Source organism: Schistocerca piceifrons, chromosome 1 (genome assembly GCF_021461385.2).
Source record: "Schistocerca piceifrons isolate TAMUIC-IGC-003096 chromosome 1, iqSchPice1.1, whole genome shotgun sequence".
NCBI lineage: Eukaryota > Metazoa > Arthropoda > Insecta > Orthoptera > Acrididae > Schistocerca > Schistocerca piceifrons.
Window position 1 is genome coordinate 24661984 of NC_060138.1, and position 72089 is coordinate 24734072.

Sequence of the window (72089 nt, forward strand, 5' to 3'; positions counted from 1 at the left end):
GTCATATCCCCTAGCTTATCTCGAACTACGTCCAATTCTCTTTCCACGATATTCCGTTCAAGTTCATCTCCCTCGTATTGGCCCTCTATAAACTTCTTCCACATTTCACCTTTTCCTTTCGGAACTTAGGTTTCTGAGCTCTTGATTTTCATACAACTTCTTTTATTTTCCTCAGAGGCCTTTTTAATTTTTCACTCGGCTGTAACTATCTTCCCCTAGTGAAATATGCTTCTCAATCTTTATACTCGTCCTCTAGCCGTTTCGCATTGGCCAGTTTGCACTTCTTGTCAATCTCATTTGTTGAACGTTTGTATTTCCTTTCGCCTGCTTCATTTGCTCCAAGATTATATTTTCTCCTTTCATCATTTAAACTCAATATCTCTTGGGCTATTCAAGATTGATACTAGGCCTTGTCTTTCTACCTATTTCATCCTCTACTGTCTTCACTATTTCATCTCTTAAAGCTACCCATTTGTCTCCTACTATATTTATTTCCCCTGTTCTAGTCACCCGTTGCCTAATGCTCCATCAACAACTTCTGTTTCTTTCAACTTACCCAGGCCCTATCTCCTTAATTCCCTGCCTTTTCGCAATTTCTTTAGTTTTAATCTTCAGATCATAACCAATAAATTGTGGTCATTGTCAACACCTCCTCCTTGAAATGTCTTACAATTTAAAATTCTATATTCACCTACTATTTTACGTCTCTTCCTTCTCCTACTATCGAATACCAATCCCTATCACAATAAAACATTCGTCTCTTAGCTATGAGGATAATCGGTGTTATCTCATGATACATTTCCTGAGTGTCTTCATCATTTGCGGAGCTAGTAGACATACAAGTTTCTGCTTCTGTGGCGAGTCATGGCTACTGTGCTTACCCGCATTCCTGTTTTCTTATTCTTTATTAAACCTATTGCTCCGTTATCGCTATTTGACTTCGATTTATAATCCTGCATTCACCTGACGAGAATTCCTGTTCCTACTGCCACCGAACTTCATTGATTACCACCGTATGTAACTTCAGCATATCCATTCCACTTTTTAAATTTTCTATCTGCCCGATTGACGGATGTAACGTACGACGCTCCGATCCGTAGAACCCCAGTTTTTTTCTCCTCATGGTGACCTCCTCCTGAGTAGTCCCGGCCTAGAGATCGAATGGCGGATTATTTTACCTCCGGAAATTTTACCCAAGGTAACGCAGTCAGCATTTAACCATACGCTGCAAGGCCGCTTTGGTTGATGTTACGAGGCCAGGTCAGCCAACATCCAGACGGTTGGCGCTGCAACTACTGAAAAGGCTGCTTCCGCTCTTCAGGAACCACACATTTGTCTGGCCTCTCAAGAGGTGACCCTCCGTTGTGATTGCACCTACGTCACGGCTACCTGTATCGCTGAAGCAGGAAAGCCACCCCACCGACTGCGAGGTCCATGTTTCATTGGAGGAGGGCTGGGCGATTTGCGTATATCCGATATAAATCTTCGTTACGATGCCTCTTGAAACACCAAGCAGTTCATCTACCTTGGTTACGGGAGCACTCCCCATACGAGCTGCAATAAATTGCTCGCGTTTGAACTCACTCAGCTCCGACAGAATGCACTCAGAGCTACACGCAGCGCTATCCTGACCATGACTGACACTTGCAATGTACCCAGGACACTGGTCACCTGTCAGTCGTGTTCAAATACAACAGCGCAGCATGCAGGCTTGCCGGGAGCCTGCATTTTATGTTCGATCTTCGATTTCTCGCGGTGTTTCCACGTTTTTGTCCAACCCCTGTATAGTCAGGGACAGGAGGGAGGGAGCGAGCCTGATCCCTAGCAGTTGCACGCATCGTAAATCGGATACTGTCCGGATTCTGTGTCCCATAATGCGAGTATACCGCGCCGTACTATCCCGTGCATGTGCGTGGCACTATCCGGTGGCTAGCATCCCTCCCTTCTCTCCCTGACTATATAAAGTGGGTTAACACATCGGTTTTACACTTCCCTTGTCACGTAGTTATCGCTAACGTCACTGTGAAGGGTAGCAGCAGCAGCAGCAACAGAACAACAGCAGCCACAGCAGAACAACAGCAGCAGCAGCAGAACAACGGCAGCAGTAGCAGCAGAACAACAGCAGCAGCAGCAGCAGAACAACAGCAGCAGCAGCAGCAGCAGAACAACAGCAGCAGCAGCAGCAGCAGAACAACAGCAGCAGCACCAGCAGCAGCAGCAGCAGAACAACAGCAGCAGCAGCAGAACAACAGCAGCAGCAGCAGAACAACAGCAGCAGCAGCAGCATTACAACAACAACAACAGCAGCAGCAGCAGCAGCAGCAGAACAACAGCAGCCACAGCAGAACAACAGCAGCAGCAGCAGAACAACAGCAGCAGTAGCAGCAGAACAACAGCAGCAGCAGTAGAACAACAGCAGCTGCAGCAGCAGAACAACAGCAGCAGCAGCAGCAGAACAACAGCAGCAGCAGCAGCAGAACAACAGCAGCAGCAGCAGCAGAACAACAGCAGCAGCACCAGCAGCAGCAGCAGCAGAACAACAGCAGCAGCAGCAGCAGAACAACAGCAGCAGCAGCAGCAGAACAACAGCAGCAGCAGCAGCAGAACAACAGCAAATTAGGAGTATTTGTTTTACTTGGTAAAATCTTTCTAAAGCCAATATCGGATGTCCAGCTTATGCTAACATATGTGATACTGTGTATTAAATAGTATACTGTGTTTCTTATGACATAACAATCATTTGTGAGCACTATGTATATGGATATGGCCATGTGCACTAGAGAGTTCTTGATTTTAAATGTCTTATTTATGACAAATCTTTATATTATGTGCTACGTTTTATCGGCATGATAATTTGGCGTGAGGTCCAACTCAAAATGAACACATTTTGCAACAAATTTTTGTAGAGCCCAAGATGACTGCAAAGTCTGTCGAAACCGGTTGTTTGTTAATAAAGAAACATTTATGCAGTCTTGGTTTTAGGGAGTTTTCACTACTCAGAAACTGGCGGTAAATAAGTGGCTGAATTTTCCTACTTAGAATGAGTGGATAATATATTGAGCTGAAACATATGTCCGGGAACTTACGCTTCCGTGCTACAGCGATTTGAGAACGTGATGGTAACGCCTATAAGTAATTAGGCGTGACCCAGTTCATCACTTGTGCTGCTAACGAAATCGCTGACACCATTACACCGCCGTATTTTTAACGCAGTGACAATAGGAATACGATAAACGAGATCAGGACATGTATAGGGTGATTTTCATAGACCGTCATTGTATAGCGATGAACTGTAGATTCTAGGCTCCTGAATTTCTTTGTGCAGTCTACCCATACTCAGCACTGTTGTGAACTTCCTCCCGTAGGTCAGTGTGCTACTTTTCTCGTTGTGAAAGCCCTCTTCCTCGTCAGTGATAGGTGGAAGGCTAGACAGCGTTGTAACTAATGGAACAGTGGTGTCGGAACGTGGGACTTCTCTACTCGTGGGAATTATGTGTGTTCAAATGCTATGTATCGAAGACTGGAAGAGACGTGAGAACTCGGTCGGAAAGAGATACTCTGACGAAAGAGGACTTGAGAGGTGAGCTCTATAGCGCTTCTTCTAAGTGTTGTGGGCAAACATATTACAACGTCTCACATTTGTCTCGTGAAGTGACTACAATGAGAAAATTGGGGGCTGTTACGAAGACTTTTACCGAGAGAGAATCAGCAACAGAAGTTCCGTCTGTTGTTTTCTTAATAAGTGAGGGACAACATTCTTTCATCAGTGTTGGGTGCCTATAAATGGATGGAGAGACATCTTAACATGTAGACTAAACTTACGTTTCCATCTGTATGCTTACTTTGCAAGCCATCGTACAGTGTGTGGGAAAAAGACTACCAAAATGCCTCCTTATGAGCGCTAATGTCTGTTATCTTATCTTTGCGGTCCTTACGCGAAATACATGTTGGCGGCGGTAGAATCCTATAGCAGTCCGCTTCAAAAGTCTGTTCTCAGTAGTGTTCCTCGGAAAGAACATTGTCTTCCGTCCAGGAATCCCCATTTGAACTACCTGGCGAGTGTAATCGGACTGCTGAAAAAAAATTACTCGCTACGCAAAGTGACTCTCATGATCAATTTACTTAATTAGCCTATCAATTTGATGTCAGCCTGGCGGGTAGAAGGGAGGGCTAGAGTACCACGGATATAATTGGGAGTTGGAGCCTTAATCAGCGTTTTCACGGTCCGGGGATATCTTTTAACGAAATTTCAATCTCCCGCCTGCACAGGGAAAGATGACTTCCGTAATAAAATCAGCCGTATTACCGAATTTATAAAGTTATATGTAGTATAAACCTGATATTTACAACTTTTCTGTGCTGTTACTTTAAAGACTTTGTATATGGCGAAGCATTTGATTACTTTAAGAGAGTTCGAAAGTGAGGCGGCATGCTGTGACAGACGTAGGCCATAGCACTGTGTCGTGAGTCGAAAATGAGTTCAATATTGTAGTCCTGTGATGCAGGACGTAACAGATATTATGCTGATTAGATCAGATTTTTTTACCTGCTGAGAGAATACTACAGGGAATGTAGTCTATATCATACTGTTACAGGACCGTCACAACAAGTAACGACACTTCAGCGAAGTGAAAGCACATGTATGCCAGGAGTGGTCACGGCGAATGTTTTCGCCTGCGATGAGCAGTCAGGTACAAAGAATGTAGCGATGGTCTGCTCTTGCCCGCAGCAGCCGCGGACTAGCGAAATGACGAATGCGCTGTGTGAGTGGCGATAGAAGCGGATGTCTGTGTTTCTGAAAAATGATTCAAATGACTCTGAGCACTATGGGACTTAACAACTGAGGTCATCAGTCCCCTATAACTTAGAACTACGTAAACCTAACTAACCTAAGGACATCACACACATCCATGCCCAAGGCAGGATTCGAACCTGCGACCGGAGCAGTCGCGCGGTTCCAGACTGAAGCGCCTAGAACCGCTCGGCTACAGCGGCCGGCGTGTGTGTTGCGTGAGAAGATTCGATATAATTGGTATTTGCGTTGGGAAATTATTCCCCCCACCTGAACTGATCGGTTGACTGTGTGGTGTTACTATATCCAGTCTGGTACGGCAGGCGTGCGAACATCGGGAGATGTGGTGCTTAACTGCCGATACGGTCGACACGTGCGGCACGTATGTTTCTCTGCGGTGCGGTGGACGGCGGACTGCGTGCTCTTCGTGGTTGCGAGTTTGTGTGACCCGTAGGATTTTTTTCGCCAGATATGTTTAGCGAATACGTTGTGGGCGAAGAGAGTGCTTGTGTATTTCAAATGTCGGTGCACACAAGACCTCTGGTACGTTTAGCGCTACAGTCTGTTTGTGGTGGAAATTTCACTACTTGATTTGCATAATGATTGCGTGTGATACTCAAACGTTGAAAATATGTTTTATTACGAAGAAGGATCATCTAAAAGGAGTGTTTTAAGCGATCTGTGTGACTCCTGTAAATTTTTAAACATTTAAATTGATGGAGTGGTGCAAATGGACTATTTCCCTCTATTTTTGATAACGAAATTGCGTCAGCTCTCCCTTTGTTCCCAGCATTATCCAATAGGAGCACATTTTTCAGAGGAGATATGAAAACCTCCATCTTTGTGTTTGAAGACGTTGGTTGACCCATACAAACAGGAAGTAGTCTGTGTATGAGAGAGAGAGAGAGAGAGAGAGAGAGGGAGAGAGAGAGACAGAGACTGGAAGCGGGTCTGGAATTTCCAGACCAACAGAATGCTGCCACTTGATGCTTTGTTTGCGATCAAAGGAATCCGACATGCATTCCGTTGCCAGTGGAATTTAGTATTGTGATCTGTAAATAGGACCTAGGGGTTTTTGACCTTCGTGGCGGTCACACGCGGGAAACCACAAACGGTGGCATGTCGTTACATTCCGCAGTGCTTGCAGTTATCACATCATAGGAAGTGGGGGTGGGGGTGCTGATATGAGTTCTATCCAAGTGGGGGGAGCCTTGTCTCCCGCGAACTGATTAAATAAAGAAACTGATCAATATATTATTGACATGGATTTGAATTCCGTTTCGTGAAATCCTTCCAATCGAGCACAGTCTTTTTCCGGCCAGTTCTTTCTATGAGGGGTGGAGGGGGGGGGGGGGTGAGGATTGGGGGTTGAGATGTCCTCTGGTGCTGGCATTGTGCACTAGCGCAACAGATCCCTGCATGTCAAGGTGAGCACGCACACACATTTTACAACTAGACATCACCTCCAATGTGCAGCAGTGCAATTACATGATTATGGCTTTAAGTTGCCGGATGTGAGCATTCTCTGCAAAAAAAAAAAAAAAAAAAAAAAAAAAAAAAAAAAAAGTTGATGTAGCCCCTGAAAATTGAATTTTGAAAATAAGTAGTGTAGCCTCCGCTATGTAACTGACATCGACTTCAATTTTCTATCGTGGAATCCTTCCTCTCCAGCACAGTGTTAATAAGTTTATTGATTTAATTAATTAGTCAATTAATTTTTATATCAAAAGTGTACTTGTATCAGACAGTGGCAGGGGAGAGGGGTTGGGGATATCCCAGGGGACGGGAGGGGGGGGGGGGGTGGAGGAGGTGTACGGGGAGGGGGTTCTCATAAGAACGCATTATTCCCAGCGGGTCCTAAATCAGTCCTCAGGACATCATAAGCCAATTTGCCAAATAATGTTGGACCATGCCTGTTTAAGCAGTTTGTAGTTTTAGTGTGTTCTGAAGAAGGCGTGGCTATCCGCGCCGAAACCTAGGTGAACATCCGGTTTCTATTTGCAATCGAGGCGGATTCTTTATAATCATTATAGGTTAAGGTCATAAATCAAACAAGTTTGCCTGCCGCTGAATGTATGCTTGCCCCTCGATATGTCCAACCCACGCAAACACTTGCACTTTGCTGTGTCATTTGTGTTCAAATTTTATGCATGATGCCCATTATGTTTTTAGTGATGTGCAATGGATAGTATTTTAATACTGCATGCTTACTCATTATTGGTACCCATCAGTGGCACAGCAATTGCGCATTTTCTGTCGTCACGTCCAGTGCTGCACTTTGGTGGTAGAATGGCAAATTCTGACCTTCCAACTTCACTACTAGCTGCAGTTCCAGCGGTAACTCCTCCTGAAGCTTCCTTAGTCCTTTCAGATACTGCTCAGTGGATAGCATGACCGGATTCAACTGCCCATGCAGTGCCTGATGCTTGGCCTGTTTTCTGTTATTTCATTACGATGACCATTTCTCCCTGTGTACGTGGGCGAGATTAAAAAAAAAAAAATTCTCTGAGCACTATGGGACTTAACATGTGAGGTCATCTGTCCCCTAGAATTTAGAACTACTTAAACCTAACTAGCCTAAGGACATCACACACATCCATGCCCGAGGCAGGATTCGAACCTGCGACCGTAGCAGTAGATCGGTTCCGGACTGAAACGCCTAGAACCGTTCGGCCACCACTCTCTCTCCTATTTCGCGATAATACAAAACGTGCTGCCCTTCTTTGTAATTTTTCGATGTCCTCCCTCAATCCCGCCTCACACGGGTCCCACACCCTACAGCAATACTCCAGAAGAGGGTGGACAAGCGTGGAGTAAGCAGTCCCTCTAGTACACCTGTTACAGTTTCGAAGTATTCTGCCAATAAACTGCAATCTTTGTTTGTCAACACCAGTCTTCGATCCCAAATGCTACTTTCCGAAGACTGTAATATCTTGTCAGTGTTACTCTCACATCCAGTACTTGCTTTTGCGTTCGTACGGCTTCCACAGCCAGATTAAAGTACAAATACTAACAGAGCCCCTGGCATAATCCATAATCTCCTTAGTAAGTTGCTAAAGCATGCGTGTGTTGCTTAGCACTCCACCCACTGCTGCCCTATTTGCCCTGGCCAACGCTTTGACAGCTTCTGCAGTTCCATTCAATATGCTCACATCACTTGTGGCTAGTGCCCCTAACAAAGTTTTCAGTATCCTACCTCCTGCATCTATCCATCCCCTGTTTAACCTTCTGGCCTCACCATGCAGGCCGACTGCTGGCACTGCTCTGATTACCTTCTTTATCTGCTCTTTCAAAAGCGCATATGCTCTGAGTAATTTCCCGTCCTCCATGGCGAATTCCCTAAGCACTCCATTACTTCTCGCTAACTGTTGCACCCCTGAGAACACCTCTGCAAGCCTCCTTACCTCATTCTGTAGTCCCAAACATTAAACAACAAATATGGCTGGGCAATACTACGTCTTGTTGCGTGGAAATCCAACTCCTCTGTTCAAGTGATGATCCTCCACCTCCATTGAACAAGTGCAGCACTGCCATTCTTCTGCTCTGGTCCTTTGCTGTATGGCAGCCTGAGGGCGGGGACCATTTTCAGGTCCCCTCCCTTCAGCAGATTTGTCCCCAGCAATACGTCTCCACATATGATACATAAATCATAATTAATATACCATCTTAACTAACATAACCACACCCATGGTGAGTATAGAAAACAAAAAAAATCGAAATATTATACATAATGATTACTTCCTAGGCCATAACCCATATCAAGCACGTGGTATCTGGGCCTCCTCCTCTTATTTCTCATCTGTTGGTTTCTTCTTCTCAGGCTGATTCCTTACTTTCATTTCCATTTCCTGTGCAATCGCTTCTGGTGCATCCTTAAGTGGCTGTAAACGCCCAACATGAACAATCCTTGAGCTTGTAAGCACCAGTGGCCTGATGTTTACCGATGAAGTACTCACGACCATTGATATGGACTCTGGTATCACGTTACAAACTTCTTCATTTTTCCCTTCGGAGTATAAGGACTGGATAAAATCACCCACTATTCCACACAGCTCTGTGACAACGTTCCCACTCACTTCAGTGCATCCTCTTCTGTATCCAGCGTCTTTGAATTTGTTTGCTGGATCCTTTCTTGCAAATTATCAGACTGAGTCATCATTCCTGCCTCCATTTTGTCTAATCATATAGAATTGCATTTTCTTCCCATACACCACCTTAAATGGCGAAAACTCTCTGGTTTTGTGTACCTTGAAGCTATACACACTTACTACAAAGCTGAATGGTGTGCATTCGCCCAATAACCCAGCATCTTTCAAATCATCTGGTGAACTTGTTCTCTCCTCCTTTTAGCATGAGGACGGAGTGGATTTGTTCTTAGTAACCAACACAATTATTTCATCATGTATGACATGAAGTTTGTCTGCTATACCAAAATTATCGTCCCCAGTACCCCAAACGTCAATATCTGCCTGTTTACCAATGTTTGTGCGACTGTGGCTACCTGCATTGGCACCATCTGTATGTAAGGAGACAGGTGATCTATTATGGTAAGCACTGAACGATTACCCATAGCTGTCTGGCTGAATGGTCCTAATATGTCCACTCCAATGAAACTAAACTGTTCTTTAGCCTCTGGAAGCCTTTGCAGTAACACCTATTTGAGGTTCAGACCTGCCCACAGCACGCACTCTATGCACCTCCTAACACACTGATGCATATACCCGTTCAACACCTCTAACAGTATTTCTCTGCCAATCTCCAATGCATTGCTCTGAAACCCCCCATGACCCGACAGAACATGATCATACATCTAAATAACACATCCTCTTTCAACACCGATGGCACAACCACTTGTGAACCAAATTTTGTCTCCCTGCGCAAAACACCATCATGTATGCTAAACTGCCACTGCCTGATGTATTGCTTACATTCCTCATCACAGCTCTACACACTCTACCGTTACTCAGAGGTCTGACCAAGTGCTTTTATTACTGCTATCTTTCTGCTCAATCCAACTGCATTTCCATGTTTCTTCCCAGGTTTGTGGATTACGTCGCACTCAAATTCACTACCAGGTAACACCATGCACCAAGCTAAGCATCACTGTCTCTCCATTGTGGAGTAATTCCTTTCCACACCCTTCAACTGCCCCCATGCAAAAGTAACAGGATGTTCCTGAGCACCCACTTCCTGACTTAAAATACATCCGAGGGCATGATTCTAAGCATCACTCACCAATATAAAATCTGGAAACACTGCACTGGAATGTCAATACTGTTGTGGCCTTCTCCACCAGACATCACGGCGCCTATAGTATCAGCAACCAAACTGACAGCCTGCAGCTGCGGGTTGCCCGCCTCGCAGGCACACCGAAGCACTACACAACCGACAGGCAATATTGATGAATGGCCACAACAACAACAACAACTACACAGAAAAGACACCAGCGGCCACCAGGGGCCACCAGGGCCCACATAAACATAGGGAAGAGGTCGCTGCAGATTGCAGAACTATTTTCACACGTCAAACCACGTGACGGAAAATAATTCTGATGTACTCATCCACCAAAGCGCTATAAAGGCCGGCGCTCGGTCGCACATCGGCAGTTCATCGACCGCCAGTAGACTTGGATAGCTGCCGCCCTGGCAGCCCGGATTGGATCTTCTCGCTCATCTCTGGATTAGGCTTGGCATATCGGAGAAGTCTCTGGTGGAGACTAGTAGGAAATTATTTCAGTTGTTTTCTTTCTTGTATGTAGTTGTGATTCGAAGACGGATCACTGTTTTGTGTTGGTGTTATACTTGGAGAATTTGTTTTGGTTAATTGAACAGTCCAATAAATTGTTTTCGGACTTTGATCGTAGTTTCTTCTGCTTATGCAGACATATAAAATACTTTCTTAAATTCGACAAACGCTCCTTGGCAATAATCTGATCGTATAAAACCAACACCCTTGTTTAACAATTGCGTAAGTGATCGTCGTACTATATCAGCAAAGTATGTTACAGCATAAAGTCAGCGCCGGCACACCAGTCGGAAATAACAGAGAAGAGAAGGCTGTGAGAAGAGGTCAGCCAATCGCACGCTGACCGACCCCTCTCCAGGACGACAACGCGACAGCAGCGGCCCCTGTGTGGAGAGGGCATAAAGCGCCGCGCCCGACTGGAGGCAGCCCACATCTACAGCAGTTTCAACACTAGCCACTTCATTAGCCAAAGCATTGAAGCCTCTTCATTAGCAATCTCTACATAGCACAGTTAGAGATCAGCAGTCACTGCAGTTCAGTTGACAAACGTTTGTTAGTAGGGGTCGCTGGGACCAGAAGTGTTTCTTGTGTTTGTCTGTTTTGAAGAAGTCTGATTATTTTGTGTGTCGCCCTTTGCTTGCGGCACATCTGTGTAAATACACTTGTGGATGATCATGTATAAAGAACTACAAGAATTATCAGATCGAAATTAAGTATTTGTACTTGTTGCAATAAAACTCAGTAATACGACTTGTTTGATTGTTTGTCTAGCTAGCCGAGTATGCAGGATTCCTAGACACAACAAATTTCCTGTAATAATTTGCGAAGCCGAGAAAAGATAGCAGTTTCTTGGTTACTTGTGGTATCAGAAAATCATACGCTCAATGTACTAACTTCAGATCCTAATAATGAATAAGAAAATGGGAATAAACGTAAGCTACTATGAAAGCATATTGAAAGCATTATTGTAGCCAAGACAGACACAAAGTCAACACCCACTAAAGTATAGTAGTACAGTTTTATATGACAACTTATACCAACTAGCTCCGCAGATGAAGAAGAGCTTGAGGAAATGTATGATGAGAAAAAAAATTATTCACATAGTTAAGAGAGACAAAAATTTAATTGTCATAGGTGACTAGAATTCGACAGTAGAAAAAAGAAGAGAAGGTAAAATTGTAAGTGTACATGGAATGGCGGAATGGAATGAAAGAGGAAGCCGCATTGTGAAATTTTGCATAACGTATAATTTAATCATCGCTATCATTTGGTTTAAGAATCATGAAAGAACGTCGTACACGTGGAAGAGGGCTGAAGAAACTGGAATGTTTCAGACTGATCGTATAATCGGAAGACAGGTATTTCGGAACCACATTTTAAATTGTTATTCCAGGAGCAGATTTAGATTATGACCACAATTTGTTGGATATGTGCTGTAGATTAAAACTAAAGAAATAGCAAAAAAGTAGGAAATTAAGGAGATGGAACCTTCATAGGTTGACAGAACCTGAGGTTGTTGGAAGTTTCAGAGGGAGCATTAGGCAACGACTGACTAAAATAGGGAAAAGGTATATAGTAGAAGACGAATGGGTACCTTTGAGAGATAACATAGTGAAGGCAGCAGAGGATCAAATAGGTAAAGAACAAGGTCTAGTAGAAATCCTTGGCCAACACAGGAGATGTTGAACATAGTTGATGAAAGGAGAAAATCTAAAAATGCAGCAAATGAAGCAGGTGACAGAGACTACAAAAAACGAGACTGACAGGAAGTGCTATTGCCAAGCAGGAATGGCTTGAGGACATATGTAAGGATATCACTAAGATAAACACTCCCTATAGTAGAGAGGTTATAAAATGTAGACAATGGCAAGGAAAGCGTTTCTGAAGAAGAAAAATTTGTTAACATCGAGTATAGATTTAAATGTCAGGAAGTCGTTTCTGAAAGTATTTGCATGGAGTGTAGCCATGTATGGAAGTGAAACGTGGACGATAAATAGCTTAGACAAGAAGAGAATAGAAGCTTTCGAAATGTGGTGCTACAGAAGAATGCTGAAGATTAGATGGGTAGATCACATAACTAATGAGGAGGTATTGAATAGAATTGGGGAGAAGAGGAGCTTGTGGCACAACTTGACTAGAAGAAGGGATCGGTTGGAAGGACATGTTCTGAGGCATCAAGGGATCACAAATTTAGCATTGGAGGGCAGCATGGAGGGTAAAAATCGTAGAGGGAGACCAAGAGATGAATACACTAAGCAGATTCAGAAGGATGTAGGTTGCAGTAGGTACTGGGAGATGAAGAAGCTTGCACAGGATAGAGTAGCATGGAGAGCTGCATCAAACCAGTCTCAGGACTGAAGACCACAACAACAACAACAACATAGTACAATTAAGAAGGCCTTTGGAGAAAAGGCAACCAGCTGTATGAACATCAAGAACTCTGGTGGAAAACCAGTCCTAAACAAAAGTGTATGTAGAGGGTGTATATAAGGGAGCTGAACTAGAAATAGAGGAAAGCGTAGATGTAAATTAGATGGGAGATACGATACCGCGAAAAGAATTTGATAGAGCAATGAAAGACCTAAGTCGAAAAAAGACCCGGGGGGGGGGGGTGGACTACACTTCGTCAGAACTACTGGTAGCCTTGGGAGAACCAGTCATAACAAAACTCTTCTGTCTGGTGTGCAAGATGTATGAGACAGGCGAAATACCCGACGACGTGAAGAAGAAGAAGCAGGCGCTTACATTTGTGAATAACAGTTTAATAAGTCATGAATGCAAGGTAATAACACAATTTTGTACAGAAAGATCAGTCTGGATTCTGGAGAGATGTAGGAACACGCGAAGCAATACCGACCCTACCACTTCTTTTGGAAACAGCTTAAGGAAAGGCAAACCTACATTTATAGCATTAGATAAAGCTTCTGACAGTATTGTCTGGGATACTCTCTTTGAAATTCTAAAGCTAGGAGGGGTAAAATATAGGAAGCGAAAGGCTATTTATAACTTGCACAGAAACCAGACAGCAGTTACAAGAGACGAGGGTCATGAAAGGGTAGCACTGGTTGAGAAGGGAGTGAGACAGGGTTATAGCCTCAACGATACTGGCAGGAATAGGAGGGTTAATAAGATAAGTAAATAAGTAAGGAATAGCAACAAAGCAGGGAAGGAAATTTCTCAAACGACTTGGATTAGCAAATAATTAAAATTTTAAATCTCGTTGTATGAAAACAATTACGATTAAGATTGCTGCAGACGTTATCGCATAACGGAGAAAAGCTAATGTTTGTTGCATTTGGTGGTGTACATAAAATAACGCATTGGTACACAGCGCAGTATTTCATCACAGTGTTTAGAAAATTACTGCCTAAAGTTTTCCTGTGCTTATAAGAAATTAATGATTAATTTGCTGGGCGGGGCATAAAAGAGATAAATCTTTGTTATGTAAATAAAATTCGCCTCCTCTTGCTGCACTCTATTTATTCCCCCAGACGCGTTTCGCCTTTTTTCACTTTAATGCATCATCAGTGAGATCTATAATGATACAGTTATGATATACTTTTGTATTGATATTTGTTATTCGTGGATTATAAAACAGTTCACTTCTCGCATTTTATGTAAATAAGAGATTGCTTACAGTTCTTCACTTATTTACATAAAAAGCGAGAAGTGAATTGTTTTATAATCTACGAATAATAAATATCAAAACAAAAGTGTATCATAACTGTATGATTAGAGTTCGCATTGATGATGCCTTAAAGTGAAAAAAGGCGAAACGCGTCTTCGACAGTAAAATATAGTGCAGTAAGAGCAGGCGTTTTTTATTTACAAAACAAATATTTCTGTGCTTGCTGGGGAGGATGCCTACGCAAACAATTTCGTTAAGAGATCAATCGTTTATCCGACTCCCGGAAATAGAGGAGGTCAATTTACAAAAGACATCTTGACAACATTTTAAAGCCATACGTAGCTGATAACAATTGTTGTGTGATATTGAATTTCAGGGGTGGACAACTGACACCCTCGTGCTTATGGACGATGAGGGTCGATTGACTTGCCCGATATAAGTGATACTGCCAAACTGCGAACCTGCATGCCCGCCAGTGACCTTTATTTTTATCTCCAAGTTACAAGCTTTATTTCGAAGCTTCAAAATTACGTCTGCTTCTCGAAACCCAGAGGGAATTGCACAACCGAGAGGACGCAACAACGATTCACAGCGTAATTCGTGACTAAGTTTGAGCACTGATTTTTGAGACACTGTTCTCGTGTGCGTGGTCTGCGTGAAAATTAACTCCCACGTCAGAGATATTTTCAAATGTAAATCGAGTTTGTTTTGCTATGAAACTTTGGAAGGAACGATGCAGTTGCATTTGTCATATGTTCTTGCGGTCGCGAGTATACTTGCTTCGAATATTTATAAGACAAGTACAATCCATATAGTTCTTCAAAGGAAACTGTAGGCACGCAACAGACTGGGTTAAAGAGTCATTGTGAAGCAACCAAGATTAAATTTTTAATTATGTAGTAATCCAAGTCGTTTAGGAAATTTATTTGTCTACCTTGCTACTATTCCCTGTTGCTTTACTTATCTTATTAACCCTGCTGTGTCTATCAGTTTGGAAATGGAAAGAAATACAAATAAAAAAATCGCTGCAGAATATATCTGAGAGTAGAGGGCAGGTTCTGCACTCTTTTGTCGAACAGTGCATACCTTATCGGTACGCATGTGACAGGGTGAGCTCCCACCATGTTCCAAAAGGCCGCCCATAAAAACAGAATTCTTGCGGGGCTCATAACTCGGGTTCTGTTGGTGACAGCAAGGCTATTAAGTGGACCATTTGTATACGCAACAGACAGATGGTCTTAGTGCCGCTGTCCTGCAGTACAAGGTCAAAATATGAAAATTACAAACTTCCTCCTTTTTAGGCAAATGGAGCAAATACCTTGGTTCTTCTTGCATTTGATGTAGTCTACAGCGGGCCTTAAAGGGGCTTATGGCGGTACAATTAGTTCAGTGGCGGTCCGTTAGAAAACCCCCCGAAAACGGGTTTTTGCTATTTTTTACCAAATCGAGCCGTAGATTCCAAGATGGCTATGCACAGGAAATGGCTGAAATTTTTATTATATATTCCTAAGATTCTGAGCTAGAAGAACCTTAAAAATTTTATTGGTGTCTTTATCGATTGCCGAGATAGGTTTAAAAGTTATCTTACATGTATAGGTAAAAAGCGCACTTTAAATCTGGTGCGAGGCTAAATCTATATAATAAATGAAAGTAGAAAATTGTTCACGTTTTAACGTTATATTCGCTAGGCATTTATCTAGAAGTGCCACCTTCCCGTTATCAAGAATACTTATCCGTATTTGAAAAACACCACAAAAATATGATTTTTGGGTACCAAAACCAAGACGCAGATCCCAAGACGGCTACGCGCGCCGAATGGGTGGAGTTATTACGATACATTTTTCTAAATCCTCATTTCTAACAGCCGTAAAAATGATCTTAATATCTTTATCCATTTCATAGATACACACGTCAAAAGTTATCCTACTTTCAAAAGTACATTACGCATGTGAAATCGGATGTGAGACGAAACTGTATCTTATAAAGTGTCGGAGCACGGAGAAATTTGCTGTAAAGAGTCTCAGTTATCATAAGAAGGGTTCTGCGAAACCTGCGCAAAATTTTTGCAAAATTCGATCTGAGGTGTAAAATAAGTTTTGAGTTATTGCAGTTTCACTTAAGTAAAGTATCGAAATTTTACTGGCTGTTAACGTTCTTTCCGTATCACTGACGTGCCCTACTGTGGCAGGGACAAGAAGAGAACCAACGGACAAATGTTCCTATCGGAGAGCAAGAAAGACTAATTTGCTCCTGTTTAAAGGACTCTGACTGAAGGGTGGAGTACCAGCTGCCTCATTCACATTCCTCTGCAATTTTAAAAATTTTGAAAAAAGTTTTGAAATGCGAACGTATTCGCGCTTTCTTATGCTCAGAGAAAAGAAACAGTGGCATTAGGAAAGAGACTGAGAAGTAATAAATACCGGAAGATAGTAGATAGCGGTTGTGGCATAGAAAGAACGAGGGAGACAATAGCAATGTGAGAGAAAGAGAGGGACACAGTGGCAATGGAACATAGTGATAGTCCTAGGAAAAGAGATAGGGAGAGAGTGCTAGTGGGAGAGGAATAAAGAGAAGGTGAAAGTTGAAGTAGGTGAAAACCAATGAGAGTGAGAGACGGAGTCTGTGGCAATGAGAAGAAGGAACAGACAGATAATGAGAGTGAGAAGTGACAGCAGTAATGGGAAGGAATGAATGAGATAGTAGCAGTAAGAGAGAGAGAGAGAGAGAGAGAGAGAGAGAGCTGAGGGAGACTGTGATTGTGAGACAGGACAGCTACAGAGCCTCAAAGAGATAATGATAATGAGTTGGGTTGGGTGAGTGAGTGAGAACGGGCAAGGGCAACTGGATGGGCATGAGCGAGTTACATCGATGGACCAATGAATGAGAGCGACTTACAGTTAACGAAGCTTGTGGGAGAGGTGAGTTGCATATTAAAAAGAGCTGCCAACATTTTGGGAAAACTTTTAAAGACGCTGAGGAAGGTAGAGTGAGGCGGCTGGCACCCCACTTTTAGTCAGAGTTTTTTAAACAGGAGCATATTCGCCCTTTGTCTGATCCGATAAAATTTTTTTCCCCTGGTTAGTACATAAAGGGAAAAAATTTCTTTCCCCTGTTTCCTGAAGAATATGCGTTTGCGAACCCCATGTTCAGTTTTAAACTATCTGTCGATCAAGTGAATTCTGAGTTGATTGATCGTCATGAAGTTTACGGGCTAAGTTTCTCAACAACCAGCTATTGTTGAGCCAAAATACCTTAGAGTCTTTCATTTTAGATTGTGGGGGAGCTACCTGCAAAATATGAGCCGAAACGGTTGTCCATGCCTGTGGCATTCCCCTCGCAAGCTACACGAGAAGGTCGGCCTGCATTACTGAAATACTTCGTAAAAAATATCGATTATGTAACTCTCGTTATATCCTAAGGTAACAAGTGAGTACATAACTGTGACAAGGGTAGTTTGGCGTACTCGATTTGGTGTCAACTGAAAATAATAAAAGCATGTTGCAACTTCCCCCTAGACACCGTTACGCGGTAGAACACCACGCGGTGAGCTGCACTCGAACAGGTGTCACAAATGGCCAGCGGCTGCCTTATAAGCCGTCTTGAATGAATAATTACTCCAGCAAGCGGCGGGTCGGTAAAGGACTGGATAACCAGCTGCTACTTCCGTGCTGGAGGCGGCATAATTGCAGGGGCGCTCGGGCCCGGAGCAGGCTTTTAGTCGGCTGGACACACCCAGCGCCGGCATCGCCGTTTGTGATCTTAACGCGCCGCAGGTGGGTTTCGTGTAAACACGGCCCTCCTAAGCAGGTCGTAACTCACGTTCAAACTGTATCTTCTCACGAACATTAACGAATTAAATTTCAGAATGAGACCTTTCCGTCTTGTTGTTGACGAGTTGTTGAAGGCTCAGCTTTCCATCGTATTTGATTAGGCTCGGAAGATTAATAAGCCGTGATCTTGCGCAACAGAAGTAATTTATTACATTAAAAAAACAAAAGTAGTGGAAGACTACGGACGTCTCAGGCATAATAACCAACTCCACCTGCAGTTTTTACCGCCGGAATTCCTGATCGAGAGTTGAGTCACTAACGATGCTAGTTCTCCCAAGTGACGCCACTGTAATTGCCTCACTCAATGAGCTATTGTTGGTGCCTTGGAAGCGTTAATGGCAGCATCTATGGCCACTTTCTACACTTATCTCTGTCGTGTCCTATATTTTTAGAGAGTCCAACTCTGAGCGATTAGTGGTGTAGTCGTGAGGCTTGTACCCTCTTAAATTCCTAGACTCATTTGCGAAATTAGAGCGAAGGGCTTCAGTGGTTAAGATTGCAGTTGTTAAGATCCTGGACTCCCGTTCGGCAGGAGCGTAGATCATATCCCCCTCCTGGCATCTACATTTAAATTTAGCGTGGTTTCCCAAATCGTTCTTGAAATTTGCGAAACAGTACATTTATTTGTCCATCCTTCTCCAATAATAACTGGAGCTCCATCTCTCATGACGTTATCGTCAACGTTATATTAGACAATAATGTTTTTTCCTTTCTTTTAGAATTTGCGGCATAAATATAAAGAAGACGAAACAGCTTAAAAAATTTTGTTTACAGGGACAGTTAAGGAAGAAATGCCAACGTAGAGATTAGAATGAAATTTTCACTCTACAGCGGAGTGTGCGCTGATATGAAACTTCCTGGCAGATTAAAAATGTGTGCCGGACCGAGACTCGAGCTCGGGTCCAGAGTTCGAGTCTCGGTCCGGTACACAGTTTTAATCTGCCAGGAAGTTTCAACGTAGAGATTATTGGCAAAAAATGGTTCCAATGGGTCTGAGCACTATGGGACTTAACTTCTGAGGTCATCAGCCCCCTAGAACTTAGAACTACTTAAATCTAACTAACCTAATGACATCACACAGATCCATGCCGGAGGCAGAATTCGAAACTGCGACCGTAGTGGTCGCGCGGTTCCAGATTGTAGCGCCTAGAACTGTTCGGCCACCTCGGCCGGCTGATTATTGGTAGACCAAATACTATTCGAATAGTGTAGTCGAATAAATGATGGAACGTGCATATCCTGTACATTTTATAACAAGAGGTGGAGCCCCTCCACGCCCACACCGGCATGATGGCCAACACAAAAGGTCTACTGCCATCTCTGCATAAGGGTTAGTATTCACTAAAGTGAGGTGTCGCAGGATGTGGGTACTGCGATGTTTGCGTACGTCTGGTTAGGATTAACCATTAATACGCGCTCATCTGGAGATAGATTGGTCGAAATCTGACGAAGGGTAGCGGTTTGAAGGGCAGAGGAAAAAAAGTGCCAAGGCAAGAGCCAAGGGAAAAAAACCTCTGCGAAAGTTAGGTCGGGCGGCAAGAGCAGTAGCGGTTGTCTTGCTGCCTGCGATAGGTTGTGCAAGGATAGGCTTTGTTAGTAGTGGGTATCATGCATGTCGATACCTTGACGTTGTGCGTTTGTGCTGCTCGGCGGCTGGCGCTGGGTGCTGGTACAGAGTCCTCGTTCAGCGTCCTGCGACCTGCAACAGTTATGTTTGTTATCGGTCTTGTGTCCGATAGGTCATATACCGGAGGCACAGTGTGAGGGAGTGTTGGGAGATTGTTCGTGCGTCTGTGGGCGAGCTCGTCGGTGTCCCTGCTGTGGCCTGTTGGTCGGCTCTAATAGCAGCTGGTAGTTGCCAGTCAGTATTGCTGTTATGCAGGGGCTTACCGACGTTTGTCGCTGTTTGCGTATGTTAGTTTACCATAGGTGGTTATGCCCTAGCTAGCAGTGTCTTTGGTCGCTTGTGTTTCCACCTGTGGTTGTGATCGTAGTTTCCCAGAGTGAGGATGAAAGGATTGTTCGAGTGTCTCGAGTTCCTGTATAGTCGTGTAGCGTGTTTCTTGAATACTTCCTTGAGGGTATCAAGGCGGTATTCATGGTGAAGATCCACGGTGCGTGTGTAGCGTGGAGCATTGCTAATGATTCGTAGCACTTTGTTCTGTATGATCTGCAGGCGGCGCAGTCGTGTGGGAGCTGCATATCCCCAGACGGGAGCTGCGTACGTCATCAGAGGTCTAATCAGTGTAGTGTATAAGGACCTCGACACCCTCCTATTCAGTGTGCTTTCCTTGTTGAGCATTGGGTAGAGCTGTTTGAGCCTCGCGTGCGCTCGGTTGGCAACGTATTCGATGTGGTCCCCCCATGTAAGTTTCCGGTCCAGCCAGACACCAAGGTATCTGACTTTCTCTCGGAAACGTATTGGGCGTGTATGTAGTGTTATCGGTCTACAGTGTTGGTGTTTGTGCAGTAGTTTCGGTCTGCGTGTGAACAGAACTGCTTCGCACTTGTCGACGTTTACTTTAATACGCCATCGCTCCAGCCAAGGCTCAGCTGTTCTGAGTGCTGTCTGTATTCGTGAGTTGATGTTCGACGGTTTCCAGTCTTGCGCGAGGATGGCTGTGTCATCCGCGTAGACGGCTAACGTCGTGTTTCGTGTCGCTGGGTAGTCATTAATGTACAGGTTAAACAAGATGGGCCCCAGAATGCTTCCTTGGGGTACTCCAGCTTGGATATCGTGTTGTGTTGATTGTTTATCCTGCACGTTAGTGTTCAAACATCTGTTCGTGAGATATGAGTGTATGAGACGTACGAGTCCGTCTGGGAAACCAGCTTCGCTTAGTTTGCGTATGAGTCCGTTGTGCCAGAGACGATCGAAAGCCTTTTCGATGTCTAGGAACACGGCCCCTGTGGCTTTGTTCATGTTGTAGCCGTGTGTTATATGTTCGACTACGCGGAGGAGTTGTTGTGTTGTCGAGTGGTGATTCCTAAAGCCGAATTGCTCCGGTCTTAGGGTGTCGTTGGCGATGCAATGCCTAGTGATACGTTTTAGTATTACCTTCTCAACAATCTTGCTGAGCGAGCACAGCAGACTGATGGGACGGTAATTTTGTGGGAGGGAGTGGTCTTTCCCTGGCTTCCTGAACATCAGGACCTTGGCCGCCTTCCAAAAGTCAGGGAAGTGTTGGTGTGTCAGGATGGCATTCGTTAGGTGTGTGAGGTATTCTACGGCTTTATCCGTGAACTCCTGGAGGACACGGTTTTGAATGCCATCAGGCCCAGGGGCTTTTCTAGCGTTGGTGTGCTTGATAGCCCATGTGACTTCATTTGTGCTAGCACGTCTGATTACGTCGCGCGAGGGCTGGGCTACAAGTCGTGTAACCTCCTGGTCCGTTTCAAGTGTGAATGCTGGGTCTGAAGGAACCAGATTCGGCATGAAGGACGCTGCAAGTGTTGTGGCCATAAGCTCTGCCTTCTCCGTCGCGGAGTAGGCTGGGCCGTCTGGTCCTTGTAACGTGGGAATGTAATGTTTCTCCCTGGTGAAGTGTCTGGCCAGCTGCCACACGCCAGGACGTGTGGTATCCAGCCGAGCGAGTCTCTGTCCCCATTGTTCGTTTCTGGAATCCCTGTGGCCTGGATTCTTCACTTAATACACGTTGTTGAAACATTGTAAACAACCTTCACGTGATAATTCGAATCTATGGTCAAGCATCTGCCAATTTAAGTTTTTCAACATTTACGTGACGCTCTCATGTGGTCAAACAAGCCTGTGACCGTTCACACTGCCCTTTGTTGTATACTTTCAATATACACTGTTAGTCCTATTTGGTATGAGTCCCACACGCTTGAGCAGCATTCGAGAATTCGTTGCACGAACGTTCTGTTATCAAAGTCCTTTCTAGACATTGCATTTCCCCAGAATCCTGCCAATGAACCAAAGTCTGTTGTCTGCCTTCCTACAACTGAACTGATGTGATGGTTCCAAATTGTTACACCCAGGTATTTGTGTCAGTTGACTGACTGCAAGTGTGACTACCTGGTATTGTAGTGTTAGGATGCTATTTCCTTGTGAAGTGCAACATTTTCCATCTTTCTACCTCTGAAGTATATTTGCACTCTCTGTGCCACTTTTAAATTTTATCAAGAACCAGCTGAACATTTGAATTGCTATTTTCAGACTGGACAATATAGAAAAACCACATTCCCTACAAAAAGTCTCAGGTTACCATTAATTTAGCCTGGCAGTTTATTAATACTCAACCTGAACACCGAGTCTCCCAAAGCAGCTGAGAGATTGCAGGGCAGTCTCACTTCTGATGCAGTGTCATGCCCCTTAATGTTCTTAGGGTTGCTATATTCGATACTATCTGGCTTCACTCATATGATGAAATGGTTGGCAGCAGTTAACGCTCTTGCTTGTGTGCTCTAGTGGTAAGCTTTACCTGTCGGCCAAGGAGAGCGTTTTTTCTGCAGAACCTGGGTCAAAACGTTTGCGGAGTGCCCAGTTCCTCAGTCTCATTGTGCAGACACGTTGGATGGCGCCGGTCGGTCGGCGGGCGCGTCCAGGTAGGCTGACTAGCGCCGAGGGAGGAGTTGCCGCTGCAATGGCCAAAGCATTGAAGACTGGCAATAAAGCAGAGGATGGGCCCTAGTTAGGCAGGAAGCCGATGAGATGACTGTGGGTTTCTGCTAATGTCCGTGGGACAGGTCAGTGGCGCCCAGGCGTCCAGACTGTGCTATAAAACATATTTGTGAAGGCATGAGGCTCTTAGTGAGTTTATGGTTGTTCTTTGGAACGGAACAGGCGAGATAACGCTCGTTTTATGGAGGGCTGTGGTTCCATCCAGGTCATGCTTTTAGCACAGACACAGCGTAAACGCGTGGGAAAGAGGGTGCGAAGCTGAACCTTTTTTCCTTTTCCCCCAATTAACCTTTAAATTCGAGAGGTTGGTCAAATCTGCGTACCGTATGCAGAGCAGGGGGCGGTCTCCCACCTTCGAATGCGGCGCTCCACCTCGTGATTGGCTTGAGCTACAGTGGGAGTAGTCTAAGCACGTAAATGTGCTATGCTGCCGAGGTGGTGAGGAAAGCTGAGAGAAAGAGACGAGGACACTCTTGTACTGGTACTTCACTAGTAAACAACTGCAGGTCTCTAACTAAACGGTGAGACTTGTGTCCTTTGGTAGTGTGCCACTTAGGGCCTGTGCCAGTAACCGTCCGAACCGTCAGAGGTACTGCTTCTTGAATCACGCACACAACGAGTGAAGCGTGGGTGTACTTATTTGTTTTGAGTCGGCCGTCTAAACGTATGACATATTCCGTCACGCATAGTCGTGAGAGCCGGCAGTGGTGGCCGAGCGATTCTAGGCTCTCCATTCCGGAACCGCGCGACTGCTACGGTCGCAGGTGCGAATCCTGCTTCGGGCATGGATGTGTGTGATGTCCTTAGGTTAGTTAGGTTTAAGTAGTTCTAAGTTCTAGGGGACTGATGACCTCAGATGTTAAGTCCCATAGTGCTCAGAGCCATTTGAACCATTTTTTGCATAGTCGTGAGACGGAGTCAGACTGGTTTGGCAGATCAGTATACGGGTCCAACTGCACGCTGGAATCCACCGGGTTTCCAGAGGCTCACAGGGAAGTATCTGCGTTCCGAATCAGGCAAACGCGAGAGCGAGACCCGTACTTGCATTTTTCTTCCGGCGCTCGCCATTAATATCAGACTGCCGCCGTCCATGACTCCAGTCTCCGAGGGCATCGTGGTGTGCTGCCCCGACCAGCAGAAGGGTAAAATATTCGCTGCTACGGTGTAGGGCTCCAGTATATGCTTCTCAGCACCCTGCTCTTCCGAACCATATTTTTCTTTACGGAATAGTAGAGTATAGATGCTTGATAGTAACGTATTTTTTGGCCGATACCACGGATTCACACGTATGAAGTCAGGTAAAGCGATTAGTTCTGGTTAGTGTCGAGTGTTGATCCCCAGCTGATCACTTTGTTCACCATAGACCACATATCACTGAAAGCGTTTGTCAAATAAAGAAATGTTTCTGTGGCGTTTCCTCAGCCATCTTTTGTCAAGTGATGTTAAGAATGAATAAATCTATTGTTATCTAGACCAAAACTCCTCCCAGTGTTCTGATAAACACTACCTTTGCCTTTTTATTGCAATAGAAAGTTAGAAGCTTGCAGTTGGCTCTGTACATCTGAAGTTATTTACATGTGTCGATCTCTCTCCATCAAGGAAAACATGCTCCGCCCCACAGATAGAATCTTCTGGGTTATTAGGCCGCGTCATATTTCCTTCAAAAACAATCGACTCTTTAAGGCGGAATTTTAATTACAGTAATGTGACTGACGAGGAACCACTTTCTCACTCCGTTAGGTTGCCGTTCGTTTCTGGGTTCACTGATCGCATAAGCAGAATTCTAAAGAAATATGATATCCATACATTTCTCTTCAGTCAAAACAAAATCAAACATTTTTTCCTATGAGAAACAGATGTACTTGATTGCCTCCACAATGCAGGCGTCTATCAAGTGACATGTGGCCGCGGCGAGGTGTATATGGGCGAAACGTGAAGAACTGTTAAAGAATGCATTAAGGAACACGAGCAGCACACACGGCTAAAACAAAGTGTAAAATCGGCAGTAGCGGAACGTATGAGAACTGTCGCTGTGACATCGATTGTAATAACGTACGCTGTGCTTGCTAAGGAAACCAACATTTATCGAAGGAATGTCCGAGAAGCGGTTGAAATATCCAAGAATGCATGTAATTTCAATAGAGGGGACGGCTATAGGCTACCGGCATCTTGGCTCCCCGCCATAAAAGAAGTGAATATGTGGCCGTGGTGTGCGAGCAATACAAACAACGCGATGCAATTCATCTCGGCGGACAATAACATATTTGGGTAAACATGCCCCCCTGCCCGTTTCACTTCTAGCCAATGATGATAGCCAACCAATAGGAGCAGGGGGAATTTCAACCAATAACCCATCTCGAGCGTAAGTGTGGAATAGTGCCTTTCTATCCAAAGGCAATGGGCCACCAATAGCATCCATAAGAGTGTAGCCAATAATGCCCCCTCTTCCGCATCAGCACAGGAATATTAGCCTATGACGATGGCCCACGAATGGTAGCCACAAGAATTTTAACTAATACTGCCACTTCTCCAGCATAAACCCCGCTTTATAAGAGAACACGACACTGGTCTCTGACAGTATTCCAGCAATAGTGCACACCGAAACATCCTGAAGATGATCCCAGTCGAGTGGTAAAAACGTCGATTATTTTAGAAGGAAATGTGAAGCAGCCTAACAACCCAGAAGTGACAACGGCCACGAAAGCCTGCAGAATTACATGCTCCGCCCTCCCTGGTAAGAAGTATCCTGTCACTAATATCGTTTCCGCTGCCATATGATCGTAACTTTGTTAATACGTTGCGAATTTACGTATTTTCTTACCTAACGGGCTTGACGGTGTGCGATCAAAGTTCGTCGGTGAAACGTAGCGTTGTTCAACATAACGAAAGTAGTTTAAAATAAACAACTCCGTCACCAGAAAACCGGTGCTCAGTAGACATGGCTCTGAGCACCATGGGACTTAACGTCTGAGGTCATCAGTCCCCTAGAACTTAGAACTACTTAAACCTAACTAACCTAAGGACATCACACACATCCATGCCCGAGGCAGGATTCGAACCTGCGACCGTAGCGGCCGCACGGTTCCAGCTGTAGTGCCTAGAACCGCTCGGCCACTCCAGCCGGCTGCTCAGTAACTCTGTATCCGAAATGACTGAGCTGCCGCTGATAATGGAATTAAAACTGGGAAAAAATAATTACAATCTGTAAAGCAGTTCTGAAACGAAAAATCTGGGTCATTAACATTCAGGTTTCAGGAAAGCATGGCAACGTCCTGTTTTAATTAATAATACCGGACAGGTATAACACTTCACGTAACGGTGCAGAATTTTATACGAATCCCTAAATTGGAAAACAGCTGTGACTTCGTGACATATATGAAATACACTGGTGTGCGAAACTTATGGACGAACGTACCTTTCCCTGCCAAGTGACGTAGCTCGATGACTTGGTCCCTACATTGGAAGAACTACAAAAGTGTAGAACAAAAGGTGACAGAAATAAATACTCAGTGACACGAACAGAAATGATCCTTTTATTCAAAGGCAATAATTATAGTGAAGCCACTGCGATTCACGATGAAAGGTCTCTGTTGGATTCCTTTCATGTTAATTCCTTAAATCTGTTGTCATTTACGGCATACATTCCACTTCTAAATTTGCTGTGGTGTTTCTGACTCTATCTGGGAGGAGACTGAGTAGTGGAACGTGTTACTTTTACACATAATCAAGAACGATCTGTCACACTACTACACTTTAAAACACAGTTTATATGTAATTCATGTCATACAGTCTCATATGGAACCTACATCCGCTTTCTTTTATATGGTGTATATGATAAGATACTGTCATCCCGCTTCCCTTCTGTGTGAAAGGATAAATGAGCAAACGTATTTCTAGTTGCATGCTTGATGGTAGCAGACAAGCCTGTCTGCTAGAGAACAGTAGGACCAACGTCGGAACAGGTAGCTACGCTTTCTAAAAGCAAAGAGGCTTCTATTCTTGGTATGGTCCTGTCTGTCCCTTGTCATGTTGATATAGGAAGCTGCCTCTCTGGTCACTTCCGTTTTGTATCTGGAAGCACCCTTGGTAGGGGTTTACGGCCAGTCTGTCCGCGGCGAGCGTCTGAAGTAGTAAGATCTCCTGCTAAGCGCGTCTCTGCTAAGTCCGTAGGACAATGGATTTCTTAAGTTCAGCCTAACTGAAAATTTAATCACCTTTATTTCAGGTTTAGATCTAAAACATCTAATGTTATCATAAATTTCAACGCAGTGTAATTCGAGTGTGAAGTTCAGAATATCTGCCAGTAGTTGCTTTGTCACTACTTTGTGAGCAAAGTGGAACCACGTATTGATGATCCGTAACTGTAACTAAGATCATCAATCTTCAATGCGAATGTGCGTAAGATTATAACGTCTCGTCTTGACAATATTTTTCAGTAGAGCAACTTTACTTTATGTTCAACCCACGTGGGGTGTACTTTGTGAGACCAGTACCACGTGCTTATATAATGTTTGACCCATCAGGTTAATAGTATGACGACAGTAACCAGTTTTCGAGGTTTTTCTTTTGTAAATTGCGTTTCGATGTAATTTACTTTAATTATCAAAATTATGGAGGAGTTACACTCTTTGTGTAAACCAAGTTGACCACGTGAAGTATGTGGTGCAATCATCAAAGTAGGCCTCAGCTATTCTTTTCGAGAAGAATTCACAGACAATTAGTATGAATTTAGTATACCAGTGTGTGGTAATTTAATGACGGACAGGATTGCGCTACGACCGTAACTTCTTTGGGTGAAAATTGAATCGGTTGGTTGTGGTTAATTTCCCCTTGCATATGTTTCAACGGTCTTCGTGTGTTATTTTATGAATACAGCGTTGTATGCAGTCTCCCAATCTTGGCTCCATATTTGATGTGTTCCGTAAGATTAGAAACTCACATTTTCACAAACCTAAATAAGGCACCAGTTTAGTTATGAATAAAGTTTAATATGCTCAAATTTTAACGCAACAATCATCAATGTTAAAATAAATGTCCAAATATACACTGATTTATTTCTTTTTATTTAAATTCTCTTTTATATATATATATATATCACCAGTTGTCGTAAGATGAGTATTAAAAGATTATAATTAATGTTATACTGGTTGACAATTTGGTAAACTAGACTGGATACCTGGTGAAACAGTTGATCAGTAATGCAAGGATAACTTCCCCAGATAGCTCACAGCTATTAACCCGCTATTATCTTGAAAATCAGCACCGCTTTCAGAACAACTTAATGCATCAACTTTACAACGATAGCCCCCTGGACATTACGAGGTGCATTCAAGTTCTAAGGCCTCCGATTTTTTTTCTCCGGACTGGAAAGAGATAGAAACATGCGCATTGTTTTAAAATGAGGCCACGTTCATTGTCAATTCGTCCCAGAGATGGCAGCACCGTACGGCAGGTGCAATTTTACCGCCAGCAGCGAGAATGAGAACTGTTTTAAATACTTAAAATGGTGACGTTTTCCTTACTTGAACAGCGTGCAATCATTCGTTTTCTGAATTTGCGTGGTGTGAAACCAACTGAAATTCATCGACAGTTGAAGTGGTCAAAACAGACTCCTAAAGAAGCCTTCGCCGCTGCCATGGAATCATGGCGTCAGCGTTGTGAAAAATGTGTACATCTGCAGGGCGATTACGTCGAGAAATAACGCCAGTTTCATCGATTTCGGGTGAGTAGTTGATTAGAAAAAAAATCGGAGGCCTTAGAACTTGAATGCACCTCGTACAGACGGCAGGACGTGGTTCTTAGTAGGGCGTGTGATCGCCGTGGACGGCAGTACATGCTCTGCAATGTTCTCACATGCTGGCCACAAGATCAGTAAGGTGTTTTTGTGGCAGGACGCTCCATTTCCCCACCGGGAAATGGTCGCTGGTGCACGTGAACGTCATGCAATACGGCTCTGCAACGCATCCCACACCTGCTCGATGGGATTTAAGTTGGAGAAACGGTCAGACCAGTCCATTCGCCGGACGTCTTCTCGTTCCGAGAGCTCCTCCACGTGTGCGCTGTTTGACCCGGTTGCGCAGTGTCACACAGTAAATCAAGCCAGGGCTGAATGCACAACTGAAAAGCCCGCATGGGGAAGGAGTACAGTGTCGCAACTATGTTCACTGGTGAACGTACCACGTTAAAAGATCTGGAAGTCAGTACTCCCATGCTCCCATGCAACATTATACCTGCACCCACTATAACACCTGGACCACCAAAACGATCATCTTCGACAATATTGCTGAGTGCATTACGTGTTCTCTACTCTCAGCCTATGAGGGTACATCCAGCACTGGCGAACAAGGCCGTTCTGGTGGTCAATGTACCCTACTGGCCATTAAAATTGCTACACCACGAAGATGACGTGCTACAGACGCGAAATTTAACCGACAGGAAGAAGATGCTGTGATATGTTGGCGCCGGTGGCCACACCTACAACGCACGTTGAGGAATGTTTCCAACCGATTTCTCATACACAAACAGCAGTTGACCGGCGTTGCCTGGTGAAGTGTTGTTGTGATGCCTTGTGCAGCCACGTCTCGATCCCTGAGTCAACAGATGGGGACGTTTGCAAGACAACAACCATCTGCGCGAACAGTTCGACGACGTTTGCAGCAGCATGGACTACCAGCTCGGAGACCATGGCTGCGGTTATCCTTGACGCTGCATCACAGACAGGAGCGCCTGCGATGGTGTACTCAACGACGAACCTGGGTGCACGAATGGCAAAACGTCATTTTTTCGGATGAATCCAGGTTCTGTTTACAGCATCCTGATGGTCCCATCCGTGTTTGGCGACATCGCGGTGAACGCACATTGGAAGCGTGTATTCGTCATCGCCATACTGGCGTATCACCCGGCGTGATGGTATGGGCTGCCATTGATTACACGTCTCGGTCACCTCTCGGTCACCTCTTGTTCGCATTGACGGCACTTTGAACAGTGGACGTTATATTTCAGATGTGTTACGAGCCGTGGCTGTACCCTTCATTCGATCCCGGCGAAATGCTACATTTCAGCAGGATAATGGACGACCGCATGTTGCAGGTCCTGTACAGGCCTTTCTGGATACAGAAAATGTTCGACTGCTGCCCTGGCCAGCACATTCTCCAGATCTCTCACCGATTGAAAACGTCTGGTCAATGGTGGCCGAGCAACTGGCTCGTCACAATACGCCAGTCACTACTCTTGATGAACCGTGGTATCGTGTTGAAGCTGCATGGGCAGCTGTACCTGGACACGCCATCCAAGCTCTGTTTGACTCAATGCCCTGGCGTATCAAGGCCGTTATTACGGGCAGAGGTGGTTGTTCTGGATACTGATTTCTCAGGATCTATGCGCCCAAATTGCGTGAAAATGTGATCACATGTCAGTTCTAGTATAATATATTTGTCCAATGAATATCCCGTTTATCATCTGCGTTTCTTCTTGGTGTAGCAATTTTAATGGCCAGTAGTGTATTATGTTGTGGGGAGGTATAATGTGGCGTGGGCGTACTGACTGCCAAGGTACACTCACCAGTCGAAGTTCTTGTGACACTGTACTCCTTCCCGATGTCTGTCTTTCCCAGTGATTGTTCGACCTGACTTCTTTTTAAGGATGACAAGGTGCGACCGCATGGAACAGAGCAAGTGGTGGCGGTCTTGGAAGGAGAGGATATTCGGCGAATGGACTCACTTGCCCTTTTCCCCCACTAAAATCGTATCGAGCACTTGTCATATACGGAGACGTATTCCAGCACGTCCACCTGCACCATTGACCATCCAGCATGAGTCAACCACGCTGGTCAAGGAATGGAACCTCCCACCACACGAACTCTTTACCAAACTTGCGGTCAGAATGCTAGCATGTTAAAGAGCTTGCACTGCCGTCAGCGGTCATCACAAACCATATTAAAGACAATGTCCCGTCCCCTTTAACGTCAAGGGCACTATCATGATTCACGGTGACTCCAGTGTAGTGACTGTCTTTGAATAAAGGGGTCACTTCTGTTCGTCTCATTGTGCGTTTCTTCCAGTTATCTTCTCTGCAATACTGTGGAGAAGTTATATGTACGATCGCAGTTTCATCGACTTATACTACACTGAAGTGTCAAAGAAACTGGTACTGGTATTTAAATACATATATAAATAGGAAGAATACGGCTTTGCGGTCGGCAACGCCTATACAAGTGTTTGGCGCGTTGTCACATAGGTTACTGTTGCTACAGTGGCAGGCTATCAAGATTCAAGTGAGTTTGGACGTGGCGTTACAGTCGGCGCACGAGTAATGGGATACAGCATCTCAGAGGTAGCGATGAAGTGGGGATTTTCCCGTACGACCATATCACGAGTGTACCGTGAATATAAAGAATAAGGTAAAATATTAAATCTCCGGCATCGCTGCGACCGGAAAAAGATCCTCCAAGAAGGGGATCAACGACGACCGAAGAGACTTGTTCAACGTGACAGAAGTGCAACCCTTCAGCAGAATGCTGCAGATTTCAATGCTTGGCCGCCAACAAGCGTCAGCATGCGAGCCATTCAACGGAACTACATCGATATGGGTCTTCGGAGCCGAAGGCGCACTCGTGTACCCTCGATGACTGCACGACAGAAAGCTTTACGCCTCGCCTGGGCTCATCAACACCGACACTGAACTGTTGATAGGTGGAAACATCTTCCCTGGCCGGACGAGGCGCATTTCAAATCGTATCGAGCAGATAGGCGGGTACGGGTATGGAGACAACCTCATGAATCCATGGACCCTGTACACTAGCAGGGACTGTTCAAGCTGGTGGATGCTTTTTAATGGAGGGTGACGTGTCCAGTTGGAGTGATATGGGACCTCTGATACGTCTACATACGACTCTGACTGGTGACAGGTACGTACGTATCCTGTCTAATCACCAGCATCCATTCACGTCCATTGTGCATTCCGACGGAGTTGGGCAATTCTAGCAGGACAATGCGACACCATACACGTCCATAATTGCTACCGACTGACTCCAGGAACACTGGCTTGGTTCAAATGGCTCTGAGCACTATGGGACTTAACTTCTGAGGTCATCAGTCCCCTAGAACTTAGAACTACTTAAACCCAACTAACCTAAGGACATCACACACATCCATGCTAGAGGCAGGAGTCGAACGTGCGACCGTAGTGGTCGCGTGGTTCCAGACTGTAGTGCCTAGAACCGCTCGGCCACAATGGCCGGCTCCAGGAACACTCTTCTGAGTTTAAGCACTCTTGCTGCCCACCAAACTCCCCAGACATGAACATTATTGAGCATATCTGGGATGCCTTGCAACGTACTATTCAGAAGAGATCTCCACCCCCTAGTACTCTTATGGATTTAGGGACATCATTGCAGGATTCATGGTGTCATTAGCCTCCAGCATTAGACGTTAGTCAAGTCCATGCCACATTGTGTTACGTCACTTCTGTTTGGTCGTGGGGCCTACTTGATTTTAGGCAGATGTACCAGTTTCTTTGGCTCTTCACTGTACTTAGCAGTGACACATCATGCAAAACTTACTTTCGTTCTTATGATTTGCACACCGGTGTATGAAATGTATACAGAAGTGACCCTACATTACTCCCCTATAGGATCCCCGAAATTAGTTTTACATTTGTCGATTTATTCCACTTAGCATGACGCCTTGAGTTCACGTGTTTAATCAGAAATCTGCTCCGATTCTCTTTAAGCTTGTATTTTGTCAATGATCGATAGTAAGGATCTGTATTGGATGCCTTCCACAAATGAATGGACATGGCATCTACCTGAGCGCCCTTGTCTACCGTACCCTGGATCTGAAGGACGAACAGAGCGAGTTCAGCCGCGCGAGATATCTGTTCGCGGAATCCGTGTTGCTTTTCATAGACGAGGTTTTCGTTCTCCAAAGGCGCCGAGAAGCATTGTTGTAAAAACTACTCCTTAATAATCTTCAAAAGAGGACGTCAGCGACACAGGCCTAGAATTATGTGCATCAGACCATCTATCTTTCTTGAAAACCGGACTAGCCAGCTCTTCTTTCTAATTGTTTAGCATCCTTCTTTGCTGCCTGCACCCACGATAAACTGCTGACAGAAACGGAGCAAGTTGCTTCACATTACTCACCGCTCTACAATGCTCTCGGTATTACTGTCATTGTGCTCACTTTTGCTTCGTTCAGTTTTTATTTCGTTGCTTTCGTAGCAACTTCCAAACACAGCTACTGAACCGCGATGGTTCTTTCTCATTCTTCACAGATTTTCCCGCCACGTACTGGTTGAAGGCGCATGCTTTTGAATGTTATGCGTTGCTGATCCTTATTTTCGTCCTTACAGCTGAATATTTGATGTCGACTACTGAGATGCTGTGCAATTTGTGTTCTGCTTTTCTTGTTAAGCAAGAGTTTTTCCTGTGTTTAGGATGAAGACTTTTACGACGGGGTAACACTGCTGCTGGTAAACCTTGCAATTACAACCTTTAGTGTTACTATTTGCATTGAAATTGCGATCGGGTTCTTTGCAGATGGCAAATTATATGACAGGCACAATGTAAGGAAGATCATAAGGAACCCACCATTCTAGAAAATAAGGTAATAATGTGAGGTTACAGATGAGCTTTCGTCATACCTTTGTGGATATCAGAATGATGATTCGCATAGGTTGGCCTGGCCGCTATTCAGATTACTCCCCATTGCATCATACACATTAAATAAAAGGTGTCGTGCAACGTATGACTAATGGGACAGCTGTGGCCCTAGCAAGCATGAGACATGAGTCTTGCACCTCGGAAAAGATGACAAACAAGGTGATCATCTAACTATGAAATCAAACCATGTTCCACATTAAATCCTGTTTATTACGAATTACCCTGCTGGCATACATGAACAACAAATTGCTATAGGATCTGTTCCACCATAAGAGATACAGAGCATGAGAAAATGAACAGTTACTTCCATAGGACAGATATAATCTAACACGTGAATGTCTCAGCAATGACTGGATATTTTAGGTGAGTGGAATAAAACTGTAATCCGTGAGTGAATTATAACAGCATAAACCAGCACTGAACACGCAATGCTTGCCTGTATTCACCGGAAGAATGGAAAACTGCTATATGCAAATAACAGTATGGATCGAGTCATAAATGAGTCTTCAGTCACTCGAGAAAGGCTTAACATTCACGATGTATATTTGATCCCAACAATGCACATACAAATGCACGGTAAGTCTCATATCCTGGTCACCAAAGCTATAATTTCTCACCATATTCTGTACTGAGATGTGTGCAGAGTAGCGATTACCCTGATGGGCTGCAGCCTGCAACATATCAGCTCTCTACCACATCTCCAGATCAAGTGTATCCTGCTGCGCGTCCAGATGAAGTGTTTTCCTCACATGAAGTGTCTAGATGAAGTGTTACCCACCGACATGGAGTTGTCTCCTTCTCTATAAGTCTGTCTAGCTCCTATGTCCAGTGAAAAATTTGCACACGTGTTGTGTTGTCTACATCAATAAAATTGTGGATATTCGTTAATTTTGATGACCAGGTAAAGTGTTTGTTGCCATGGGAACATTTTCATACTCACTACAACAATATTCACTCATGTAAATAACAGATTTCAGCTATCAGTGGTTCAATTGAAATTTTATTGGCAGAGCTAGATTTCAGCTAGAAACTAGCCATTCTCAATGCACTATCATTTTTGATCAATGCATGTAATGCCGGTTGCTCGGGTTTCATCCACAGTTCATTGAATATTCATGTAGTATTCAATGAACTGTGGATGAAGCCCAACCAACAGGCATTACATGCATTGATCAAACATATAGTGCAATGAGAATGGCTAGTTTCTAGCTGAAATCTAGATCTGCCAATAAAATTTCAAAAGAACCACTGATAGCTGAAATCTGTTCTTTGCAAGTCAATATAAATGTCGCTGCGTGCAACAGCCTCTGAATGGAGGGCAACCTGATGAATATTCACTCATTCCTAAATTCATCACAGTCATTAATTGTAAGTGTTAGTGCAAAATACTGAAAGCTTTTTGTCAGGGTACACAATATAGTATGGGAAACACCAGCTTACATATTTCATTCATGCGCTTCACGAAATTTTACAATGACGATTCTTTAAAATATTCCAGATTCAGAGTTAGATTTTCTTACAAATTTTCATTTCTTACTGTCTTGCACTCACTCTCATTCTCATTCTAAAGATATGTTAATCCACTAACCACATTTAGTCTTCACTGTACTGTACTGTACTGTACATGAAAATACAAAAAAAAAACGTAAACAGCTACTCAAAACACAGAACTCCAAAATTCAATTAAAAGGTGAGAATTATCAGTTCTCAGATTCATTGTAAAAACCAGACATGATGGTTTCAACCTCATTTTCTCCATAAACACTGATGGCAAGTACGAAAAGTAAAACATAGACAACATTAATAAGACAGTATAAAATACCATAAGAAACAGGAAGCCATAAGCATAAAGCTTATTACGTAGACTACAAATGTACTTCCACGAAGTCAAAGTACTTATCCACATGTTTTATGTATTCAAAAAATTAATAGTACATATGCGTAAATCAATTAAAAATGGTAATCAATGACATGAAAGACCTAAACTAAAACATCTTGAAAGTATGAAAACCGAATTCTATCCTCTCCAAAGGAGGCCGACCAAGAATGAAAAGACTCTAAAATCACGGCACCGACAGCGTCAGTAGCCCGTCATTTGTGCCATTCACTTCAATTGACAAAATAGTTAACGTACATACAGAAATGGCAGTGAGAATTATAATGACTTAAAATTCAGTTCCCGAAGGAGAATACAGTATCACACACTGAGAAACACCTATTTGAGATTTTTAATTTGTAACGCGAGCTTGATGTATCACATTACACTTTGTATGTACTTGACGGATGGGTTGAATTTCACCTACAGCATCGACTGCGGTCGAAATGATCTTGACAAGACTCAGTCTTGTTCAAAGCTCTCGACCCATGCATGTTGTTGTTGTGGTCCTCAGTCCTGAGAGTGGTTTGATGCAGCTCTCCGGGCTACTCTATCCTGTGCAAGCTTCTTCATCTCCCAGTACTTACTGCAACCTACATCCTTCTGAATCTGCTTAGTGTATTCATCTCTTGGTCTCCCTCTATGATTTTTACCTTCCACGCTGCGCTCCAGTACTAAATTGGTGATCTCTTGATGCCTCAGAATATGTCCTACCAACCGATCCCTTCTTCTAGTCAAGTTGTGCCGCAAACTCCTCTTCTCCCCAATTCTATTCAATAGCTCCTCATTAGTTATGTGATCTACCTATCTAATCTTCAGCATTCTTCTGTAGCACCACATTTCGAAAGCTTCTATTCTCTTCTTGTCTAAACTATTTATCATCCACGTTTCTCTTCCATACATGGCTACACTCCGTACAAGTACTTTCAGAAACAACTTCCTGACACTTAAATCAATACTCGATGTTAACAAATTTCTCTTCTTCAGAAACGCTTTCCCTGCCATTGCCAGTCTACATTTTATATCCTCTCTACTTCGACCATCATCAGTTATTTTGCTCCCCAAGTAGCAAAACTCCTTTACTACTTTAAGTGTCTCATTTCCTAATCTAATTCCCTCAGCATCACCCGACTTAATTCGACTACATTCTATTATCTTCGTTTTGCTTTTGTTGATGTTCATATTATACCCTCCTTTCAAGACACTGTCCATTCCGTTCAACTGCTCTTCCAAGTCCTTTGCTGTGTCTGACAGAATTACAATGTCATCGGCGAACCTCAAAGTTTTTATTTCTTCTCCTTGGATTTTAATAGCTACTCCGAACTTTTCTTTCGTTTCCTTTACTGCTTGCCCAATATACAGATTGAATAGCATTGGGGAGAGGCTACAACCCTGTCTCACTCCTTTCCCAAACACTGATTCCCTTTCATGTTCCTCGACTCTTATAACTGCCATCTGCTTTTTGTACAAATTGTAAATAGCCTTTCGCTCCCTGTATTTTACCCCTGCTACCTTCAGAATTTGAAAGAAATTATTCCAGTCAAGATTGTCAAAAGCTTTCTCTAAGTCTACAAATGCTAGAAACGTAGGTTTGCCTTTCCTTACTCTTTCTTCTAACGTAAGTCGTAAGGTCAGTATTGCCTCACGTGTTCCAACATTTCTACGGAATCCAAACTGATCTTCCCCGTGGTCGGCTTCTACCAGTTTTTCCATTCGTCTGTAAAGAATTCGCGTTAGTATTTTGCAACTGTGACTTATTAAGCTGAGTTCGGTAATTTTCACATCTGTCAACACCTGCTTTCTTTGGGATTGGAATTATTATATTCTTCTTGAAGTCTGAGGGTATTTCGCGTGTCTCACACATCTTGCTCACCAGATGGTAGAGTTTTGTCAGGACTGGCTCTCCCACGGCCGTCAGTAGTTCCAATGGAATATTGTCTACTCCGGGGGCCTTGTTTCAACTCAGGTCTTTCAGTGCTCTGTCAAACTCTTCACGCAGTATCATATCTCCCAATATCTCCCATTACATTTTCATCTAAATCCTCTTCCATTTCCATAATATTGTCCTCAAGAACATCACGCCTGCATAGAGCCTCTATATACTTCTCCTTCCACCTTTCTGCTTTCCCTTCTTTGCTTAGAACTGGGTTTCCATCTGAGTTCTTGATATTCATGCAAGTGGTTCTCTTTTCTCCAAAGGTCTCTTTAATTTTCTGGTAGGTAGTATCTATTTTCCCCTCGTTAGATAGACCTTTACATCCTTACATTTGTCCTCCAGCCATCCCTGCTTAGCTATATTGCACGTCCTGTCGTTTTCATTTTTGAGACGTTTGTATTGCTTTTTGCCTGCTTCACTTACTGCATTTTTGTATTTTCTCCTTTCATCAGTTAAATTCAGTACCTCTTCTGTTACCCAAGGATTTCTACTAGGCCTCGTCTTTTTACCTACTTGATCCTCTGCTGCCTTCACTACTTCATCCCTCAAAGCTACCCATTCTTCTTCTACTGTATTTCTTTCCCCCATTCCTGTCAATTGTTCCCTTATGCTCTCCCTGAATCTATGTACAACCTCTGGTTGGTTGGTTTTGGGGAAGGAGACCAAACAGCGAGGTCATCGGTCTCATCGGATTAGGGAAGGACGGGGAAGGAAGTCGGCCGTGCCCTTTGAAAGGAACCATCCCGGCATTTGCCTGGAGCGATTTAGGGAAATCACGGAAAACCTAAATCAGGATGGCCGGACGCGGGATTGAACCGTCGTCCTCCCGAATGCGAGTCCAGTGTCTAACCACTGCGCCACCTCGCTCGGTTACAACCTCTGGTTCTTTCAGTTTATCCAGGTCCCATCTCCTTAAATTCCCACCTTTTTGCAGTTTCTTCAGTGTTAATCTACAGTTCATAACCAGTAGATTGTGGTCAGAGTCCACATCTGCCCCTGGAAATGTCTTACAATTTAAAACCTGGTTCCTGTATTCTGTCTTACCATTATATAATCTGTCTGAATCCTTATAGTATCTCCAGGCTTCATGATTCTTGAACCAAGTGTTAGCTATGATTAAGTTACGCTCTGTGCAAAATTCTACCAGGTGGCTTCCTCTTCCATATTCACCTACTATGTTTCCAGCTCTCCCTCTTCCTACTCTCGAATTCCAGTCACCCATGACTATTAAATTTTCGTCTCCCTTCTCTACCTGAATACTTCCTTTTATCTCATCATATATTTTGTAAGTAGGCTGTTTAGGTTTTCTTATTGGTAACGCCACCTCTGTATGAAAATCACTGGCTGTGCTGTGTGCAGTCTGTGGCTGCTTTGCATTGTTGTAATACTCGCCATTGTAGTGTTAGGCAGCTGGCTGTGAACAGCGCGTAGCGTTGCGCAGTTGGAGGTGAGCTGCCAGCAGTGGTGGATGTGGAGAGAGAGATGGCGGAGTTTCGTAATTTGTCATGAACTGCTAGATATATGATGATATTAAGGTAAATACATTGTTTGTTCTCTATTAATGTCTTTCATTTGCTAACTATCCCTATCAGTAGTTAGTGCCTTCCGTAGTTTGAATCTTTTATTTAGCTGGCAGTAGTGGCGCTCGCGGTATTGCGGTAGTTCGAGTAATGAAGATTTTGGTGAGGTAAGTGATTTCTGAAAGGTATAGTTTAATGTTACTCAGGGACATTCTTTTGCAGGGATCTTTGATAGTCAGATTGCGTTGCGCTAAAAATATTGTGTGTCAGGTTAAGGACAGTCATGTATAATTGTTCAAAGGGGACGTTTCAATTTCATCAATTTCTTCATCACCTGCAGAGCTAGTTGGCATATAAACTTGTACTACTGTAGTATGCGTGGGCTTCGTGTGTATCTTGGCCACAATAATGCATTCACTATGCTGTTTGTAGTAGCTTACCCGCATTCCTATTTTCCTGTTCATTATTAAACCTATTCCGGCATTACCCCTATTTGATTTTGTAATTATAACCCTGTATTCACCTGACCAACAGTCTTCTTCCTCCTGCCACCGAACTTCACTAATTCCCACTGTATTTAACTTTAAGCTATCCATTTCCCTTTTTAAATTTTCTAACCTACGTGCCCGATTAAGGGATCTGACATTCTACGCTCCGAGCCGTACAACGCCAGTTTTCTTCTTCCTGATAACGACGTCCTCCTGAGTAGTCGCCGCCCGGAGATGCGAATGAAGGACTATTTTACCTCCGGAATATTTTACCCAAGAGGACGCCATCATCATTTAATCATACAGTAAAGCTGCATGCCCTCGGGAAAAATTACGGCTGTAGTTTGCCCTTGCTTTCAGCCGTTCGCAGTAGCACAACAGCAAGGCCGTTTTGGTTAGTATGCCAGTGTTAACACCACGACATTAGAACTACGACTGAAATGGGAACGTGATCATCGGCACTGGACGTTGGCGCAGCGGCAGAAAATTGCATAGTCTGATGAATCCCAATACCTTCTTCATCATGCCGATAGGAGAGCGAGAATCCATCGTCTTTCATAGGAAGAGCTCCTCGACACTTGTTTTGCTGGACGGAGGCAAGCTGCAAGCTGGCGGCGGCTCCATTGTGCTCAGGCAGAGATTCACGTTGGCATCCGTGCTTCCAGTGGAAGTCACGCACGGCACGATGACGGCCAAGGAGTGTCGTACACCAGTTGAGGACTGCTTATACTCCTTCATGAGAATCATGTTTGTCGCCGGCAGTGACATTTTCAAGAAGATAATGCGCCATGTCACTGGGCTAAGAGTGTGACAGAGTGGACCGAGGTACACTGTTGTGAATTTCAGTTGATGTGCTGGTCGCCGAACTCGCCAGATGTGAACGCAGTCGAACACACCTGGGATGTGACTGAATGTGGCGTCAGAGTACATCGCTCCCCTCCCCAGAATTTACGGGATCTAGGTGACTTGTGTGTGCAGATATGGTGTCAATTCCCTCCAGCGACCTACAGAGTTCTCATTGCTTCCGTGCGACGATCTGTCACCGCTGTTATTCATGCCAAAGGTGGACATACCGGCTATTAGGCACGTGGTCATGATGTTCTGACTGATCAGTGTATATTCTCTTCAGAACGCCAGATGAATGTCAAAGAATTCAAGCCAGCGACTACTTATCCACACTCTTCCCTTATTTCTAGAATCAATCACTAACGTATATACTAAATGCATGCACATGCCAACAGAACTTCAAGAGTTGTGAATAACTAAGCAGCACACAGTATCCTTTCACTCGCCAGAGCAGTGGAACTTTAGTCACTGATTGATTGTGAATACCTAACGTAGTTGAAAGGCAGAGTCTTTTCACGTGAAAGTCCTCGACAGTTTAGTTTCCATCAGTCACCCATGTCCATTTACAGAGGTTCTCATACTTGCGTAAGAATTGTCTTTTGAACACTGTCTGCTTAGTCCATAGGATACACTATGCTCGTCCATGGTTAAGCGTACAGAAGGAAGATAATTTCAGTTTATTGTCTCACTTGGGCAGCAAAAACGTCAACTGCCGTGATGCAGTCCCCAGGTAGACATCATAGCTTCAGTAACAAGGTTTACCTGAGCGTGTCTGGCATGTCCGTGTTGTTACTTACATCTTAGCGGACAGATGAACAGTCACCTTAGACACCAGGCGGCTAGTTCCAGCGTCTTCCGAAGGACTCGCCCCTGTTGGAGACACACAGTCTGCCAGTGTTCACTGTTGACACAGCTAAAATTGATTCCATTGTGGAACGCAGGTTGGTGCGTACCTGTGTACCCTCGAGTGGTTGCATGGGATGAAGGCTGGCGGCCATTGCACGGTGTGCGCCGGCTGGAGGAATACTGAAGTGCTGGTCGTCTCGCATGGTTCAGGGAAAGTCACCTTCAGCTGCAACCACAGTGGGGGCCTCAGCAGTGGTAAGCCCCAACGACAGCTCTCACTCGTTTATGGTCTCCATGTCTGGTCTGGTGCTTCCTCGAACAGTGTGACAAGTTGGTGTTATCTGCCACTAGTACTCAAACAACTTACATTTACGTCATTCATGCAATATTAACTTTCCATTTGGGACACGCAAATCATGATTCAGATGGAAAGTATTACAGCAAACTGTTTCCAAGCGCATCATTATTTTACCTACATTTCAATAATAACAGTTGACTATCCATTATTTATTCATTACAACAATAAAGTAATCTTATGATCTACTCGTACAGACGACTGCCAGTGCGGTACCTACTGATCACACGGTGTGACTTAATGGCTAATATATTTGCAATTTATAGTCACTGGAAGGCCAGTTTTGTGTTTAGGGAGGTAGGAGTTGCGTCTCCTATCGTTCATCATTCCCATCACGCTAGGTTAACTGGACTGAGATATCCATACATACAGATGTGGAAGGCACAAATACCTCATTGAGACTTGCACTGTCTCTGTTGATCCTTCCACCGCTAAATAATGTGTAGCTTAAAATAATGGGGGTCATATAATTTCATCACAAAATTTGTACCACCTTTTTTATTCCATTCATACCCGACTCATTTCCTCGTCAAAATGCTGGTCGTAGAAGCAAATACTCATTTCATTAATATACATCTTTCATTAATGAGTTGAGACTTTATTCGGTTGCTATGCGGCACACTCACATCATTGCAGCTTACCAGAAAAACACATGATTACTGACGACAAATTTCACACCACATGACCTTGCAAAACTGTGTCACACATTATGTTACATCTCTAACATTTTATCTTTACCACAGTCTTACCTTGGGTTGAACTGCCTTCATAATGCTCACATCCTGAAATTTACCCTTGTTTGTCCATGTTGTTTTCATGTTGGCATTCATTTTAATCATGGACCTCCCTTTTTTGGGTCTAAAACATTTGAGTTTCACACATCATTTACTGGTAAATGAGGTTCCTTCATCAGGTAGATACTATTCCTGTCAACAACACGATCAGATACAGATCCAAATGACACAATTATTTCGCCACTGTGTTCATACAAAGCCTAGTTGCAACTCTGCATCAATGCAACAACATAAATTTGCTATACCACTGGTTCACTGCATTGATTGCAAGTGGCTGTATTAATCCCTTTCCTTCAGTACTCAACTGTTGTGCCCAATAAAAAAATCTTAATCCTCATATCATCTCATTGTCCAGGGTGTTTCTAAAATGAGTGTAAAAATATTCATGGTTGTTAGCATATGGCGCTAGATGTCATTTAACAGCGTCGGGCATTGCTTAGTAGGTAGGTATCCGAGTCGACATGGTAGCGGATCTGCAGGCAACATTTACAATTTCATTATGACATGAAAGTCAAAGACAGGTAGAACTAACTTTTCATGACCTTTATTTGCAAAGAGTTACAAAAAGTGCTCGAAATTACGCCTGCTGATTGTACGCACACCATATAATGAAGCCTGAGTGATTGCCGCATCCTTTCAAATGCCCTTGGCAATATGGAGATTGCATCACAGTTTGCCATAATTCCTGCTATCAGCTCTTCGTCCGTCTCTATAGGTATTTCGGAAACAACAGATTCAGGTGTCCTCAGACGAAAAAGTCAAGGCGCGTCAAGTCGGGGAAGGCCATACCTGCAGCCCACCGCGTTTTTTCCACTTCTCAACAAATATCTTATCCAAATTATTTCACTATGGATGAGCGAAGTTCGCAGATGCACCACCATCTTGGTACCTACATGCCCAGTCGCACGGTTAAGTGAGACGTGTTCTAATAATTCTGGCAGTGTTTACCTGAAGGAGACTAAATATGTGTGTGCTTCAGTCGTGGGTGGAATGTGTGTGGGCCAATCAGATTACCACCCACCAAACCAGCCCAAAGTGTGATAGTGAACCGCTTTTGGTGTCAACCAGCAAAGGTGGCATTCGGATTTTTCTCTTTCTCACACTTCTTGATTGTAGCTGTTGAACACACCTTCCCTTGTAAAGGATGTCTCTTTCGAAAAAGTGCAATGGTGGGAATTCATCTTTAATGGCGCACTACAGCAAAAACCACTGGCAGCAGTCAATACAACGAGGAAGATTTTCTGGGTTACGAGCTCTGAAGTTTCTGAAGGTGCAAATGGTCTTCTTTCCACGTACGCCAGACCATGGGATGGCCTACACTCAATTCGCAAGCAACACTCTGGGAGCTTGCTGAAGGCTTGTTTTTCAGCAGTGCTAATTGCTCCTCTACAGACCCTGTGTGTAGACGACCGCGTCTGTTCAAACTTTTCACCTGTGTCACAAAATAAATGCATTGGGTTTGAATGTATGTCTTAAATCCAGATGCATCACAATGATACCTCGTCAATCGATAACTCACCTGAGGTGCACCTGTCTCTCTTAGGGACTTGTCCACGGCGGTGAACGTGCATGGATCTGGCACTCGACGATTCATAAACCACCGAACGTACAACCGTTGAGCAGCGAGAGTACTTCCGTCCACTTTCTCGCAAGTATGGTGCATGTCTGTCCTATCCTCCCACACAAGCGCGCCATTTCCCATCCACTGTGCACAGTACCAAACCCAAGAGTGTCCCCATTTACTGATGGAGGGTGAATCAGTCTCTGCAGTGTGCCCTCGTACTGTACCGTATCAGACAGGCATTTGTACTACCAAAAGCAACACGTTCGCAAATGGCGGAAGAAGCTCCATGATGTTGTCCCGCCTAGAATGCCGGCTACCATTTTGAGTGGGATGGAAGGCTGCATGCCAACCCTTCCGGCGGATGGCGATGCCGTTAAATGACGCCTTGCGCCAAATGCTAAGGGATGCAGACATTGCCCACTGTGTGAAAGCTGCATTTTATGACCCGTTCTACCAGTCCTCTCATTTTGTACATTCATTTTAGACACTCCCTGTGTGCCAAAATATCGGTACAGTATAACACTTGTCTTTCATGTATCGATCACACTTTATCCGCAAATTAAACTGTTAGTGAAGTCTGCCCCACATAGAAATTATTTTAAAAGTAACTTCATAACCAATTTTACAATAAGAACAGAACTACACATATTTTACGCAGAGTTAACCATACAGTACTAAAGACAGCGAGACAGGTGGTTTTGTCTCTGAACATCGATAAAGCAGTTTCTCATTGATCTTTGTTTTGTCTGTGATATGTTATTTGCCAGTTTGACTTCCAACTTCGTAGTACCTCAAGTTCGAAAAAGTTATTATGTGTAACTTACAGAAAAGATACCTACCGTTATTCGAGCGCCTCCGCGATTTTAAAAGTACTTTGTCCTTGGGAAGATACTTAATCAATCAAATTGTTTTATGAGACGTGCTTCTGTCCGCCTCGTTTTAACACACCGCCCTAGTTACGCCTTGGCTTCCCGCCGGCGCTTTTCCGCGCGGCGGCGCCGTCTGTTGTCTCATGCCCCGCCCTCTAGGTCGGTGGAGTGGAGTGAAGCGTGGCAGTACGCCATCGACTCTGGAAGTGCTTGTCTTGCTTGCGGTGGTTTGTGTGGTGTCGGCCGGATCATTCCACCGTGAGGTTCCACGGCATAGCGTGTCTGATTTGGAGAAGCCGTTAGCTCCGATTATCCTTGTTCTTGTCGGAAGAGAATTGAAATAAGGAGCTGTGATGTTGCTGTTCCGGAGGATACTGGGAGTCGCCGAGGACGGTTGCTCTGGGAATGTTTTGAGCACTGAGGGCGTCAGGTTTTCCTCCGGGACTGGAGTATATTTCGCCATTGCCGTTGTGCTTTTGACTTTCTATTACCTTGTATTAGGGTGGTGTTTGCGACTTCCTTTATTTTGCTGCCGCTGACATTGTGTGTTTTCCGTCCACCGGTTTAGCTCGCCGGTTCTGAACCTATGAAGGAAACGGTTGAATGTTAGTTCTGCACTGCGTTTGCGGATTTTGACTTCGAGTGTGTGGGTTGTTCTTGTACTGCTGGGCTGGTTCCTCGGTTAGGCGTCGACTTGAGCGCGAATTGTTTGGTTAAAATTTGCAGTAGGCACTCCGGGCATGATCGATGCTGTACAACGAGGATAGAAGAACATGTTGAATCAGAGGCTGTGACTGTGAACTGCTGCTCTGTCATGTCACACTAGGAGATCGTCCAATTAGGTGCTGGTGTATTGGTGGCTATCTGTTGATTCTTGTGACCAGTTTCGTAGTCAGTTCCAAGCCTACGTGTTCTATGTATGTGAGAGAAAGAAAAGAGATTTGTAAAGTACGTAGCTGTGCGCACCTAAAAAGTTATTGTTGCATGTGTTTATCTTAAAGATTGTTTTAATACCGTACGTTATTATCAGCGCCCTTTAAACTGGAAATTTTAGAGAATTTAATTTGTATGTTTGCCTATATGAACAGTGTCCATTGAGCTGGTGGTTTTTACGCCAGTTTGTGACATGTGGCAGCTTTACGCTGCGGTTTAATGATTTATAATTGAAGGGCATCATTTAATTCCTCTTTAGGGCTCGCCTTGTATTTCTCCTGTTTCGTACTACCTGAAGATTGTAAATCATGATATTGGGGCACGATGACTGATTGGTAGCCTTGCAGCTGCTTGTATTTCATACTCAGCAACAGTGGTTAAACTTTTGTAAATTTGCTGGCCAGCTTGGTGTGCGACTGTTTGCATTTTAAATTTAGATTTTATGCAAGTTTACCTTTTAGAAGTATATGCATGTATTGTTGTCCTTAGGTTTTAAGCTGCATAAGATCAATTGATTTATTTAAGGTTGCCAAGTTTTAGGGAATTGCTTCGCTGTATGATAGTTCTTAATGCTTAATGTGGATTCTAAATGTACTGTGGCCCTTAAGGCTTGATTACTGATAAATTTGTTCATTTGTCTTCTATTTTTGAAAACTTGCCTAACCTTAGCCATCGGCCAGCCCTTCAGGCTGAGCTATTTATTCAGTACCTTGATGAATTGGCCCTTCTGTCCCCCCCCCCCCTTTTCGAAGCTCTACAGCCCTTAAGGCTTTGAAATCCAGTTTTAATACTTAACCTCCCTTGTTAGTGTACAGGGGCCCTTAAGGCCGGCTTACTGATATACTTATTGCAGAATTTGTTTGACTAATTTCATTTATTACCTGGCCCTTAAGGTCGAGTTGTTAACAAGCACTTGTTATTTTCGTTATCTTGTTAATTTGGCCCTTCAGGTCCCTTACTTGGAAGTTGCACGGTCCTTCAGGCCTCTTCATTGTTTCACACTGCCTTGCCTAAACTGTTGGAAAATCTGCTCTTTAACTAAAGTCTAGTTAACTATTTTGGTGGCCCTTCAGGCTCAACACGTTATATGTATTCTTTATAAATTGGCCCTTCAGGCTTTCTTTGCGGTTGTAGCCCTTAAGGCATTCGCAGTATTCTGTTGCGTGGTACAATGTTAAATTGTTGATGAACTAGTTCCTTAAGGTTTGATTCTCCCTATATTCATTATCTTGGCAGACTGTATATTGTATTTTAGCTAGTTTTAAAAAATGCATTAGAAGTGAGGTGGTGTGTTACTTCTACCAGCACTTGCCCCCGCTTCCTCGCCAGATCCTAGTGGCTCCTTACTTCCTTCATTGTTAGAATTTTTGCCCGTAAACCACTACTATCGGTTTCACTTTAAGCCCTTTTGCCTTTACTTTCTTGGCCTTCTCTTGTATTCGTTCAAGTGCTAGTTCAACAATATAATCATGTTGGTTGCCGGCATACATCGTGTAGGGACTGAGCTGGGTGACACACGCTGGACTCGTATTTGGGTGGATGACGGCTCAAATCTGCGTCCAGGCAACCAGATTTCCCTAATTCGCTTGAGGCAAATGCCGGAATGGTTTCTTTGAGAGGGATTGGCCAATTTTCTTCCCCATTCTTGACACAATCCGAGCTTGTGCTCCGTCTCTCATCATCTCAGTGTCGACGAGGCGTTAAACCCAGTGACTCGTTGAGGGTGAAGAGATTTTTCGATCGGAAAATGCGGATTCTGTCCCCCAAATGCCCGTATTTAGCTTATTGAAGAACTCTTTCAAGTGGACGTCGCTAAACGAAACAATGCATGCACGTACTAATTCCAATCATGACCCGTGGCCAGCACTGCAGTTTTAACGTCCTAAAGCTAACCGTTCAGAAATCATACAAGAACTTGTCCGAATGGTAGCGACAGTACAGCTGGCGCATTTTCACAATCTCCTTCATTATTCTCTTAGTGAGGTTGGAGATTGGATGGTACCTGGAGATAGAGATGGTCTTTATTCTCTTCTGTCTCATAGAAGTCCACCAACATTACGAACAAACTGGGGTCTGTTGTCCAACAGTATTCTTTGCACTTTTGTGACTACACAAAAGAAGAGGTTGGCGAAAGCCCTTGTCACTATCCTTCCTGTTGTGCTCTGAAGCGACGTGATGAATGTAACAAACTTACTCTTAGTAATGTGTATTGATACGTTCCGTGAGGTCTTGGAATGCGGCCAAACAGGTCTGTGGCGGCGATGTCAAGCAATTCCTTTGGAATTACGAAAGAAATTGGTGCACGATAGGTTACCATGGCCAGTTTCACCTTCTATCAAGTCCCACAACTAGCAATAACTATCCTTATCTGCCTCTCCATGTTGTGGAAATGTGCAGACACATTTAATTTGTGGCACCGCGTGTGTGGTACGAAATGATCGTAACCGAGGTCTGATACCAGACGAGCTTGTTGATAAAATATTCCAGTCCACACAACACTCATTTACTTTTATCTGGATTAGTGTGTCTAAACAAAACAACATTCCTTAGTAGATAGTACTGTCTGATACTAGTGGCCACACCACTTCGCCACTGAATTTTCAGATTTATGAGGATCAGTTCCTTATCTTGTTCGTGTCCAATATTGACAAGTGTGGCACCAAGTAAATTTCCTTTAGTGACCTTTTTCATATGCACTACTGGCCATTAAAATTACTACACCACGAAGATGACGTGCTACAGGCGAGAATTTTAACCGACAGGAACAAGATGCTGTGATATGCAAGTGATTAGCTTTTCAGAGCATTCACACAAGGCTGGCGCCGGTGGCGACACCTACAACGTGCTGACATGAGGAAAGTTTCCAACCGGTTTCTCATACTCAAACAGCAGTTCACCGGCGGTGTGTGGTGAATAGTTGTTGTGATGCCTCGTGTAATGAGGATAAATGCGTACCATCACGTTTCCGACTTTGATAAAAGACGGATTGTAGCCTGTCGCGATTGCGGTTGATCGTATCGCGACATTGTTGCTCGCGTTGGTCGAGATCCAATGACTGTTAGCAGAATATGGAATCGGTGGGTTCAGGAGGGTAATACGGAACGACGTATTGGATCCCAACGGCCTCGTATCACTGGCAGTCGAGATGACAGGCATCTTGTCTGCATGGCTGTAACGGATCGTGCAGCCACGTCTCGATCCCTGATTCAACGGATGGGGACGTTTGCAAGACAACAACCGTCTGCACGAACAGTTCGACGACGTCTGCAACAACATGGACTACCAGCTCGGAGACCATGGCTGTGGTTCCCCTTGACGCTGCATCAGACAGGAGCGCCTGCGATGGTGTTCTCAACGACGAACCTGGTCACACGAATGGCAGAACATCATTCTTTCGGATGAATCCAGGTTCTGTTTACAGCATCGTGATGGTCCCATCCGTGTTTGGCGACGTCGCGGTGAACGCATATTGGAAGTGAGTATTCGTCGCCGCCATACTGGCCGATCACCCGCCGTGATGGTATGAGGTGCCATTGGTTACACGTCTCAGTCACCTCTTGTTCGCATTGACGGCACTTTGAACAGTGGGCGTTACATTTCAGATGTGTTACGATCCGTGGCTCTACCCATCATTCGATCCCTGCGAAACCCTACATTTCAGCAGGATAATGCACGACCGCATGTTGCAGGTCCTGTACAGGCCTTTCTGGATACAGAAAATGTTCGACTGCTGCCCTGGTCAGCATATTCTCCAGATCTCTCACCAATTGAAAAAGTCTGGTCAATGGTGGCCGAGCAACTGGCTCGTCACAAAACGACAGCTGCATGGGCAGCTGTACCTGTACACGCCATCCAAGCTCTGTTTGACTCAATGCCCAGGCGTATCAAGGCCGTTATTACGGCCAGAGGTGGTTGTTATGGGTACTGATTTCTCAGGCTCTATGGACCCAAACTGCGTGAAAATGTAATCACATGTCAGTTCTTGTATAATATATTTGTCCAATGAATACCCGTTTATCATCTGCATTTCTTCTTGGTGTAGCAATTTTAATGTCCAGTAGTATACAATACACAGAAGTTTGTTTCTCTCAACTGATTACATTATCACACATCAAATCTTTGCCAGCTCGTGATATCACAACTGCCATGACATTCTCTTTTCCTAATACATGTATCACATAAAACTCAAATTTCTGAAGTTACGGTGCTCAGTCGGCAAGACACATGTAAGTTAACTTTCCTGTAATTAGAAGTACTGATGCCTTGACTGCACTGTAGACCTTTTTGGGCTTACATCTACCGAAATTCTAAGGCTGCCGAAGCCTACAGTACAATTAACGAGTAATTTCTTCCTACCGTGGTCACGACTTGGCTCCCAAGTGCAGTTGTTTGACAGACTACTTCCCCATCGTGTCTTGAAGTAGATGCACTCCCAAACTGGTTCATGAGGCATCAGATAGCATGAAAAATTCCTTGCTCAGATCGCTATGAAACAACAGTGGAGCGCTCAGTAATGCAGCCCCGAGGTCCTTAATTCTTGGTGCTCCAGCTCGTCTATGCAGCACTCTTCCCAGTTCACTGGTACAAGTTTGGGATTTATAAACCTACTATAGAGGTGTATGAGTCATACAAACACAGGATCTTGCAGCTTCGGTCTCAATACAGAGAAACACAATGAGCTTCTCCAGATCTGGCCAAACGCTGTCAGAAGTTATAACATATCCTAAGGATCCCACCAGCTCGCCGCTTCATCAGGCTGACAGTGACTCCATCCATTCCAGGTCTCTTCCACAACAAGCACGTCATCAATGTACGGCGTGACTTTGCCCCTCAATGCGTCAGGGATCACGGAGCTAAGACCAGTAATAAAAGCAGTTGATGAGACATTTAGCCCAAATGGCAACTTCGTAAGTTGGTAGCACTGTCCGTTGCATAAAAGTGTTACGTATTTGTGTACACGCAGGATGTACAGGGTGTCCGAAAAGTCTTTCCCTGATTACATAAATTGATAACTCAGGCTAGAAGTATGATACAAATATGAAACTGGTGTCTAATTGTTTACAAACTAGCAAAGTTTTTTTCGCACATAAGTAAACTTCCACATGAGCACCCTTGGTAGCATGTAGCACATCTAGGCGATATTCAATTTCCGTCCACACATTAACCAACATCACTGGAGGGATCGATTCAAAGACTGTGGTTATCCGTTGCCGCAGGGTTTCAAGATCTCGTACACGTGTTCGGTAGACCTCGTCCTTTACATAACCCCATAAAAAGAAGTCTAATGGGGTTATGTCAGTAGAGCGTGGAGGCCAAACCGTTGGCCCATCATGACCAATCCATCGCCCAGAAAAGGTCATATCGAGATAGGCACGGACGCCCAAACTCGAATGGGGCGGTGCACCGCTTTGCTGAAACAAGACAAGTGACCAAATCTCTTACCAATAAAACAATTCTTGGGCATCCACTTTGTACTCTGTAATCTGTAGCCTGACATGTCACAAAAATTACATCGCTTAGGCACTATGTTATCGTGTGCCGCATTTCTCCTGAATCCAGATAAATCTACAAGCCCATCCGGCCTTACAAAAGACACTTTTAAAAAGTCCGTCCTAACTCATACTTAGCCCTTCAAAACACAAAAGAATGACGCATAAACAATAAATCAAACGTCACTCACCCATCTACATCGTGCCCGTGTGCAGGTGAACAGTCCTGCTTTCCTCACTATACTGGTATGGACGAACACTTCCCGAACGACAAGACACAACAAGAAGTGCACGACCACCCGCCACAAACGCAACCAAACACCTCAACTACCCCTCTACACAGGCACACCTCGATGCTACTTGCTCGGCATAAGATGCAGCAGTGGAAATCCGGTACCAGCATTGTAACCGGCAACACTTCTGACACTACTGTCGCGGGTTCGGTGGTCGAACCCGTGACTCCAGATAGCCGAGCTGAAGCCGGGACCCTACCGCGCCGTATTTCGTCAGGAGGCCGAGCAAGTTCAAGAGTGTCTAGGGACAGTGCAGAGTGATACAGCGGTATTCGGTAGCATTTCTTTAATTGGCTAATCTACAGTATTCGATGGGTGCAGTGTAGTGTTGGCGCACAGCCCACAGCTGAGAGTCCAGCCGGCTCAGCAGACCCCTGGTATGCTGACGCCGCTGCTCCGTTGTCAAGGCCGCTCAGCTGGAACTCGGCGGCGCTCTCCCCGGTCGCTGCCCGCCGATGCGTCGCGTCTTGCACCGCGCTGCTCGTGATTCTGCATTCTGCTGCAGTCCCTGGTCCTCGCCGCCCTCTGCCCCGTTTGGCCTGCTCTGTCCGACCATAGGATGAAGGTGGTTGTACTAGTCAAACATGGCACTTGCGCCGCCGCTGCTCCGTGGACAGGACCAGACTCGAACCCGCGCCCTCCTGGACGCTGTGCCGCAACTTGCCGCTAGTGGTGCTTGCCGGATGGCAACACCTGCCGCCGTCTCTGGCGCTGCTGCAGCACTACTGTGCCTCCCACAGTGTACGCCTCACCCGGACCCCGGTACGCCAGGTGCGAAGCCAACGTGACCCGTAGTCTGGAGTGGAACCGAACACCTCCTGGACCCACTGCAGACCGCTGTCGCTGCCCCTTTTCAGGCAGACTATGTGATCTCCAAGTTCCAGGCTGCCATACCGTCCCGCCCCGGTGTTGTGTCCCCTGAGGCCGGATATAGCCCTAACAAGTTCGTAGAAATAAAGTAAAAATTTATGTAGAATACTTATGACATTGCTGCCAGATTGGCAGGTGCGTCCCGACGCTACACTGATCTGGCACATTCTTGTCTCTAGCTAAAATTGCCCGTCTATTTATACTAGTTTTCCCCTCGCTTTTGACATAGTGTCAGAAAGAGAAGGAAACTATGGCAGGAATAAATTCCCACACGTCAGCCACTTACAAATCGCCACTCTCGGCTGTGGCCTAGTGCCCCGCCTCATACATGGCAATAACTTCAAGCAATGCTGCAGTTTCCTGCCTCGTTGTTGCCCCACTCAAAACAAATCGTCCGCGCAGTACCGCTATCACAGCTCCGCGCCCGCGAGTGCCGTGTTTACCTTGCCTGGCCTTCTGGCTGTCGTCTGTTACCACACCTTGCCAGCCGCCCCAAATTTCATCGCCCTACCGCGCCCTCATTTAATTTTGATAAAATTTTCCTTTCTCTGAACTAGGACTGACACTAAGGCAGCAACACTCTTAATGCCGAAACCACTTAAAATGCTTCCATTCTTAAATGATAGGCCCCCGGCATAGGGAATAAAGGCCACAGATCTATGCACCTCTTAATGCACATCCAGGATGGTCCAAACAATATAGCCCGGAGAATCTCCTTCTCAGAGCAACCATTTTCTTTAAAAACAGCCTCAAATGTGAAAGTTCTCGGGTTGAATTTTGTGTCGGAAATAGGAAATAGCCTGCGTACCAGAGTCCTAAGAACGCCACTGTGTTGGTATGGCAGATGGCAACTCTTAACTTGCAGATCAGATACAGATCGGTGTATGTGGGTATTCGGTGGTTCGCTCGGATCCTGGATTCAGTTCTGCGATTCGCGGGCGAGGGAGGGGGTAGGGGGTCACAGATTATTATAGTCTTCTTCTCCCCCCCCCCCCGCTAACATCCAAATATAACCAGGTACAACTCCAACTTTTAATGTGCCCTAGAAGTCTACGAATTTAGAAATAACAATAAGAATATATTAAATGTTTTACGTTAGGTCGATGTATCAGTACGTAGCGTTTATATTAGGTCGATGTACACTACGGGCCATTAAAATTGCTACACCACGAAGACAACGTGCTACAGTCGCGAAATTTAACCGACAGGAAGAACTGTGATATGCAAATGATTAGCTTTTCAGAACATTCACACAAGGTTGGCGCCGGTGGCGACACCTACAACCTGCTGACATGAGGAAAGTTTGCAACCGATTTCTCATACATAAACGGCAGTTGACCGGCGTTGCCTGGTGATACGTTGTGGTGATGCCTCGTGTAAGGAGGAGAAATGCGTACTGTCACGTTTCCGACTTTGATAAAGGTCGGATTGTAGCCTATCGCGATTGCGGTTTATCGTATCGCGACATTGCTGCTCTCGTTGGTCGAGATACGACTGTTAGCAGAATATGAAATCGGTGGGTTCAGGAGGGTAATACGGAACGCCGTGCTGGATACCAACGTCCTCGTATCTCCAACAGGCATCTTATCCGCGTGGCTGTAACGGATCGTATAGCCGCGTCTCGATCCCTGAGTCAACAGATGGGAACGCTTCCAAGACAACCATCTGCACGAACAGTTCGACGACGTTTGCAGCAGGATGGACTATCAGCTCGGAGACCATGGCTGCGATTACCCTTGACGCTGCATCACAGACAGGAGCGCCTGCGATCGTGTACTCAACGACGAAGGTTACACGTCTCGGTCAACTCTTGTTCGCATTGAGGGCACTTTGAACAGTGGACGTTACATTTCAGATGTGTTACGACCTGTGGCTCCACCCTTCATTCGATCCCTGCGAAACCCTACATTTCAGCAGGATAATGCACGGCCCCATGTTGCAGGTCCTGTACAGGCGTTTCTGGATACAGAAAATGTTCGACTGCTGCCCTGGCCAGCACATTCTCGAGATCTCTCACCAATTGAAAACGTCTCGTCAATGGTGGCCGACCAATTGGCTCGTTACAATACCCTAGTCACTACTCATGATGAACTACGGTATCGTGTTGAAGCTGCATGGGCAGCTGTACCTGTACACACCATCCAAGCTCTGTTTGACTCAATGCTCAGGCGTATCAAGGCCGTTATTACGGCTAGAGGTAGTTGTTCTGGGTGCTGATTTCTCAGGAACTATGTACCCAAATTGCTCGAAAATGCAATGACATGCCAGTTCTAGTATCATATAATTATCCAATGACTTCCCGTTTATCATCTGCATTTCTTCTTGGTGTAGCAATTGTAATGGCCAGTAGTGTATAAGTACGTAGCGTTTTTGTTTTGCACTTCGGCATTCCAGTTGCTATCGGTTTATTGTGTATTCATTGATTGTCATTTTTTATTTGTAGTTCACTGTTGTTATTTGAGTTTATGTATTGTCGTTTTGTCATTTGCAGATACTGAACGGAGCTGTGGACACTAGAAAAATGGAGTGCCGAGTGGAGAAATCGAAACATTTCGGATTTATTCTTTTGTTTGAGTTCAATAGATGGGTGACAGTAGCGGAGGCGGCCAGAAACATTTGCGCCCTGTATGGGGACAACGCCATTGGACACTGCAGGGCAAGGAAACGGTTTTCTCGTTTTAAGGAGGACAGTTTTGACATTAGTGACTCCACGTTCAGGGCGACCTTTTGGGGTTTGATGAAGAACGTTTAAACGCATCTATTCACGTCACTGTACTCGAGAACTGGCGAATGTGATAAACTGTGATCATTCCACCATGCTGCGACATTTGCTATGCAGCGAGGAAACTTCAAAAATCGGCTGTATATGCACGACATGCTTTGAGACAGAATCAGACAAATCAGCGGACGGCCATATGTGCATGTCTGCTTGCATGTCGTCAACAGATTTGTCAACAACACTAACCATATCTGGTGACGAGAAATCGTTGAGCCCAAACAAAGCAGCAACTTTCCATACACAGATCTGCGCCACCCACAAAAGATAATGTTATGTATCTGGTGGAACAGCGAATTGCTTCCCCATGCTGACATTTATTGCCAACAACTCAAACGTCTTGCAGACGCACTCCAAGAACAACGACCAGCAAAACTGCGACACGTGATGCTTCTCCACCATAACGCTCACCCACATTCTATTAGACTGACTCTACCGAACAACCTTCAAGGAACTTCCTTTCCTAATGAAAATGCACTCCGTGCATGAATGGACTAATTTTTCGCGTCAAAACCATGAGGTTTCTGTAGTCGTGAAATCGAGAAGGTTCCCCAGCGCTGCAGACTGTTGTAAACAGTGAAGGAGAATGTTATTGATGACTAGTGTCTATTATGTGTATCTCTTGTGTTCATTAAACTTGTAGAAAAACGCTATGAATTTACGCAGCAACCGAATGTAATTATAAATGTTGACGCCAGTGTAGCATTATTTTCAAGAAACAAAGAAATTTGAAAAACATTAGGCTGAAATTTTAAGAAGTATGTCTGTCAAGCAGTTGATTTAAAAACTATAATGGCACCAAAATCCAAAAACTCTGACAATGTCAAGTTCTTCTCTCGTTTGATGCTGCTCTTCACTCCAGCCTATCCCATGCAAGTCTTCACCTTTGGGTACCTAGATCCACATTCAAACTGCTTGCTATAGGCAATCGTTGGTTTCCTCCTGCAGTCTTCTATCCTCCCACGCTGCCCTCTGTAACAAAACTGACGATTCCTTGACACGTTGATATGTATCCTACCAACCGATCGTTTCTTTAAAATAGGTTTCTCTTTTTCGGAAAAATTTTTCGCGCTATTTCATGTCATATGTAGTGTACGTACTCACATGAAAAAATGGAAGTACGTCCGCGTCACATCGTGTCACGTCTGAGATATAAAAGAGTTCACTTGTAGCACGGCACATGCTCTCCGTACCAGAGTCCTAAGAAAGCCACTGCGTTGGTATGGTGATGGCAGCTCTTGGGTTGCAGATACCGATCGGTGTATGTCGGTTTTCGGTGAACACTATGTCCCAGAAAACCATCTTGTCTTTTGTGAACCATAACGTCCAGAAATGAAAGCATGCCATCACTTTCGACCTCCGTGGTAAATTCAGTGCTGTCATGAAGGCGGCTGAAGTGGACCAAAAATCTGTTAAGTGCCTCACTTGCAGACGAAATGGTTCATCTGCTTACCTCCAGAAGCGCGTTGACTGCAAAATGGAAGACCTCAGTCCTGCATAAATAAATTGGTAACTATGGTTGATAAAGGACTACCCATAGACACTCTGTCATTCTGTTAAAAAATGTTCCAATTAAATGAAAAATAAATGGATCTCAGCACATGACCACAATGCTTTAGCAACTCTTCATCCAGTTTTTCACCAATCAAACTCATACGCTTTCCCACAGCGCCTCGTATAAGCAGAGATACCACATCAAAACTCAATAGTAAATCCGAACGGACCCAGTCTCAAAGATTGCAATCGTTGTATAAAAACCACCGAATGGGTGATATTGTGTTCACACATGCCAACATAAAGGCTGAGAACGGATATGAAATACTTATACAGGTTTCCGTATCAGTACGACCATGGCTTTGCCCTTGTCAGCTGGTAAAACTACTACATCATCGTCCCTAATGGAACGAATAGCTGCTCTCTCTGCAGAAGAGATGTTATCCCGCGATGGCTGTATTCGGCGTAGTGTCAGGGACACTCCTTTCGTTGTTTCTTTCTCCTTTTTCCCAGGCAGTTTATGTACTGCTTGTTCTGCAGGGCAAGTAAATTCTGTAACAGGAAGTCCCTTAGGAATGGGAGCAAAACGTAAATCTTTTTTCCAACAACGTACTACAAAGAGTAACCGTAGTGCGACGACGTTTACCCCTTCGGTCGCTGAAGGACGAGAAAGAAGCCGTTCAGATTTTGAGGACTGTCCAGTAACGGCGCATTGTGTGCCCAATCTGATAGTGTCCATATGGAACCACTAACTCACTCCCGTACATCTCTTGAAAACTGAGACAAGTCCAAATGTAAGTAAAGTAAATCTTTGGACACAATATCCAGCAGTCTACCGGTAAAACAAATGCGTTCTCTTATCAGTGATTGACTGGCACGCTCTTTAATCCAACTAGCATGCTTGCTATTAACAAAATGAAAAATTTGGCAAAATTAGGAACAATACCTCCGTCATCTCAGGAAGAAGGCGAGAGTACTTAAGAGCTTTCCTTTCTTCCTCCGACGTTTATCCAGTTTCTATGAAAGTTCACCATATTCTACCTGTAGACGTACTTGATGTGGCTTCCTGGCCTTTTCCGGCGTAGTAAGTCATGAAAATCTCCTCGGGTTTGCTGCCGGATGCTAAAATCAACCTGATTTAATTGGGATTGGCGGCACATCCGCAGTTAACAGTACGGAGGCTGTAACATTATGTGATTGCCTTATCATTTTAAATTATTCATTAATCGAGTAGTCGCTCGATAATAATAAATAATGTTGCGAGAATGTAAAAGGTGAACGACCTGTGACGTAAGGTGTTTATTGTCGAAGCGCCGTCAGAGATGCAGTGAGTTACTGACTTTGAAAATCGCGGCGCGAAAAACGGACAGAAGAAGAACACTTTTACACATTCTTTTGATGTACGTGATATATTCTCGATGAACTGTTACTCAGTTACTCATTTTTCTCTTGTCTCTTGTAACTTGTGTTAGATGCGCATGTCTTTCCCCCGTATTATTATTGTTAAAAATAATATTATTTTAGTGTAAAGTAAAAGTGCAATACTAAAAGTGCAATACTGCATAGCAGTAGATTTATTGTGCGACGTGTATGTGAAAACGTCAAAGGAATTATTTTCATTACGAGAAGAGAAGTGCCAGTCAAAACGGCATCCATGTTAAATCCTTCATTGCAGTGGAAGTTCATCTATTAATTGCCATAAATTCAGAGTTAAATGGAACTGGTGTATGGACTATTTATTTAGTATAGAATCTATGTCTCACTCCTTCATGAAGTTATTTAATTTTCTTTACGTTTCTGCCAAATAGAGAGTTCAGTCACGAATTCTTTCGTCGAAATCGGACGGAAGTTGCATGCGGCGAAATATTTTCTCCGCGTCATATACAGGGTGATTCAAAAAGAATACCACAACTTTAAAAATGTGTATTTTATGAAAGAAACATAATATAACCTTCTGTTATACATCATTACAAAGAGTATTTAAAAAGGTTTTTTTTTTAACTCAGAAACAAGTTCAGAGATGTTCAATATGGCCCCCTCCAGACACACGAGCAATATCAACCCGATACTCCAACTCGTTCCACACTCTCTGTAGCATATCAGGCGTAACAGTTTGGATAGCTGCTGTTATTTCTCGTTTCAAATCATCAATGGTGGCTGGGAGAGGTGGCCGAAACACCATATCCTTAACATACCCCCATAAGAAAAAATCGCAGGGGGTAAGATCAGGGCTTCTGGGAGGCCAGTGATGAAGTGCTCTGTCACGGGCTGCCTGGCGGCCGATCCATCGCCTCGGGTAGTTGACGTTCAGGTAGTTACGGACAGATAAGTGCCAATGTGGTGGCGCTCCATCCTGCTGAAATATGAATTGTTGTGCTTCTTGTTCGAGCTGAGGGAACAGCCAATTCTCTAACATCTCCAGATACTGTAGTCCAGTTACAGTAGCACCTTCGAAGAAAAAGGGAGCAAAAACTTTATTGGCTGAAATGGCGAACAAATGTAGAACTAAATGAAACTTTATAGCTCCCTTAATTCGCCGACAGATAGTGCTTAGCTCTGCCTTTTGTCGTTGCAAAGTTTTAAATTCCTAAAGTTGTGGTATTCTTTTTAAATCACCCTGTACTACTGGTAAACGCATGATAAACTACGGTCCCTTAGGAAATTCATGTTGAGCTATACAAAAATAATTATATTTTGAATAGGCATTTAGTCTCCTCTGCAATTCAACTTCCGACTGATCAGACGATCCAACAAGAAACAGCCGAACACGGTCGGCATTCGCAAATATATTTCCACCGCTGATTATTGCTAGATGTTATAGCACAAAAGTAAACATATTGTTATAATTAGCGACTACGAACGGGGACATTTATAGCTGTATGTTTATACACATTACGTAAACATTTCGTTATAAGGCCTATTTAGGACATCAGTTTTCAGGGAGACTCAGCAACAGCAAATTTCTCCCGAAGACATCAGACAGTTGGATCGCTGAAATATTGAATCAAGTTGACTTTAGGATCCGGCAGAAAATCCGAGGAGACTTTGGTGGACCATATTCTTGCAATATTATGCGGGGCTCTGGTACCTCGTGTTACTATAAGGTTCATACATATGTATCATAACTGTATCTAGTTTCACTTGATTGTGTTTCACGTTAGATCAATATTCGTCCAGAAACACATGCCTAAATCCGTTATAGATTTTACAGTCTTCTTTGCACAGGTGTCTGCATAGAAAATTAATCTTCAACGCACAGATTGAATCAGATACAGACAGCTCGAGGGGTCAGGGGAGAGAATATTTCTGGACTGACAGAAAGTGTATGCGACTCTCATCTTCATCGCGGTCGTGGTTACTTACCCCAGAGTTAAAAGGTGTCAGAACGGTGCGTGCCTAATGCGGCGAAGTATGAGTTAAACTGGGCAGTTCCTTATCTTCTCACTTCTTCTGTGCTTCACTCATTCTCGGTTCTACGTCGTTCGAATTGTCGCTCTAGCTATTGCTATGATCCTTACCTCGTTATAGCTGGAGAAAAAGGTCTCCAGACGCCTTTGATTAATGTTCCCCTGAATTTCTTTGAATTGGACTACTTAAATAAGAATGGAGTAAAAAGTGACAATTTTATTTCTTCTTGTTTCCTTATACTGAGCGCAAATGTTCGATCAGACTGTGGATCACACCACAGAGACAGCTATTCCGCCACCATTGTTAGCACTCGGAGCTGCGCTGCTATTTTGCTAGCCTCATAGCGACGTATTGTGGGCTATCTCGATGTCCAATCTGTTCAGTTAAAGTGACTTGTTCACTGTTAATAATTTTTATCTGTTCTCCAACCCCATCCTGGCACGTACTAAGTGGCTCAAAATTTTGTTCGCACTTCTAGAATTTCTTTTCTTAATTCTTCAGTGGTGCATAAGTCCTCTTGCGCGAACAACTCCTATTTGATGTTAATTCTCGAATCTGCTTATCAACTTTTTTTGTTAAATTATCCTAGATTTCCAGAATAAATTTTCATTCTGCAGTGGAGTGTGTGCTGACATGAAATTTCCTTACAGGTTAAAACCGTGTGCGGGGCCAGGACTTGAGCCCGAGACCTTTGCTTTCACTAACAGGTGTTCTGCCAACTGACCTACCGGAGCATGAACGATGATACGCCCTCAGAGCTTCACTTCCACCAGAAGTAAAGCTATAAGGATAGGTCATGAGATAACAACGCCGTTTGTAACATCAATATGGACCAGTACAAACCACCACAGAATCAGAAGAACGCTGCAAGAAAAGTACATTGATTAATTATATGCGACTTAACTTAATTTTTCTCGAATTTTGGCTGAAGTTATAACTAGAATTAATTGAATATTTCACCTCACAGCTATGTAACGCTATTTCTTTAATGAGATCAAAAAATTTCAGCCAATAACATTGCAGAGGTTTCTAATTTTATGTAAAATGTTCTAACCGTGAGTCAGAATGGCCAAGGTAACCGAAATGCTGGCAGGCATCGACCAGTTCTTTATGTGAGGGAATAGCTGAGCTTTCGACGTACGTTTGCGATTGTCGGAATGATCCGCACCATTTGGAATGGCCGATAGTCAGGTTGCTCACCGTGGGCTCACTTGCATTAAATAAAAGGTGTTGCACAACGAATAACTGATAGGACTGGGGTGGCCCTGGCGAACGTGAGACGTGGGTGTAGTACCTCACCAAAGATGACAAACAGCGTGATTACCTGAGTATGAAATGAAATAATGGTGCACAATAATTCCTGTTTATTAAAACGTTTGCTGCTAATACAGATGAATAGCGAATTATTGTAAGATCTGGTCGATCACAAGAAAATCAGTGTATAAGAAAATCAAGTTATTGGCATGGGACAGTACTGATGTAACATTTGAATGTCCCAGCGGAGACTGGAGAGTTTAGGTGAATGGGACAAAACTGTAACATACGAATGAATTATTGCAAGATAAACGTATGGTGCACACATAATGATTGCCGAATCTACCATAAGAAAAGTGTTACGGTGCTCGCGTACTTCAAAGTTCGTATCGATCCTAGTGCTGAGTTTTCATTCAGATGGCGGTTTGGCGTTAGGCGGTTGTTTCCGTGTGTGATCGCTGGCCGGAGCTTAGCTGGAGGCGTGGAGACAGTTCGGCTCGGCTGGGGTTGTTTGCGTCTGGACGCCGAGTGGGGTCCGATGGGAAGACCGGACCGTGATTTTACGGTTAATAGTGTGGACAGCGGCGTGGTGTGCCGTTTAAATTGATTCACAAGGGGAGCAAAATCTCGCCAGAGTTTGAAATACCTTCTATGTGCGGCGGGATGTCATTTCGTCCTCCTGTCTCTCCGTCTCTGGGATTGCTATATCGATGGGCTACGCCGCTCTCCGTACTCTACTAGACGCTGGTGATGGAAGTGCGTCGTTCAGCGGCACGTTAGTCTGGGTGCTTTATGTTTGATCTTCAACTGCAAAGTCTTCAAGTGGCACTCCTTAGAGTTTGCCTTGCGCAGTCTGATTGGAGTTTATTTTGCCTTGTGGTGCTTCCGCTTTCCGTCAACGAAGGTTAAGCTTGATCCGGCACTCCGTACGACGCTTGGCACCTCAGCAGGCGGGTCGGAGCCACCTAAGCAACTAAACGGTAGCCTTTGGACTGAGAGGTCTTGTGTTTTGCATATTGTTCATAAATTGTTGTTTTGGTATTAAGTTGGCTGAGGTTTCTTATGGATTTCCCGGGATTTGGTCTGTTGTCCGGCCCGGGCTAGGTCTCGTTATGTTAAAGGTCGGTCCTTGTTTTGGCTTAGTACGATTTTGATTTAGTGCCTGGTGGTTCTGGTAGTACGCCGGGTCGCTGCGGTTGTGTTGCATTTTGTATGGGGCTGCGTGCTCGGAGCCGTGGAGTACCATTTCTGTGAACTGCTTCACTGGGGAGTACTGATCGGGCCATTCTTGGTCCTCTGCTGTATATTACTTTAAAGTAACATTATCACTTAAATGATTTAATTCTTGTTGCGTTAATTGCAACTTGGGTACTGAGAAATTTAAACTGTTAATTACCGGAAGACCTTAAGCTCATTGTCATATGATGCGATTTTCTTAAATTATTCTATTTTTATGTCATGTTATTGTTTTTTGTTAATTTGCTGATCACTGGTGTACTATTCCAAGTATTAAAATGTTTCAGGTAGCTATTACTTGGGTGGAACGCGCGGAACCGCAACGGAGAGAGTAGCTGCGTGCCTTACGTGTCTGTTGTTGGCGCGGCCTGGTGTCCGTTGTTTGTTTTGGTGCACCTGAGTTAAGTATTGTGTTGCCTCCTCTCTTGGGGACCCGTCGTGTTCTTCTCATAAACATTTCCTTCAAGGCATTTTAATTTTATGCTAGTACTTTTTTTTATTTCTTACATTGGTAAAATTGTTCGGACTTCATTATGCACACTGTTTGTCATAGCGGAGTTGATGTGCCATTGAAATTTCTTAAACTCCATTGTATGTGCCCTTTGTGATACATATTGTTTATTGATTGAGTATGGCAATTATAATGTCTCATATTTCATGATGTGCGTGTGTAATGGTGCAATAAATGGATGATTGTTATTTCTGTTTTGGCGCCCTTCATGCCTCCTTTCTTGTCCATATTGGAACGCTATCCTTGTACTTGTGTTGGTAGACCACATCAAAAGGAAAACTATCACATGCAAAAAGCATTATGTGTACATGGGATTGAAGTGATTGGTTAATGTTGTAAGACTTTCGCTATGAGGGGAGATAGTCGTCTTGTTAACAAAGACATCACTGAGTAGCATTTTGCAAAGCCATTTTTATTGGCGCAAAGGAATTGTACAGTTGCGTAGGGAGAAGTAAGAACTCCGTGCCGGTAGAGAATACTTGGTGCACAGACTTGAGCTGGGGACGTGGGACAGAGAGTACTTCATCAGGAGGCGCGGCGCGGTACACTCGCCCCAGAGGGCCGGCGCACAGTCGTCAGCGGAACGCGGTGCTCGCTGCTCTGCACGCGACTAGGGGCAGAGGACGGGCAGAAACTGCAGTTTGGCTCACGAACGTAATGACAAGTGTTAGCTGTTCCGTTAACTGACATACTAGAATTTACACACTAATAACTTTTAATCAGTTATGAATTACAGATGAGACATGTCAAGCCCGCAATGATGTGTATTAATGAATATAGTAGACGTAAAATGTTTTTGGGGTTAGTTGTTGTTCCAATAATTATTACTGAAAACATTTTTGGGTTTTACATACCTGAAGACTAAAGTCATGGTATGGAGTACAGAAGCAGCATATGAACCTCTGAGAATGAGAACTGGAAGAGAGGAGCTGGAAGCGATAGAGAAATTTTCCTACCTGGGAAGCAAAATCACGAGGGATGATAAAAGCCGGAAAGAAATTGTGAGCAGAATACAACAGGCTAAAATTGCATTTAATCTGAGGAAGAACTTTCTCACCACCAGGAACATCAGTCTGAAAATAAGGAAACGTATCATCAAAGCTTTCGTTTGGAGTGGCCCTATACGGATGTGAAACTTGGACAATGGGAAGAGAAGAGAGGCTAGAGGGCCTGGAGATGTGACGCTATGGAAGGATGATGATCAGCTGGAGAGGCAAAGTAAAAACTGAAGAGGTGTTTAGAAGAGAACCGGAAACCAGATCTCTGTGCAGGCACATCCAAACAAGAAGACGCAAACTTGTAGGGCACATCCTAAGACACAGCAACATCTTTGGAATAATAACAGGAGGAGCTATTGAGAGAAGGAATCGACTGGGGCGACCAAGGATATCATACATGCACCACATAATGAGTGGTGTTGGATGTAACACGTACGTGGAAATGACGAGAAGGGCAGACATAAGAGAGGAATGGCACTTTGCTGCGAACCGACCGCCGGCCGGTGTGGCCGTGCGGTTCTAGGCGCTTCAGTCCGGAACCACGTGACCGCTACGGCTGCAGGTTCGAATCCTGCCTCGGGCCTGGCTGTCTGTGATGTCCTTATGTTAGTTAGGTTTAATTGGTTTTAAGTTATAGGCGACTGATGACCTCAGAAGTTAAGTCGCATAGTGCTCAGAGCCATTTGAGCCATTAGTTGTTCGCGTAACAGGCTGACGTGAAACCCCATAACAGATACACACCACCTGACAAAGAAAGTAAAGCAGCGAAGAGGGAAGGAGGAACCAAATGGTACTTCACAGATTGAGAGGGTATTTCGACGTTATTTCTGTGATTACAAAATCGAGTCAGATATACAAACGACTTTGCAGTGTGAGCCCATTTATCAGAGTAGAATGACGTTGAACGCCCTGTCACTCGGACGCACTCACCGACTTGGCTGGGAAGAGTGTCAGAAAGACGTTGTATCCTTTCCTGAAGAAAGATGGCCCAGTAACTGGTCCTTGATATTCTGTATACTGGCTCTGGGACAAAGTTGACGCCCGACCTGATCCCGCTCGTGTGCTGTCAGAGATTAGTCTGAGGATCTTGCTGGTCACGGGACTACCTCAGCACCACGCACACAGTAAATAAAATTATTCTGGACTTGTTACCGCATTGTCAGTATGTAAAACTACCGACGTTTCGGTCACTGTTGCAAGTGAACTTCTTCAGGATGTTTTAAACACAAACACCCTGAACAAGATCACTTGCAACAGTGACCGAAACGTCGTACTTTCACGTATTTACAAAGCGGTCACAAACCCAGAAAAAAATTTTATTGACTGCGATGGTAGCCGCGGAAGCCTACTTTTATTTTCGTATTTTCATAGAGACATGTCCCATGTGTCGACATCCGTTTTCCCTTTGAAAAATGACATCACAAACGTGTCACATGTGGAGTAACGCATGAGGAAGCGGGATGTCCGTTATGCAGCACAGTGCCGTCGGAGTTCCCTCAATCATTAGCAGTAGTGAGCTGAAATCGTGCCTGATGGCTCCCCACACCATGATTCCCTGCCTCACCAAAACACTGGAAGAAAGGGACATCACCCCAGGTAGCCACCATACTGCTATTCATCACTGAACATAATGTGACATCGTTAATCAGCAGTCCATGATTCATAATCACGGCACCCCTCCAAATGCAGACGTTTATCTTGTTGTGTTAACAACAGCATGCACATGGAATGGTAACTGTTGTGTACATAGTTCCGCGTAGTCAGCGCGTACACAACTTTCCCACTAGAGCGCCCCCGCTAAGCACAACAGCGCAGGCGCAGCGCTCGTCCGTCTCCGCACTACGAGATGGCGCTGCCTTAGAGACGGATCAAATTCTGCTTCCGTCGATCCACGTATTAATATGTAACGCAGCCAATGAGATTGCTGCTAACGTAGAACCTTTTCTCCTCGTGGATCACACTCACGCAGTGATACCTGAACACGTGCGGTATTATAACGAGTGTACAGACCTCCGATTAGTGAGTCTGCATCAGTCTGCACCAGTCTGCATTAGTCTGTACGAGTCTATAGTCAAGTTTCAGTCTGCGCCTAATAAGATTACCATATTCCTGTACATAGCCATGAAGATAAATGAATAGACACTTTGTCAAGTATCAGAGATATGTGAGAATAAGATTAACGTACCAAGGCCAAAGGAACTTCAGATTGTCAATTGTAAACAGCATGCAGAATCAAGTTACGTAATGTTTATTCTTGTTATTATTTTAATAAATGTGTGTGAAAATTAATCAAGTTCTGTTTAAAGTTGGTCACCGTCAATCTTCTACTCTAAGCGTGCAAGTCGCATTTCTATCGTCTGACCTAACGGCAGAAGATAAACACGCCACGATAAGACCACGAGACATATTGCTGAGACTCGCCTACTTCGTTAGAGCGACAAGTCAAATAATCTGATGGTGTGTGTACTGAAGGTCTTACAGTACGCACACCACAGTAACTCCCTTGTCTGCCTGCTGCTACTAGTTTTTGGTGCACAGTGCTGCGATTCTCCGCTGGGGTTGTCGGACGTGGTCGAACAGAACACTGACGATGGGTAGGCGTGACCTCACCCCCCCCCCCCCCCCCCATGCAGTCCAACACTGGACCGCTGTCACAGCCCAATGCCCAGCAAGTGTAAGTATTGCACGATTCCACCAGCAGGCGAAAAAGTCCCACAGCGTGGTATCTTTCAAACTATTACAGGTGCTGATAACTGCCTCACATGTGTACGGAGCACCTCCATGTCATCACTCAAAATCTGGCGTTGTTCACGTCCATAATATCACGCCTGATGACAACATCAGTTACGAACCAAACTATTGCACTACTGTCACTGTTGTACCTGTCACAGCGGATTGCAACCTTAAGTCATTTACAGGGTGACAATTATTGAAAATCGTCCTAACTTCTGAACGGTTTGCGTTAGGACGTTCAAATTGCACGATTGACCGCGTGGCATGATAGCAGTCAGGTGTATGGTTTATTTAGCGACTAAGCCCACTTCCATTTGGATGGTTTCGTCAATAAGCAAAATTGGTGCATGCAGGGGACTGAGGATCCGCATCTCGCGTTCGAGAAGTTTCTTCACTTTCAACAGGTGACTGTGTGGTGTGCAATGTCCGAGTCACGCAATAACCAGGGCGATATTCCTTGATGGCATTGTGACTAGTGAATAGTACGTGAAGGTTTTAGAAGATGACTTCGTTCCCATTATCCAAAGCGATCCAGATTTCGTCGAGATGTGCTTCACGCAACACGCAGGGACCGCATTCTGGCTCTGGGGTACCCAGAGGCTACTGCTCGACTGGCCGCCACATTCTCCGGATCTGAACACATGCGACTCCTTTTTGTGGTATATGAAAGACAAGGTGTACAGCAATGAGTCCAAAACCATTGCAGAGCTGAAAACAGCCATTCGGGAGGTCATCAACAGTATCGGTGTTGCTACACTTCAGTGGGTTATGCAGAATTTCGCTATTCGTCTGCGCCACATCATCGCCAACGGCAGGTGTATCGGACATGTCATAACCTAAATACGAATATCTGTAGTGACGTTTACGTGTTGAATATAGTGTGTGCACTAATTCACGTGCTTTTTCAATGTAGTTCAATAACTGTCATTCTCTACATACCCGGGCATGGTGTGTAGATGCACAAAATTACATCGACATTCGACCACGTCTTCTGGGTGTTTCATTTTATTGTCAGGCAGAATATGTTATATACTTATTCTCTTACATCTTATTCTACACTCCTGGAAATTGAAATAAGAACACCGTGAATTCATTGTCCCAGGAAGGGGAAACTTTGACACATTCCTGGGGTCAGATACATCACATGATCACACTGACAGAACCACAGGCACATAGACACAAGCAACAGAGTATGCACAATGTCGGCACTAGTACAGTGTATATCCACCTTTCGCAGCAATGCAGGCTGCTATTCTCCCATGGAGACGATCGTAGAGATGCTGGATGTAGTCCTGTGGAACGGCTTGCCATGCCATTTCCACCTGGCGCCTCAGTTGGACCAGCGTTCGTGCTGGACGTGCAGACCGCGTGAGACGACGGTTCATCCAGTCCCAAACATGCTCAATGGGGGACAGATCCGGAGATCTTGCTGGCCAGGGTAGTTGACTTACACCTTCTAGAGCACGTTGGGTGGCACGGGATGCATGCGGACGTGCATTGTCCTGTTGGAACAGCAAGTTCCCTTGCCGGTCTAGGAATGGTAGAACGATGGGTTCGATGACGGTTTGGATGTATCGTGCACTATTCAGTGTCCCCTCGACGATCACCAGTGGTGTACAGCCAGTGTAGGAGATCGCTCCCCACACCATGGCGCCGGGCGTTGGCCCTGTGTGCCTCGGTCGTATGCAGTCCTGATTGTGGCGCTCACCTGCACGGCGCCAAACACGCATACGACCATCATTGGCACCAAGGCAGAAGCGACTCTCATCGCTGAAGACGACACGTCTCCATTCGTCCCTCCATTCACGCCCGTCGCGACACCACTGGAGGCGGGCTGCACGATGTTGGGGCGTGAGCGGAAGACGGCCTAACGGTGTGCGGGACCGTAGCCCAGCTTCATGGAGACGGTTGCGAATGGTCCTCGCCGATACCCCAGGAGCAACAGTGTCCCTAATTTGCTGGGAAGTGGCGGTGCGGTCCCCTACGGCACTGCGTAGGATCCTACGGTCTTGGCGTGCATCCGTGCGTCGCTGCGGTCCGGTCCCAGGTCGACGGGCACGTGCACCTTCCGCCGACCACTGGCGACAACATCGATGTACTGTGGAGACCTCACGCCCCACGTGTTGAGCAATTCGGCGGTACGTCCACCCGGCCTCCCGCATGCCCACTATACGCCCTCGCTCAAAGTCCGTCAACTGCACATACGGTTCACGTCCACGCTGTCGCGGCATGCTACCAGTGTTAGATTGCGATGGAGCTCCGTATGCCACGGCAAACTGGCTCACACTGACGGCGGCGGTGCACAAATGCTGTGCAGCTAGCGCCATTCGACGGCCAACACCGCAGTTCCTGGTGTGTCCGCTGTGCCGTGCGTGTGATCATTGCTTGTACAGCCCTCTCGCAGTGTCCGGAGCAAGTATGGTGGGTCTGACACACCGGTGTCAATGTGTTCTTTTTTCCATTTCCAGGAGTGTATTAGTGATAGGAGGAAAGTGGTGCAGTATCCAAGTTGGTTGACGGAATAAAGTAGGAAGAATATTTATAAACGATTACTCATAAGTTTCCAATGGAAGTATGTTTCACACACACACAAAATAACGGCAGGGCTTTCTGTAGATCATGTGGTGGTTGGAAATGATGAGCGAATATGCAGCCGAACGGATCTGAATACTTTGGCAGGGAAGAAGTAAACGTGGGTCGAGAGGAAATAAGTTCTACATGGTGTATTTCGTATTTGTGAGAGTTCTACAGTAATTATGACTTGTGCCCAGCGAATAGCCTAATAGAGCCGCATGAGAAAGGCATTCAGTTTCATTGGGGTTAGAGGGATGAGCACGGACGGGGTCGGGGATGGCTCGCACGGATCCTGGTTTCAGTGCTGTGTTTGGAGGGGGGTGGGGGAGGCGGATGTCACAGACTCTTATTATTGTCTCTCCCCCCCCCCCCCCCCCCAACAGCAAACTCCAAATATTACCAGGTATCGTTGCCACTTTTAACGTGCCCCAGAAATCAACGATTTTGCAGTAAGAATCTATTATACGTTTTATATTAAGTGGGTGCAAAAATTCGTAGCGTTTTTATTTTGATCGTTGGTATTCCAGTTGCTACCGGTTTATTTATGGATGGTCATTGTTTATTTGTAGTTCACTGTTGCTGTTTGAGTTTACATGTCATTTGTCATTTGCCGATACTGAGTTGAGCTGTGGACGCTAGAAAGTGAAATACCAAGCGGAGCAGTCGGAACGTTGCGGTATATCATTCTGCTATTCTGCTTGAGTTCTATAGACGGCTGACAGCAGCGGAGGCGGCCAGAAAGCTTTCCGCTGCGTGTAGGGATAGTGGCACTGGACAGAACACGACAATAAAACGGTTTTCTCGTTTTAAGGAGTATAGTTTTGACATTGGTGACTCTCCACGTTCAGGACGACCTTCGGGGTTTGATGATCATTTAAACTCTTTAATCCATATTGATCCACGTCACTGTACTCGAGATCTAGCAAATGTAATGAACTGTGATCATTCTACCACTGGCCGACATTTGATACGCAACAGAAAAGATTCAGACATTACGTGTATGTGTACCACATGCTTTAAGCGAAAGGCTATTTACAATTTGTACAGAAACCATATGGCAGTTATAAGAGTCGAGGGCATGAAAGGTTCAAAATGGTTCAAATGGCTCTGAGCACTATGGGACTCAACTGCTGTGGTCATCAGTCCCCTAGAACTTAGAACTACTTAAACCTAACTAACTTAAGGACATCACACACATCCATGCCCGAGGCAGGATTCGAACCTGCGACCGTAGCAGTCGCACGGTTCCGGACTGCGCGCCTAGAACCGCGAGACCACCGCGGCCGGCGACATGAAAGGGAAGCAGTGGTTGGGAAGAGAGTGAGACAGGGTCGTAGCCTCTCCCCGATGTTATTCAATCTGTGTATTGAGCAAGAAGTGAAGGAAACAAAAGAAAAATTCGGAGTAGCTATTAAAATCCATGGAGAAGAAATAAAAACTTTGAGGTTCGCCGATGACATTGTAATTCTGTCAGAGAGAGCAAAGGACTTGGAAGAGCAGTTGAACGGAATGGATAGAGTCTTGAAGGGAGGATATAAGATGAACATCAACAAAAGCAAAACGAGGATAATGGAATGTAGTCGAATTAAGTCGGGTGGTCTAGGGGTAGCGTCTTTGATTCATAATCAAAACGTCTTCGGTCCCGGGTTTGATCCCCGCCACTGCCTAAATTTTGATAAATAATCAGCATTGGCGGCCGAAGACTTCCGGCATAAGAAGTCAGCCTCATTCTGCCAACGGCCTTGTCAAAGAGGGCGGAGGAGCGGATAGAGGTTCAGGGCACTCTCTTGTCCTAGGGGTGGGAAATTGTCCCTAAAGGTGCAAGAATCAGCAATGATCAACGACATGAGGATGCAGAAGGCAATGGAAACCACTGCATTAAAGACACGTAACGTGTATCCACAGGACATGTGGCCTGTAACTGAAGAAGTGTCATGATGAACTCTCCATTGGCAAAAGATTCCGGAATAGTCCCCCATTCTGATCTCCGGGAGGGGACTGCCAAGGGGGAGGTTACCATGAGAAGAAGATTGAATAATCAACGAAAGGATAACGTTCTACGAGTCGGGGCGTGGAATGTCAGAAGCTTGAACGTGGTAGGGAAACTGCAAAATCTGAAAATGGAAATGCAAAGGCTCAATCTAGATATAGTAGGGGCCAGTGAAGTGAAGTGGAAGGAAGACAAGGATTTCTGGTCAGATGAGTATCGGGTAATAGCAACAGCAGCAGAAAATGGTATAACAGGTGTAGGATTCGTTATGAATAGGAAGGTAGGGCAGAGGGTGTGTTACTGTGAACAGTTCGGTGACCGGGTTGTTCTAATCAGAATCGACAGCAGACCAACACCGACAACGATAGTTCAGGTATACATGCCGACGTCGCAAGTTGAAGATGAACAGATAGAGAAAGTGTATGAGGATATTGAAAGGGTAATGCAGTATGTAAAGGAGGACGAAAATCTAATAGTCATGGGCGACTGGAATGCAGTTGTAGGGGAAGGAGTAGAAGAAAAGGTTACAGGAGAATATGGCCTTGGGACGAGGAATGAAAGAGGAGAAAGACTAATTGAGTTCTGTAACAAGTTTCAGCTAGTAATAGCGAATACCCTGTTCAAGAATCACAAGAGGAGGAGGTATACTTGGAAAAGGCCGGGAGATACGGGAATATTTCAGTTAGATTACATCATGGTCAGACAGAGAATCCGAAATCAGATACTGGATTGTAAGGCGTACCCAGGAGCAGATATAGACTCAGATCGCAATATAGTAGTGATGAAGAGTTGGCTGAAGTTCAAGACATTAGTCAGGAAGAATCTATACGCAAAGAAGTGGGATACGGAAGTACTAAGGAATGACGAGATACGTTTGAAGTTCTCTAACGATATAGATACAGCAATAAGGAATAGCGCAGTAGGCAGTACAGTTGAAGAGGAATGGACATCTCTAAAAAGGGCCATCACAGAAGTTGGGAAGGAAAACACAGGTACAAAGAAGGTAGCTGCGAAGAAACCATGGATAACAGAAGAAATACTTCAGTTGATTGATGAAAAGAGGAAGTACAAACACGTTCCGGGAAAATCAAGAATACAGAAATACAAGTCGCTGAGGAATGAAATAAATAGGAAGTGCA